General features: G+C 35.0%; 8 protein-coding genes across 8 annotated transcripts; 2 read left to right on the forward strand and 6 right to left on the reverse strand.

The window, feature by feature from the left end:
• Window positions 1-15650: 15650 nt before the first annotated feature.
• Window positions 15651-18236, reverse strand: LOC122579956 (NEP1-interacting protein 1-like). Its single transcript, XM_043752224.1, has 5 exons — window positions 18024-18236; window positions 17343-17521; window positions 16786-16869; window positions 16502-16669; window positions 15651-15886 (listed from the first exon to the last, which is right to left on the reverse strand). Exons 1-5 carry the CDS (start codon window positions 18187-18189, stop codon window positions 15764-15766), a joined length of 720 nt encoding a protein of 239 aa, XP_043608159.1. The 5' UTR covers window positions 18190-18236; the 3' UTR covers window positions 15651-15763.
• Window positions 18237-19861: 1625 nt separating this feature from the next.
• On the reverse strand, window positions 19862-25737 carry LOC122578471 (probable prolyl 4-hydroxylase 10). Its single transcript, XM_043750443.1, has 8 exons — window positions 25446-25737; window positions 25237-25321; window positions 23375-23472; window positions 23127-23224; window positions 22511-22640; window positions 22243-22430; window positions 21665-21752; window positions 19862-20133 (listed from the first exon to the last, which is right to left on the reverse strand). The coding sequence occupies exons 1-7, from the start codon at window positions 25637-25639 to the stop codon at window positions 21679-21681; spliced, it is 867 nt and encodes a 288-aa protein (XP_043606378.1). The 5' UTR covers window positions 25640-25737; the 3' UTR covers window positions 19862-20133; window positions 21665-21678.
• A 3998-nt stretch (window positions 25738-29735) lies between these two features.
• LOC122580416 (ammonium transporter 2 member 3-like) lies at window positions 29736-32396 on the reverse strand. The gene is made up of 3 exons (XM_043752681.1): window positions 31800-32396; window positions 30876-31161; window positions 29736-30327 (listed from the first exon to the last, which is right to left on the reverse strand). Exons 1-3 carry the CDS (start codon window positions 32394-32396, stop codon window positions 29792-29794), a joined length of 1419 nt encoding a protein of 472 aa, XP_043608616.1. The 3' UTR covers window positions 29736-29791.
• A 2944-nt stretch (window positions 32397-35340) lies between these two features.
• On the forward strand, window positions 35341-36908 carry LOC122610225. Its single transcript, XM_043783219.1, has 2 exons — window positions 35341-36616; window positions 36700-36908. The coding sequence occupies exons 1-2, from the start codon at window positions 35341-35343 to the stop codon at window positions 36906-36908; spliced, it is 1485 nt and encodes a 494-aa protein (XP_043639154.1).
• Window positions 36909-38555: 1647 nt separating this feature from the next.
• LOC122578918 (vacuolar protein sorting-associated protein 9A-like) lies at window positions 38556-41853 on the forward strand. Its single transcript, XM_043750970.1, has 2 exons — window positions 38556-38652; window positions 40223-41853. Exon 2 carries the CDS (start codon window positions 40256-40258, stop codon window positions 41711-41713), a length of 1458 nt encoding a protein of 485 aa, XP_043606905.1. The 5' UTR covers window positions 38556-38652; window positions 40223-40255; the 3' UTR covers window positions 41714-41853.
• Window positions 41854-42250: 397 nt separating this feature from the next.
• On the reverse strand, window positions 42251-43588 carry LOC122580649. Its single transcript, XM_043752917.1, has 2 exons — window positions 43498-43588; window positions 42251-42852 (listed from the first exon to the last, which is right to left on the reverse strand). Exons 1-2 carry the CDS (start codon window positions 43528-43530, stop codon window positions 42337-42339), a joined length of 549 nt encoding a protein of 182 aa, XP_043608852.1. The 5' UTR covers window positions 43531-43588; the 3' UTR covers window positions 42251-42336.
• Window positions 43589-58156: 14568 nt separating this feature from the next.
• LOC122610227 lies at window positions 58157-59911 on the reverse strand. Its single transcript, XM_043783220.1, has 2 exons — window positions 59360-59911; window positions 58157-59179 (listed from the first exon to the last, which is right to left on the reverse strand). The coding sequence occupies exons 1-2, from the start codon at window positions 59909-59911 to the stop codon at window positions 58157-58159; spliced, it is 1575 nt and encodes a 524-aa protein (XP_043639155.1).
• A 6126-nt stretch (window positions 59912-66037) lies between these two features.
• Window positions 66038-67207, reverse strand: LOC122610228. The gene has a single exon (XM_043783221.1). It carries the CDS (start codon window positions 67205-67207, stop codon window positions 66038-66040), a length of 1170 nt encoding a protein of 389 aa, XP_043639156.1.
• Window positions 67208-71888: the final 4681 nt, after the last annotated feature.

Consider the following 71888-nt stretch of genomic DNA (forward strand, 5'->3'; position numbering starts at 1 on the left):
TGACAACGGGTAAGAAAGATGTACCTTCAAGATAGGCATATTCGAGATGATCCGACAAGGGTTTGATTTCCAAATCGGTAGGAGGACACTGGATCGATGTAAGCACCCGTGTGCTTTCACTAGCCATGATCTCTTCAAAAGTCTCATCCTCCGGTGTAGTTTCATCAACACTCAATGCCATGATTTCTTGCATCATCTCTTCAACTAGCACTTTCTCTTCTTCACAACAAGCAAGCAATGCCTGTCCATCTTCCATGTCCAAGATATCCATGAGCTCTTTCTCCAAAGCATCTTCTTCTTCTTCAATAACATCTATCCTGAAACAAGATTCATCACACGAGTAAGGATGCTTAAGAGCCCTATCAACATTAAAAACTACCCGGTCTTCTCCGACACCTAAGGAAATCTCCTTAGCCTTAACCCGGATGATAGCATCCGCGGTCATAAGGAAGGGTCGGCCAAGAATTAGAGGCACATTAACATCCGCCTCCATCTCAAGAATAACAAAATCTACCGGGAAAATCAAATGACCCACCTTTATTTGTAAATTTTCCACTATCCCCATGGGATATTGGAATGAACGGTCCGCAAGCCTAATGCTCATGCGGGTAGGGGTCAATTCACCTAACGACAATCTTTTATAAACAGAATAAGGCATCAAATTAATGCTAGCCCCAAGATCGGCCAATGCCTTATACAAACACCAAAAGAACAAGAGATAAGAAAACTCCCTGGATCTTCCAACTTAGGAGGAATCTCGTTCTTGATGATGGCGGAACACTCGGCACTCATGACTGTCGTCTTCGCCTCTTCCAACTTCTTCTTATCCGTAATGAGTTCCTTGAGAAACTTTGCATAATTAGGCATACCTGCAAGAAGATCAATTAGAGGAATAGTAATCTTAACATTTTGAATCAACTCAACAAACTTCTTGAAATTCTCCTTGATCTTCGCTTTCCTCAATCGTTGAGGAAAAGGTATCTTCGGCTGATACGGCTTAACGGGTGATTTCTCAACAGTAGTCTTCTCAACAGTCTTGGATGGAACGGCCGGTGTCTTCACGGCTGGGTTCGGCTCCATCTCAGTCTCATCATCAACAGCTTCATCGGCTTCAACCTGCACAAGAGGAGTAATATCATTAGGCAAAGGATTTGCAGAATTATAAGTATTACCTGTCTTGTTGTGATCGCATTCACTTGCTCATTTCGAGCATTCAGATGGCTATACTTTTGTCCAGATCCTTGGTTATTCTGCTGAGGCCTAGGATTTTGCTGGGTATTGCTTGGTAGTGTATCGGGCTGCCTATTTGAATTTCCTAGCCTTTCGAGCTTTGCTTCTATATCCTGAAATGTAGCTTGAGTGCTCTTTGTACTTTGCTCCAGCTTATGAGTCAAACCATCCAAACGAGTAGTCATAGAATCCCATGCAGAATGCATCTTCTTGGATTGTTCTTCCACTTTCTCGTTAGTTGCTTTCTGAGCACTGATCAAGTCCTTCATGATTTCTCTCAATTCAGTGTTCGCGTTTTGCTGATTGCTAAACTTGATGAACCTGTTGCCACCAAACCCAGAGTTCTTAGTATTATTAAATGAAGATGAGGGATAAGAAGTACCGGATTACCGGTTTTGATAACCAGTGTTCTGCCTGTAGGATCCCTGCTACTGATTCAGAACATAACTAACTTCCTGAGCTGGCTTGTCCGGGCAATCTTCCGAGTAATGATAATCTCCACAGTAGTCACAACCATCTGCTATGACCTTCACATCCCTTTCAATGCTCTTAAACCTTGCATCTTGGTTATCAAACCTCTCATTCATTTGCTTCGAGAGTGCCTTAACTTCAGCAACTAACCTTGACTCTTCACCACTTTCCACCTTAGCAACAGTCTTACTTCCCGATTTCCTACTTTGGATTTCTTCCCGGACAGAGAACTCCTTAGCCATGTCATCCAAGATTTTATAACCTTCACTTGGAGTCACATTATTCAAACTACCCCCAAACGCAGCTGCAAGTTCCCTTCTAGTCTTCCTAAGCAAACCGTCATAGAAAATCTCAACCACTGCTTCAGTAATCATATTATGACCTGGACAATTTCGAAGCATTTCCTTATACCGTTTCCAAGAATCAACTACATCTTCACCCGCATCTTGAGTAATTGCCCTGATCTTATTTTCCAATTGTCTTTGAGTTCTTACAGAATAGAACTCATCAATAAAACCTTCTCGAAGTTCAGCCCATGTGGAGTACAAGTCATCCGGTTGTTCCTTGAGCCAAGCTTTTGCCTCTCCACAAAGAGTTAGTGGAAAGAGCTCAAGTTTCACGATGTCATTTTGTCCTTCTCCATAAATGTAAAACCTGCAAATCTTTTCAAACCTTTCCAAATGGCCGTAAGGATCACTGTTTGTCACTCCATCGAACTTCTCTTCCTCAACACTCTTCAAGTGATTTCCTTTAAGATTAAAATTCAACCCGGTGGCTGGAGAACGAATAGCATTGCCACGGTTGGCCGGTATGTTTCTCCTTCGATCCCCGTAAAGACGGTTGTTGGGGTAGACTGGTTGTTCCTGATCACCCATTCTTCTTGCCCGAACTGGTTGATTTACCCGAAGAATTACTGCTGAACCAGGTATAGAAGTCTTGTCCTTATTATCTTCCTCTTCTGAACTATCACCTGATTTTAAAACACCACCTGATTCTAAGAAATCAGTGTTGAACTGGATCCCTATTGGTGAATCTTTCTTTGAATAATGTTGATCCAAATCAATGTCCTCTTGGACTTGCTCTGTAGTTTCTAGATCTATCCTGTCAGCTGTAGAGGTCTCCGTGTTGCTGAGTGACACTAAGTGTCGTCTGGCTCTTCCTGGATTAGACTGAGGACTAACCAAAGGTTTTCCAGAAGCTCTTGTGTTCATCAACTACTAAGAACCTGCACAATCACCACAAGACAAAACGTTAACCGCACCTGGGACAAAAAGAAATAAATTAAAAACAAAAATAAAATCTATCTAATAAAGCAATTAACTTTCTCACAAATGAATGCAAGAAAGGATCGAACCACTAAATTAAACAACTACCTAACTTAAGTCCCTGGCAGCGGCGCCAAAAACTTGATGTGTGAAATCGAGTAATAAAATTTATAAAACACGAACTACTAGAAAACTAACTACAACACACTTACAGGCAGTGAACCCGTATGTATGCAGTATAGTAAACCAGTAAATCCGAGGTCGAACACAAGGATTTTGTACGCAGTTGTTCAAATAAAGTAATTCAGATTAAAAAGGGGTTTTTTATGGCCGAGTTGCCACGTTGCAAAAGTTAGTAGAAAAAGTTAGTAATCCCGTAGGATTAATCGCAAGAAAGAGAATTTTGATTTTATGACAAAAGAGATTTAAAAGTCATCCGTCTTGACCTTGCTCAACAACATGTTCGGATTGCACATTAATGAAGTTCAAATTCAATTTTAGTTGATAAAGATAATCGTGACAAAACAAAGACACAAACTGGTACCACCAACGTTTGTTAAATTATTTAAATCACCTAATTAATTAGTTCTCTTGTAAAAGCTGGTACCACCAACGCTTAAAACAATTTCCCTAACCAACTAGTTTGTTTGACTATAAAATTAACAATTGTACCTATGTGAAGATAACGTGGTACCACCAACCGTTACACAACACGTTGACAAAATAACTCCTTTTATTGAATGACATTAACTATCATACCATGAACTAGTGATAACTGTTTATAGACAAACAGTTAATAGAAAATCACATACGTATTCAACTAGTACCATTAACGAAGAACACATATGCCACCAATATCACATAATAATTAATAAGGAGTTAAATCATCAAGATCTCGATACAACGATAATTAAAATCAACTTTGAATTATTAAATTAGTGCAATCCTACATATTGTATCACACCATCGAGACGGATGATAAAAAGTTTAGCTACTCATGACAAAACTAATAAACACAAATACAATTATTAATAGAAAAGAATCCATATTAATATTGTACGATGATAAAGTCTTGACAATTAATACTAAATAAAAATAGAGAAGTAAAAAGAGTTTGACCAGATTTGTAACAAGTTGCTTCGTAAACGAATTCGAAGGAAACAATAAGGTTTCACACTTTTGTCGAACACCTGTGGCTGCTCAAAACCCTTCCTACGAATTTTTAATTGTCAAGCGCCTCTCCAACTCTCGTACAATTAATAACTATATATAGTTATTGATGTTGTTACTTGACCGACATAATATGACCACAAAGGGGCCGAAACTTTTTTTTTCTTTTCTCGGCTGCACACTTGGAAGGGATGGGCCAAGCCCAACTTGACCATTATTTTGGGCTGCTACTCACATGAAGAAACACCACAAGTGGGCTGCCCCACATAACTTTCTTTTCAATAGTAAATGTCCAGCCCATGATTAATTCTCCATAGCAAAATATTGAAACCAGCTTTGGTTGATGCATAGGTTGGATGACGTGTAAGACTACTTGTATGCGATGATTGTTCTTGTTTTATGATATGTGGTTATTGTCGGTGGTTCCTCTTGGGCCACCACTACGAACTCACCAACCTCGTGTTGACTTGTTAGTACATTTTTCAGGTAATCAGGTGGTTCAAGGACGTGATGCATGATCTTGTGTAGCTTTTGGACTCGGGCATGGACTTTATGGATGAAGGATTCATTCGCCCACTTTTGATTAATGCTTAGGATCGATAGCCATCTCAAGAATTCTCTTTTGTAAACTTTTGATGGTCATTTGCTCTTTGTGCATTGTTTGAATATTTGACTTGTTGTGGATTCACCGAATTCATTAATTTCATTTAGTTGCCTACCATAATCCAGTTCAATGGGCAACCATGTAAATGACAGAAAGTACATTAGTCATCTAGTTCAATGGGCAACCATGTAAATAGAGATTGACCTGTTATAGCAATTCATCAGGTCAGCAGTTGTTGAACCATGTAAAAAATTGAAAAGTATATGGGTGATGCATATCAATAATCCAGTTTAATGGGCAACCATGTAAATGAGGGAAAATACATTGTTCATCCAGTGACTTAACCCTTAAATAAAAGGCGGTTTTAGACTTAACTATTTGTGATCAATGTTACATGAATTATTATGATTTAGACTTTCAAAGTTTCATGTATATATTTTATTTATGAAAATACTAAACAATTAAACGAATGAAGTTTTTCTATTTATGTTTTTCGTAGAAATCTAAGTTATTTTTTTCCTCAAATATACGATACTTAATTGATAGTGTATCCATATTACGCTACAAAAGACCTGCCAAACGGACAAGTGCTAACCCGCAATGTTACGAAGGAACCTGCGTGGGGAAGGCGCCCAACTGGAAATAATATTTGAATAAAGAAGAGATTGCCTAAATCTCTTCTTCCCTAAAATACGGACGATCGGTTCCAATTAATTTTGGAAGTTAAATCTATCCCTAAAAATCACGAAAAACCGATTGACAAGTTTCTCTCTCTCGATCCTCCTATAAAAGCGACTCAGAAGAGTTCGCAAAAGGGGGACTCACCTATTTATTTTCATTCATACATAAACTCAAAAAACAACACAACAGCACGATCCTAATCGGCTAACAATCACAGTTAATTGGCGTAAAGAGGCTTACTCTCTACCATAAGGGAATCGCCAACAAATAGTTCAAACCCCTTTTTAACCCTAATGCGATTTGGTGTACAAACATTGGCGCCATCCGTGGGACCGCTCTATTGAACTAGAAAAACCCACTAATATACCGTTCTGTGCATCTTACGCTGTGAAAATGGTAAAGAAAAAAGACAGGATGACGAGAGGAAGAAGGTCTGCTCTGGCCATTCAACAAGCAAGAATCAGCGACCTGACTGTGGCCAAAACGACGTCGGAAGGTTTTTATTTCCCGTTATTAGGAGAAAACGAACCTTCAAGCGATTCGCTCATCATCCAAGCCACTGTATTCAATGTTGACGTCCGGAGGGTGTATCTGGACGGGGGGAGTGAATGTGACGTTATCTTTGAACACTGCTTCCTCAAAATGCCAGAATCCATCCGAGCCCGAAGGACGAATTCCCGGGGACCATTGGTAGGTTTTTCCGGGGAACATGCATGGCCGTTGGGAGAAGTCGACCTAGATGTGACCTTCACAGATGGGATACACGAGCGAACAGAGACGCTGGATCTCTCGATAGTACGATTTCCATCCCCCTACAATATAATTTTGGGAAGACCCGCGATGCAAAGGATGAAAATGGTCCCCTCTGTCATCCATAGGGTCATTAAATTCCAATCTGAAACAGGGATAGGATCGATTCACTCCTCTTACGAGCCAATAAAACAAATCAATGATGTGAAAAGGGTAGATGACGACGTCCCACCTATCCCCATGAAAACGCAGGAAGAAGAGGACGCAACAAAGTTGGTGATTAACCCAAACTTTCCCGAACAAACGATCTCCATAGGTACCCAACTTTCAGAAGGGTGCAAGCACAAACTTAAAAAACTGTTACAGGCCAATGTAGATGTCTTTGCATGGGACTATTCAGATATGACGGGGGTTCCAAGAACCCTGGCATTGGAAGGAAAACCCTTCGTCATGGAGCATCGTCTGAGGGAGCACAAGCATATAGAGCCTGTTCACCAGAAGAAACGCAGCCTTTCCGCCGAAAGAGATGAGGCTGCCAGGAAGGAGGTGGACGAACTACTCAAAGCAGGGATAATAAGGGAGCCAGTCTACCCTATTTGGATCGCTAACCCGGTAATGGTCAAGAAAGGAGACAGAGGGTGGAGGATGTGCGTTGACTTTACAAATATCAATAAGGCATGCCCAAAAGACTGTTACCCCTCCCGGAGATTGATTGGAAAGTAGAATCATTAGCAGAGCATAAGCTAAAGTGTTTTTTGGATGCATACAAAGGATACCACCAGATACAGATGGCGAAGGAAGATGAAGACAAGACAGCCTTCTACACCAGTAAGGGAACCTATTGTTATCAAAAGATGCCCTTCGGCCTTAAGAACTCAGGAGCTACGTACCAAAGATTAGTCAACAAGGCTTTCGCTACACAGATAGGAAGAAATCTAGAAGCATACGTCGACGACATGGTTATCAAAAGCAGGGATGAAGAGGGACTCATCGAAGATATCCTGGAAACCTTCGGGAACCTCACGAAAATCAACATGAAACTCAACCCCAAAAAGTGTTCGTTTGGAGTGGAGGAAGGCAAGTTTTTAGGATATTATGTAAGTAACAAAGGCATCCACGCAAATCCCTCCAAGATAAATAAGTTAAAGCAAATTTCGGCACCAAGGACAATCAAAGAAGCCCAAAGCCTGAATGGCAAACTTGCCGCCCTTAGCCGTTTCCTCTCACGCGGAGCCGACAAGCAATTACCCTTTTTTAAAGTGTTGAAAGGATGTCTCAAGAATAAGGACTTCACATGGACAGAGGAGGCGGGAAGAGCTCTGGAACAGATGAGAAAATATATTGCGGACCTGCCAACGCTAACAGCCCCAAAGCCAAAAGAAATACTCTACGTGTATCTGACCGCCTCACTTAAATGCGTCAGCGCTGTGCTTGTGGAAGAAAGGGATAAACAACAGATACCCATTTACTTCGTGAGCAGAGTCCTGCAAGGCGCAGAAGCTAACTATCCCGAGTTAGAAAGACTGACCTTGGCCCTTGTCCACGCAGCACGTAGGTTGCGAAGATACTTTCAGGCGCATCCCATCGTTGTATTATCTGATAAGCCAATAAGGCAGATATTGCTTAAGCTAGAGAAGTCGGGACGTGTGGCCAAGTGGGCCATCGAATTGGGGGAGCACGACATTGATTTCAGGGCCAGGAATGCGATTAAAGGGCAAGTATTGGCTGACTTCATTAGCGAAGTCCACGAAGGCGAAAACTCGATGACACACTCCGTGTCACTCGAAATATTGGGGAACGTCGAAAATGATGTATGGAAGTTGTACACCGATGGAGCCGCAAGCTCCGATGGCTATGGAGCCGGTCTAATGCTAGTCAGTCCCGAAGGCAAAGAATTTACCTATGCTCTGAGCTTTGAGTTTGGAGTAACAAATAACGAAGCTGAGTACGAAGCATTGCTAGCAGGACTTCGGATCGCCAGAGATATGAAGATCCACAACCTACAGGTATATGTCGATTCCCAATTGGTCGCAAACCAAGTAAAAGGGGACTACGAAGCCAAGCAGAATACTACAAAACTATACCTACAAAAGGTGCAGGGACTGATGGAATGTTTCAGTCACTTTGAAATAGAGCACATTCGAAGGAACCAAAACAAAAAAGCAGACGCCTTGAGCAAGCTAGCTTCACTCACATTCGGACACCTAGGGAAACAAGTACTAGTAGAAGTCCTCAAGGAAAGATCGATCGAAGAAAAACAAGTCTCTGACCTTGTGGAGGAAGAGGGCAAAAATTGGATGACCCCCATTTACGAGTACCTAATAAGCGGAATACTCCCCGCAGACAAGGACGAAGCTCGAAAGATAAGGGTAAAAGCCCCGCAATATAAGATCCAAGATAAAAAACTGTACAAGAAAGGCTTCGTCACGCCATGGCTCCGATGCGTAGGTCCAAACCAAGCAGAAATGATCATCCGAGAAATACATGAAAGAATCTGCGGAGCACATGCAGGAGCAAGACCCGTCGCAACGAAGGCTATGAGGCTAGGGTATTTTTGGCCGACAATGCATCAGGACTCCATAGCATTATTGAAGAATTGCAAGTCATGCCAGATACGTGCCAACGTCCCGAGACAACCTAAGAATGATATGACCTTCGTCATGTCGGCATGGCCCTTCATAAAATGGGGCATCGACATTGTGGGACCTCTTCCCGAAGCCCAAAACAAGAAAACATTCCTGGTTGTCGCCATCGATTACTTCACGAAGTGGGTGGAGGCAAAGCCGCTGGCCACGACAAACGGAGACCAAATGAAGAAGTTTGTATGGGAACACATCATATGCAGGTTTGGAATAACTCATACAATTGTCTCAGATAATGGCCCACAGTTTGCCAAAGGCATTTTCCCAGAATTCTGCAAGCAATTGCAAATTCAACAATCCTTCACATCCGTTTACCATCCCCAAGGGAACGGGCAGGTGGAGGTAACCAACAGAGAAATAATTAAGGGAATGGAGAAGCGCTTAGGGCAAAACCACAAGGGATTGATAGATGAACTACCACTAGTCTTATGGGCCAACATGACAACGCCAAAACGAAGCAACGGAGAAACCCCTTTCAGTCTAGCATTCGGAACGGAGGCTGTCGTCCCAGCAGAATTCCAAGTCTCTACCCACAGGATGATAAACACCGAAGGGAACGAAGACGAACTAAGGATAGATCTGGATTTGCTGGAAGAACGACGAGAAATCACCGCCATCAGAGAAGCCGCATTTAAAAACAAGATTGAAGGGTATTACAACAAAAGGGTAAACCCAACAACATTCAAAGTTGGTGACTACGTGCTGCGGTTGAATAGCACGAGCGAAAAAGAATACACTGGAAAAATGGGACCTACTTGGGAGGGTCCATACAGGGTAAGGAGAGCATTTGGAAAAGGAGCATACGAACTGGAAACGCCCGAAGGAGCTCCGGTTGACAGAACATGGAATGGCTCAAATTTGCGGAAATTCTACTGTTAGAATTCCTTTCCCTTTAAAAATATATGTAGTACTAAATAAAAATGCCTGCAAGTAATTCTGCTCATACATACATTTGGCCAAGTGCCTCATTCAAGTATCAAAACCCTACGGGAAAGTGCAAACAAAATATATATAAAATGGCCATATATATATATACATCAGAAAAACCGCAGAAAGTCCCGTACGGCTGGGGCAAAAGCGTCAAGGTGATATTCGCCTTGGGGGGGTCGCTACCCTCGTAAAAAGGGAACAAGCTAACAGAGACGCCTGAATAAGCTAACCTTATACACGTAATCACGTTAGAGAAGCAAGTTTTAACTACTTCTAAAAACTAATCCTCAAGCCAATAATAGCAAAATTTGCTATAAAATGATATTTATAAGCACACAGAATATGGTCATATAAAAACATACCATAAGCAAAATAAGAAACTAAACCGTCTGTTTAACATGCATATGGGTACCATAGTTTGACATCAAAACAGATTAAAAGGTACATACCAAAATAAGTCTTAAAAATATTTATTACAGTTAACCAAACCGGGGTTTCATGACTAGGAAACTGTGCGCCCCAGTATTGTGCAGGTGGGTGAGATCATGAACATAGTTACTCTGGTAATTCGCCAGCTTTGAGATGGCTTCGTCGAACACCTGTTTAGCCTGGAGATATTCAAGAGATTGATCGGAATGCTGAATAAAAGCCATCCCTTTCTTCTTCAAAGCATTCACGACGGCATCAACTAAAGCAACAGCCTCTGGCCCTAGAGCAAGAGTTTCACAAATATGGGGAATTACTTCTTTCACAAACACTTTTACCTCCCGGCGAAGTTCAACATTGTCCAAATCCTTTTCCAAAAGCTCATCATGACGCCTCTTCAAACCCGCATGCAACACCTTCATCTCCACATCTTGCTCAGATAAGCGCTTCTCCAAGTAGGCAACCTGGTCAAATAAACTAGTGATGACAAGCTGGGACTCCTTCAACATATCCTGAAAATACTCATATTCCCAACACATACCACGGACCAAGAGATTTTTTCGTTCACTCATGTTAACAGATAAGAGTTCCTCCTCCATGAATTTTCGAGAAGAATCACCAGAAAAGGAGATGGGAGGAAACGCAGCAAGACCCTTCCCTTTGTTCGAGACAGAGTCATCATCGATGTCGGTAACCTTTCTCTTTGACATGGCTCTAGAAATTGGCGAGAAAAACAAAAGACGGAGATTTTTGAAGAAAATAAAACGAGATGGGGGTATGTGAAAGAAAAAGTGGAAAAATTGACCTATGGGGAGGAAGCAGTGAAAAGACTGAAGGCAGAAGTTCAATTGAAACAATAAATATTCCTGCGCAGCAAACTGTTTTGACACAGAAGAGTAAAAGTCCCAACCGTCGATCACACACCTAGGGATACGTGCAGCAACTTTTTGGTTCCCATTAACTGCAACATGTCCTTTCATAATGCAGTACATTTCGAATATAGTCCAAGGGAATGTCTATTTGGCAAAAATCATCCCCTTGGACTGGGGGGCTTGATGGTGTATCCATATTACGCTACGAAAGACCTGCCAAACGGACAAGTGCTAACCCGCAACGTTACGAAGGAACCTGCGTGGGGAAGGCGCCCAACTGGAAATAATATTTGAATAAAGAAGAGATTGCCTAAATCTCTTCTTCCCTAAAATACGGACGATCAGTTCCAATTAATTTTGGAAGTTAAATCTATCCCTAAAAATCACGAAAAACCGATTGACAAGTTTCTCTCTCCCAATCCTCCTATAAAAGCGACTCAGAAGAGTTCGCAAAAAGGGGACTCACCTATTTATTTTCATTCATACATAAACTCAAAAAACAACACAACAACACGATCCTAATCGGCTAACAATCACAGTTAATTGGCGTAAAGAGGCTTACTCTCTACCATAAGGGAATCACCAACAAATAGTTCAAACCCCCTTTTAACCCTAATGCGATTTGGTGTACAAACACTAATATTATAACGTGGGTCGGGGCTCAGCGCGTGCACTTCGCATATCTTCAGTGAAATCCGTATCAAGTCTTTTTATCCAATATATGACCCGTATCTATAACCAATGACTTAAATAACGTGTTGAACCGTGAGCCATGTGACCCATGAAAAACCCGATTAAACCAACAAGACTTTGGTACCATTGTCAACCGCTACCGGAGCTCAATTGGACCTCCAAATGAGTTAGTTGGTCATCTTTTATACGTCTCTAATAATTTTAATTCTTTGATGTACATGGTAATATTATAACTTGAATCCCCTATTAGTTATTGGTTACTCACTTGAGAAATAAAATAACAAAAATGGTATAATGTGAGAAGACATTTTTTACGTTCTATATATGTCATCAGCGTGTAAATGCAGTAAAAATTACGTTCTATATGACATTTTTTACGTTCTATATATGTCTAGTGGTTGATGACTAGAGGAGCTGCTCGTCTATGACGGCTTCATGGTGATGGATGGACCTTTATTTTGTCTCTTTGACCACATGATTGAACCAAGTTTTTCAAGTTCCTTAATTTGCTTAGTAGAATTAAGGCAAACAAAAGAGCTTGATAGAAATGACATGCTACACTTTTTTAACAACAAATGTTAGTTGTTTGTAGTTAGTTTTCCCCAAATTAGTAATTAAAGGTCAATTTTTAGATTTAAACCAGAGAGGCAAAGTCTTCCACTCCCTTTGGAAAGAAAGAGTAAGTATGGTTAAATGAGTTTCGATTTCTGTCTTAGAAACAACCTTTTTAACATCTTTGGAAATTGAAGACATAATTATCTATCTTTGTTTATGTGTTGGAAGAGCTCACACTCACTGACTCACACTAGATGCTTCTGATATGGTTTTGGGAATATAAACGACTGTTTCCTTGAATTATTTCTACCAAGTTTTTCGTTTAAGGGATGAGATTTCCTCAAATACCGGATATCAATTATGACTACCAAGTAGTTGTGCAAAAAAGTCAGGTTTTGCTAGACTCGACCCGGGTTTGGTCTATGAGAACCGGTTTTTTCCCCGATGCGATATTGAAACCCGAAACCGAAACCGATTTCAAACCATCAGATTTTCCAAAACTCGAACCGTTTTGGTCAAATCCGGGTTTGATCGGGTTCGGTTTCGGCTTTTCCAATCCTGTTTTAAATAAACCGGTTTTTGTGTGCACTACTTTATACACGTCTTCCTCTTTTCATGTCTCCCCCTTATGGCCTGTTTCTAAAACTTTACCTTTTCGGTTTAGAAATTGACCTCTTATTTTCGACTTATTCTATTTCGATATCCATTATCAAACTCAATATATCTCTTAATATTTATACTCAACCTTCTAATAGGCAGGGGAGGAGGTACATGGGGGGTAGGGTTGGCCATGACCCACCCCCCATCGCTAGTTGCAATCGATTTTTTGGCTTAACTATTTTGTATCTTTTAATTTGGCCACCAGTGATAGAAAAGATTTTAGTTACTGAAAATAATGGTGGGAAGTTCCTGGAGAAGAATAGAGAAGACGCCTGTATAGTTGGGCAAGATGACCACTAATTTTATTATTTAATCATAACCCTATAGTATCTTGAAGTTAAACTTTTAGCCTTTAAATTTATAACATGTTCATTTAAGGATCTAAACTTGGTTATAAATCTAACTATCGTTTGACTGTTAAGCTTATATCCATTTCTGAACTGGCAAAGATCACTCTATCTTTCTTTCTTATACAATATTTCATTATCATATATATATTATTTTAACTTTAACATTGTTATTATAAGTTTTACTATTAACTTAATATAAAATTATTAACTATAATAGTCATGATGACACTGGCATAGTACAATTTTTCATAGTTAATGAATTAATGTTATTGAAGTTTTAATTACAATTTTATATGGTTAAATTTATAAGGATTTTGCGTCAAGAAATGCAATTAAACATCATTTATGGTGATTCACTACGATGTAATTTTATTTGGTTATTTGGAGTTTAATTCTTTAAATTGTAAGTTCATATGTCTTTATTTTATCAATAAAAAACAACATTAGCATTAGTGGTCTAGTTTAACCAGGTTGTAAATCTTTATAAATTTCATACTATTAGTTTTAAAAGTTTTTAATGAAGCATATTGACCATTTCGCCCAGTCATTTGAATTCTCAGAACCGACCCTATTTGTGCTTGTTTTATGTTTAATAAATTATTTAGTACACCCGGATCAAAAATTCTGGCTCTGCCTCTACTAATAGGCTACACCTTGTTTAGGTGTCATTGGGGCCACGCACTTCAAAAATTGGAAAACATACTATGGGCCCTTCAGTAAATTGCTTCGTCCATTTTTGCCCTATAACAAGCCAAATAATTTCAATGTATACATTATCCACGCTACTAGAATTTGATCTGACATTCCACGTAGACACCAATTCGACCATGACATGCTTTGTAGCCTTTATGGTTTGGTTACGGGCTACGTGTAAAAATGGATTTGAATACGTGACCATAAAAATTTCATTTTATTTTGAACTTCATAAATTATCCCCATTCCCTTAATTTGTACACATACGATGTTTATGTAAGACACTGAGGTTAGGAAACATGTCGTGTTATTCAATTAATCATTCATTTTAATTAATGTAAGATTCATTTTTCATAGCATGTGTTTCTGGTTAATTATTAAATCATTTGTAAATCAAATTTGGAATTTAAATATATTATTCTTTCTTCTCAAATAGATAGTCCATTTTTTACTTTTTATTAAAAAAAATGTACACTTCGATCATAAATAGTTTTGTCAATCTTATACAATACTTAATGAAAATTTATACCAATAAAAACAATCATATATTTTGTATCAAAGTATCAATTGTTATATAATTAAGAAAAATTAAGGTTATGATTGGGGGAAAAAATGACTTTAAAAAAGTAAAATAATAGTGAACAATATTTTTGAGACGGAAGAGTAAAAAATCTTCAAACATTTATTTTAATTTTTCTCTAAACATTATGTATGCTTTGTATGTAAATTTCGTTTTAAGGTAATTCTAAGTTTTGTAACGACATGCATGAAAGGATGTCAAGATTGGAAATAGAAGGGAACGAGTTTGGAGTTGGCCAAATGATGTTGCTTCCAATGCAAAAGACCAAAACATATTCGTGAAATGAATAACTTTTCCCCTACTCGGAGATCAATGTAGGTACGTAACAGGGTCAACAATGGGTGGATTATAGGCGAGTGGTTGGTGGGGTGTCATGGGTGAACACCGCCGACATAAAAAAATCCGGGGTGTGGGAAAGTTTGAGTGATAGAATCACTTATTTCCAACATGCGTGGTCACCTCACATTCATTTTTTTTATTATTAATATAAGGTATAGTATGTTATGGGTTGTAAAAAAAAAGGATTGAGATACGAGTGAATAGTAAATGAAGTGACTTTAAGAGAATTGGTTGTAAATAAATGGTGGAAAAAATGATGAATGTTGGGATGCCAACACTTTAATATCGAAATAACTTAACCATATAAAAAGTTATGCTCTTTTCATGGCTAATTTCTCTTCTTCTATTTATAAGCATAGTTTACATGCTAAACGGTATGCTCGAATGTTAGAATTTTGTAAGATAAAGAGGAGTCAGTCTTTTTAGCCATTTACCTACTTAACACGATATAAACGAACAAATAAGAGTTACTCTCCCAGTCAAAGTATGAAAAAGTGATGAAATACTATATAGAAGAATATACAAGAAACAATTTACTATGAGAAAAGTGAGTATGGGGCTGTTATGCACCTAATTTGGGTGAAAAACCCCTCACATACTAATATTTTAATATTTTGAATAAATGTTTAGCTCCTCTTGATTTTTATAGTTTAAAAAAGGTATGTGAGAGATTTTTTACCGAACTTAGGTGCCTAACAACCTCATATTCTCTTTCCCTTTTTCTATAGAGAGACTGCTCTTAGAAGACCTTTAGCTATTTTGAAAGGAGTGGATCAAACCTTTCACCTTTGTTTTCAAACTTCAAAGACAAGGGATTTTTCAACTAATATACAAAACTCAAAAAAGAAACACCTAAAGATCTCTTCTACATAATGGACAAGACCCATGTCTCACTAGCCATTCATCAATGCAAGGTAGGTGAAACATGTGATGACATTGTGGCAAACTCCTTACGGTTTCTCCAAGTTGGAAATCCTGCACCAAGATATCATGATTCATGACCCACATTTTTTATCAATCAACTTGCTATTCTTTTTATGTGTTTGTTTTTTGTACAAAAGATGAAAGTTCAATCAAGAAGCTTTCACTTGGTCTAACTAGAGTTTGACACTCTACTAAGAAGAGAATAATTAAATTATAGAATGTTGTTTACAAAGTTTAAGATATTTATTGGTGAGCTACATTTATTCTATGATAGAATATTTTTATATCAAGATATGCTCTGTCAGTCTGTCATACCAAAAAATACAAAAGATATTTATTTGAACTTTCCAAATTAAGGGGTAAAATAATGTTGGTCACCTAACTGAATATCTCATAATGTGATAGTTTAGTATTATTTGGAGTAGTTTAGATATAAAATATTGTTGTTCAAGAAAAAAAAAGGAATTAACTAATATGTTTTTAATCAATTGATGGATACCTTATGGTTTAGTTCAAATTATAATTATGAATAAGTGAGTGAAAATATTTATCCCAGTTGATAAAATTATAGTACTAAACGTGTAAAGTTACTTTCGTTTTGACTGGAAAAGAGGGAAAAAATTAGCTAGAATATGAATATCATATATGGTAAATGAACTATGTTACCTGCAGGCAGACAGAGCAGGAAAATCGTTCTCCCGATTCATCAGCACCATTGTCGCAGGTAATGGCGATTTTAGGTATTCTTTCAACTGAATATTCAGTTAAGCCTTTAGATCCCCCAATGTCAAATATGTTATGGACCTCATAAAACCTCGTTTCAACATCTCCCATCTAACATAATGAAACAAACCAAAAAACTTAACAAGAATTTCGGAATCTTTTGATGTTCTTTATCGTTATGCAAAAACAATAATGTAACTTGAGTTAGTTAATTTTAGGAAAATTACCTGACTTTGAACTGCACTCAACATAGCCGGACCCATTTGTTCACGTACAAGCCTTCCATTCAACAAACTTACAATGACATCAATCTGGTGCAAAGAATCATTAATTTAAGGAGTCGTGCGTTTGGAAAGTGATTTTTGCAACTTAAATAAGCAGAGTCCCAAAATTAGATGCTCAAACTCGAAATTGGTAGAAAAGTTTGCATTTATCTCATTTAGCAGCTTCCATTATTAACCATTTTGTACATTTCCCTAATTTGATTATTTTGAACCGTTTCACAAATCATGCAAAACTAATCATCAATGACTTCAGGAAAATGTAATTTGTAGCTAAAAACAAGTAGATTACAAATTTACAAGGAATTATGTACATATTGGTCTTCTTTTCAGAAACAATATGAAACTTATTGAAGACTTGATCGACATAATCTTTACTTTTTGGTAAACATCATTTCTGAATTCATTTTAGACTTGATTTGCTTTAAACAGATGAACTTTTGAAGTGTCATACGATTATGAATAAACCTTAAACTATGAAGGATGAAACTAAGATTGCTTACCAAGTATAGAACACATCCAATCCCATATTCATCAGATTTCCACAAAACAAGCGAACATTCAAAAACTTCAATCGAGAAAACTGCACCCGATATGGCTCCAATTGCAGCCCCTCGAACAAAACCACTTTCTGTTTCTTGGCCTATCAAAGCACCTGTCATTGCTCCTAATAAAGTTCCTACTGCAATATTGTAAAAAATGGTTATATTTTCCTCATATACATTTATTATTTACCATTCTTGTATTAATTTGTTAAGCTACAAAGATTCTAAAAAAACAAAAAGATCACTATATCAAACATTAAAAGGATAGCCCGACATGAAAGAACATAAGTCCATGACACTCCAACTTTAGCTGGGTGGTAGGGGCTCCTGGGGAGACGACTAAGGTTCAATTCTTGACATCAGTAGTTTTAGTAATATTTTGGGTAGTTTGGGAGTAGAAATAGTGTAACATTCGTCGTTTAAAAAAAAAGCGCATAAGTCCATAACTCTATATTACAAATTTTTTTTGATCATCAAAACATGTTCAATTGGAAAATGTAACAAACACCCATTTCAAATTCTTGAAAACCAGTGACAAAAACATATAATTATTAATTAAGATTAAGAAACAACAAGCAAGTATTATGATTTATGAATCAATAGGTAAAAAGTATGAAGACCATAGTACATAGTACATACCTAGTGCAAAAAAGAAGGTGAGAATGCCAGACAGAACATTTCCAACAACCATGGAAAAAGCATAGCTAATAAAATCTTTAACTTTAGTAACCAAATTCTTGATAGAAAATGATGAAATTTGTGAAGGTGATGTTAAACAATGAGATGGATATGTGTAAACCTCCATTATTGACAAGATTGCAAAGGTTGTTTGAAAATCTGTTTTTGAAGTCGCAATAAGAAAACAACTTTGATTATGATATATATAAATATTTATATATAGGAAAAGTGAGGGTGGTGGAGACTATATATATCACTGATTTAGATATGTTAGTTGTGATGCATTTAGTGAAGATATGAAGAATGAGCAAAATGACTTAGAAGGTGAGAGTTGGAAGCATTTATGACTTGATTGGCTTCCTTAAATCTCGATCTGTGGGTCAAAAGGACAGTTTTAATATCATTAGTATCCTGACACACACTAATTCAATTAGGATATTTTGTTCTTTCTAAACTATAAAGTATATAATACCATCATTATTATAGTTTAGTTAAGATAAACCAACTAGCTTGTTAAAATAGTATAATATACAACTAAAGATGTTTGAACTAAAACAAACATTTAGAAGCGGAAGTGCGGAACATGGTGAATTGGTGATATGACCAAAACTCAGCCGATGATCGGTTAAAATGAGGAGCTTTCATAAGAAGACAAATGGTGAAATAACACGAGACAGAGAAAAAGACCGAAAATGCTAACATCCAAAGACAAAAAGAATGAAATTATACAAACAGTGATAGTATGACACTACACACTAGATTAGATTCTATAATATAGTGGACCAGAATGTTACATTGGAAGTTGGTAAACCGAGAGTAAAACTCGATCTGTACTAAAATTTGACACAAACATTTAGGGGCACACTTCAATTAAAAAACAAAGAGATCGAATGTTTGAAATCGAATGTTTGAAAGCAATGGCTTTCACATGTTTGTTTTAATTCAAACATTTTGGTCACACTTGAATTCAAACTTAAGTTTTCTCGATAGAAATGAAGTTGTTGGTTCATTGATAAAGTCTTTGACTTTAGGATATTCCACTACTATTATACTCTTGGCATTTGTAGTGTTGGATTATTTGAGGTTTTTAGGAGTTTTGGATTTTATCTAATATATTCGTATAATTTAGAACTTTCGTTGTATCTGTTTATCGTTCTGTTCATTAATTTTATTTGATATATACAAAATTTTGAGAGATGTAGAAATTTATATTTCGATACTTCTATATTATTATATAAAAATTATAGCTCTATGTTGAAAGTAAAAAATATGAGACACAACAAACTACCCTTGATGAATTAAATCACTACTAACTCTTGATATTAAATTAGACCAGTCTTTTATATTATAAAATGATTTAACTCCCTTTAAATCAAATATCTTAACAGCAATTACCTACACTATTTGATGTCGTCACTAACGTTACCATCGGTCGTTGCCATCACACTGTCGACACATTTCACGGATATGTTGATTGACCAATTTGTGATAATAACTTACAACCTATGTATTACTTGTAGTAACTATGTTAGCCAAATCCCACTATAATTCAACATCCAAGATTCAAGACTTGAAAGGAAAAAACAACAAAAAATAAAAACAAAAATTGTAACTTTTTTTTTTGTAACTAGGTTAGCCAAACACTACTATTTAATTAGTTATAATACCGATGAAATTTATTAAAAAAAACCTATCCAATTTTTTCAAAAATAGGTCGATATTCCATGGGAGATAATTATGGGTAAGCTAACTACAGTTTACTGTTTACGTGTACACCTCTTGCCAATATATCCACCAAATTTGCGACAAAGTCTTTGACTTTCACTGAATGTTAAGAATATTGATATAATCCTTAGATAGTTATGTTTTTCAACCATGCTATAAACTTTATAAATGACTGTAAGTATAATGGTTACTACGGACTTTCGTTTTATAGTAGTTAAGTTAAAAGAATCAAAATTATGGAATGAATATATATTTAATACGTATGAAAGTAACATCAAATTATCTGGGCTTGGTACACATCCGACGTCATGTTCCAACAGGTCAATTCTGATATAATATCCATAACCTGTCAGAAATAATTGTGTCAATTAAAGTTAGTAAAGCTAGTTGTTACTGTGAAAAAACATGCCAAGCTAGGAAGTAAAAGTAAAAACAAGAAACAAAAACAGGAAACAAAGCAAACACAGCTAAAAACGCCAATAAGGCATATATAATACAAAGACCAGAACTATGGGTTTAATTCGGTCAATGATGCCACAACTTTACGAACAGTAAGATGGTAAATTACGCGTTTACTTGTAACTAGGTTATACTTTACTATCTCTAGTGGGTTAAATTGGGTTAACTGAGAGTGTTTACCTAAAAAGGCACATATCAAATGAAAAGTATGAGTAGAAATCAAGCTAAATGTATTAAGTTGCTTGCTAAGAGATTAGATTGTTTTCGTCATTATATGTAACAGAACATTGAAAACAAGACCTTTCGATTAGAAAACTCTACTTTGTAAGTTATTAAACATCTTGGTAAAATAGATATTTATTTTGTGAAACTTGTAGCATGAGCATAATTTATCAAGTATGACTGATTATACTTGTCTTCATTAAGCTTAATATTATAATACTCGTGGTTCTTTTGATGGTACATGCTAACAAGATTGTTAATAGTTTTTAAGTTACTCTAACAGATCCATGCCTTACCTAGATAAAAAAGTTAATTAGCGGGTCGGCCCAAACCAGTATATTTGAGGGACTAAACCACAGACAAAATTACCAACAAAAAAAAACGATATAAATATAACAAAAATATATAATTTAGGAAGAGTTGAGTAGTTTAATTCAGCATAAATTGTCATTATAACATGGTTAACATCGAAAAAGGCAAGTTTTGCACTATGTAGTCAATTTCGGTGGTATACCAGTCGTATACCGGTGGTATTTCGGTTTTCGGTCCTCCACTGGTATATCGGTATAGATTTTTGTCTACAATTTCGGTACCGAGATTTTCGGTGAAATTTACCGAAATCTCACCGAAATCGGTCAAATTTCGGTCCAAATTTCGGTGGTATACCAGTTTTTCAGAATTTTTTTTTTATTAAATTATTTTTGTCCAAACTAAATAACAACATAAGAAACACTAAAAGTTTGAAGTATTAACACTATTCTATCAAATATTGACACTTTTAAGCTTGACTTTGATATTTAGATTGAGTATTAACTTAATATACTTGCTTTTTGTGTGTATAATTGCAATCTTTTTGGTATATATATAATTTTATATAACATTTTTCATAATATTACGATTACCGAAATACCACCGAAATACCACTGAAATAACCGATATTTCAAATACCATTCCTTGACCGAAACACCGAAATTTTGGTCCCTAACTACTTAGGTTTTGCATGAAATAATAAATACTGATTTGAACTTTCATTTTCGGACTTTGGTGCAGCTAATATCGAACCAAATATTTAAATCAAATCATTCTAGATTTTTAATCTCATACTAACAACAGTCTGATATGCAAGTGGTCATTAAGCTTTAACGCTACATATAACATTTGGGCCAGTAGGAGGTCATAAACCTTTCTGGAAGTACCTTCTGAAGCCAAATTAGACCTTGTACTCATCGACGTGAATCCATTTTGTAGAGGACCATTTGTTTCCCTTAATAACAGGGCACCCACCTAAGACAAAAAAAAAAAAGGATGGGCAGGCGTTAGCAAAAGATATCAGGTACAATGGCGGTCTTAAGATTATGAACAATAAATCATGGCACAATGGCTGGCTAAATGGGCTGGGTTGACCCAAAACACAACTGGTTTAATACTCAAAATCTTCAATAAATATTAGGTTGTACGCATATAAATACACTTTGGGACATTTTTAGCCTATTTGACCAATTCCTTTGAACTTAACATTACTCTATTCTGTCTGCTTGATCCAGAGTGATCAAATATAATCAGAATGGAGATATTCATAATTCAATGATTGTTAGCTTGTTAACAGGTCAAAAATGCAAAATACAACAACTATGAGACTCATTAACAAAAGCAGCCATAAACCGATTTATTAAGTGAACAAACTGATTTCTGTGCTTATAAAAGTATTAACACGATTCGAAGTACCATTAGGAAAAGAAAACCAAATTCAGAACATAGATGGAGAATAACATACCATGTAAACTTGAGGAGTCCAAGGATGCATCAGGTTTCATGCTCCAGAAAAGCAGTGCATCTCCCATTTTGGGCTTCACTGATAGCCCATCTTTGCCACATTCAGATAACTCGTTCCACCAAGGCACAGCGCTAATATTTCCTTTTGCAGCAGGAAAAACCGTCTCACCACCTTCCTCAACATCTGAGCTGTAAACAAGAGAAGAGATTATAGAAATGCAAAACACATGATTGAAACTTAATCTGTTTACAGAAAAAGTATCACTTACAGGTACATTAGAACTGTAGCCATTCTTTGACCCCCATTCTTGGCATTAAATTGATCAAGGAAGTAGTCATAATGAGGTTCATACTTCTGCCCAACTTCATAATGTAAAATTTGCAGTCCTTCCCCATTTTCTGGTCAGTATGTGTGAATTTGGGTTAGCAGTTGCAATAGATATTTAGATCAGAAATAGTAGCTGCATAAGCAGATTTCGCAAGACGAGTGGGTTGGAGAACTGGTCAAAATTTGTCCAGGTTCTCAGTAGAAAATTTTTCAGTACTCTACTAAATGGGCAAAAACTTCTTTTGGTTAAATTCAAACTTGTAACTAATAAACTTAACGAATTTAATCTAAATTATTGAATATCAGTATTACTGATTAATTACGACCTTGGAGGTGGCCACGTGTCACTTATTTGAAATAGATTTTGCTTGACTTTTTTGCTTGAATAGATATTTAGTACTCTACACTGTTTGACCAGTTCCCATATTAGCAAACTTTTTTATTTGTGACATCCGTTGGAGACAAAACATAACCCAAACCGATCCACTAACAAGTGAAGTCCGCACAAATTTCACCTCTAGATGTACCGTCCAGAATTTCATATAGAAAATGCATACCTACAGGTAAGAAAGTGAAATCTGCAATTCTTTTTTCAATGGCTTTGATTGTTTCATCATACCCTCGGGCCAGAAATGTTCCAGAACTTGTACGCACCCTGAATGATATACATGAAACATGTAAATAGATTATTAAACGTAAGAAGATCCACAAAATATAAGTTACTAATAATAGTAATAGATTAGATAGAGGAGCTAACTTAAGTACATGTGCCATACTTTTAAAAAAACAAGGAAAAAATGCACACCTACTATCTTTGCTCTTTCCAGTCTCATTATCGACAACAGTCGACTTCTCCATATGCGGTTTAGCAAGATTAATTAGATGCTCACATTCATCCTGAGACTGGAAACAGAACATAATGTATATTGGTGAAATCTGCAAACTGCAAATGAGTGTTCATCCAAGCCTAGATGATAAGTTATATGAAGCAAGAGTGAACTCCTTGTGGATGTGAACTTTTCTGATTCCCGGGGAAGGGGGCGGGACATTCATTTATCTAGTTAGGCAGTAATCTTTACAACTTTTTGGCAATATGATATGATCCCACATCGGCCAAGTATGGGATTGGTTGGTGGTTTTATAGCCTAGGTGTCCCCTCCTCCTTTGAACTAGCTTTTGGGAGTGAGTTCTACACTTAGCTTATGGCATGATGCGAGCCTATTATGGGATGGGTTCGTATCACAATATTCATCCTAGTCTATAGTATGATATAATCTAGTCAAATTGAGAGGTACAAAGTTAGAAAGCCTTGTTACGGGCTAACTTCAGATAATACTGGGTTTAGCAGCTCACACCAACTTAAAGCTTTGCTCATTGGATGTGAAATCAACATTCTTGATTATAGATCCTTTTAAACTATACATGACATGATCTAAGGGTTTCGATATGATCTTATCTTTTGTGATCTTAGAACCAATAAATAGCCTTGCTTTTCTCTGGCTAACTAAATGAAGAAAATCCCTTTTGACTCAGTTTTAAGTGATTCGATAATCAGGATAAGTTTCTTTGTAGGTGTTCAATGGAAAATTATAAAATGGTGCATGAAGGGAACCTTGGGAATAGTTGACCAAGGAAATAATGCAGTATTTCCTTTAAGTCAAGAGCTACATGCTTATTTATAATCTTGTTCACCATTTGTGTTTTGACATATGGAAGTGATTGCACATAAAGACTACAGTATGCCGGTCAAACAGGCCCCTATCAGGTTAACATCTGGATATGTATTTGTATCATCAGGCAAAATACCTTGCTGAAACATAAAACGAAAAACCAGCTATGACTTGACGAGTGACTTCTATAACAGAGACAGAACTCATAAATTCGTACATTCATTAACTAAATGATGATTTTCTAATTGTTGTTTCCCTGTAATTACAACGATGGAGCCCAATCTAATGTTCTTAATGCACTATGGCCTACGGCTTAGTAATACTCTGTCAACGAACCAAGAGAATGTAATTTATCACATTATGACCAACTTATTGGCAACATCTCTTATGAGTCTATGACTAAATGTTCAAAGCTGACTTTCAAGGAGATATTCACTGTATAAAAAGTTAGTCATGTTAAAAAATAACGAGATTAACTAATTTTGACAGGCAAAAAGTGTTTGTGATTGGTGTGATGGATGTATACTTTTTTTTTGTGATGTATGTATACTTGTATTAAGATTTTTCTTTATCAGACAACACAATTACATCAACCATAGCCATACTTGTACCTGTACATTTGAAAATATCATTATTCCATTGCTTGTATATCTGTACTAAACTTTTTGATTCATGAAACGGTCTATTGGCAAGAAAAATCATTGTATATTTTAATAAAACAGTCTATTGATTCATGAAACGGTCTAAGCTCTGAAACGGTCTAAGCTCATTGCTAAATTTTAATAAGTAACCCTGATTTCCAAATAAGGAGAGGGGAAATATCTACAAAATGAACCAAATTCAAGATGAAGAAAAATAACATGGGCAGTAACCAAACAGTTAATGAAACTTTTAACCCTAATTCCTAAAAGTACATTTTCGGCTCATTTTTAGGCGCAATCATATCATATCATATAAAGTACTCGTAATAAAACAATCAAAGTTCAAAATTACTAACCAAGAAATTGTGATAAACAACCGCTCGAGGCTCCCACGAGATTACTTCAACCCATTGATCAATTCTATCTCCCACATTATCATTTCTACAATAATTAGTCATCAAAAAACAAAAAAAAATAAGAAACAATTCAATCCAACCTTAATTCAAATCAAATCATAGAACAAGAACTGATTTATAAACTATAATTAAAAAAAAAAAAAACAAACCTGTCAACAATAGAATTATGTTGCACAATGGAGTTGACTTCATGAACATTTGATGAGCTTCTTGGAATCGAAAGAATTACGAAACCGAATGCGAAAAATGAACAGATGATTAGTACTGCAAATATGATTGTTGATATTGATGATGATGATTTTCGAGATGGACCTCGAGGATATATTCGTCCTTTTGATGCCATTTCTATGTAGATTTTAAGAACAAATATTGATCAGATTCAAAGTGAAAGTCAAAGTGAATGTTGTGTTAGCTTTTACCTGTAGTTCTTAAAAATTCGTTAGTCAACGGGAGTGGGTTTGTATTCATCAATTATACATGTTACATCTTCATGTCAGTTTCCTTGGTTTTTTCTTTTCTTTTCGGAGTTAAGTTTAGTGGGTGGAGAATTGGTATTTTGAGTAAATTTAAAAAGTAAATATAACAAAAATCTCGTGCCAAAAATAAAAGAAATAAAACTTATGTGACAAAAACTAAAATTTTAAAACTTGTGATAAAAAGTAAAAAGAATTAAAGTTTTGTGGCAAAAGTTAGGAAAACGAAATTTTAAAAACAAAATAAAACAAAACTTTTGTGTTAAAAGTAAAAGAAATTAAAGTTATGTGACGAAAAGTAAAAGGTTAAAAATTTATGTGATAAAAAGTAAATAGATTGAAATTTCGTGACAAAACTTACAAAAACAAAAGTTTAAAAATTAGATAAAAAAAACATTCGTGCCAAAAATAAAAGAAATTAAAGTTATATCACAAAAAGTTAAATGGTTAAAGTTATGTGGCAAAAATTAAAAAACCTAAAGTTCTAAATAAACTAAGTTTGTGTTAGAAATAGAAGATATGAAAGTTTGGTGTAAAAGTGTGAAACAATAGAAGTTAAAGAAAACAAAAACCGGGCACGCAAAATGATTCATGATTTTTAGGATATATAATAACTACAGGGGTGTCACAATTATGTCTTTATTATACATCTGAAACGAACAAGACTCGAAAACCAATTAAAACGGAAAAGTTGGAGAAAAACAAATTTTTTTTTACACACAGACTAATACTCCACAAACTAGTCTACAACAGACTAATACTCCACAAACTAGTCTACAACAGACTAATACTCCATATACTTCTGCACAAACCCATTTCGACCCAAAAATTCATTTCCACATATTAACAGCTAGTAAAACTAATCACAAACACATTTACAAACTTGTTAAAACCTACCACAATATAACTAATCCATCAACAACCAGAATTCGAAAAGCATTTGACCAAGCATAACCATAAACAAATGTACCAAGACATGACCATGAACAACCAAATATACCAAGAGCCAAAGTCAAGAGGGATTACTAAGTATCTATACAAAATGATACATTCTTCATGAATGGCTATACCTTCAAGTCTTCCAAAGAAACCTTAACTTCAAACTCAAATCAACAAACCTAGTTCCTTCTTCCGGAACCACCTATTAAAATGGTAAACAACTAAAAAGTAAGTGAATGCTTAGTGAATAAACTTGCATACAAATATATATACGAAGGAGGGCAAAAACACAAAAGACTATCACATGTAGCCAATGATACCGTCATATCATCACTTGCATACTCACTTTTGCGCTAACAAAACATACATGGATCCATATACGCTAAACAATAATCAAAGAGGTTCTTAGGCCTCATCTCAACTCAACTATGGGGTTCTTAGGCCCTGGCCTCAACATTAGGCCCTAACACCGAATCGATTACCACATACGGAATCCACCATCATATGGTAATCGACCCAACGCACATATAAGAGTATGCAAGAGTACTCACCTCCTCCGCGACTAACAACAATCAAGAATGCCACAACAAGTGCAAAGCTTTCAACCTAACAAATCAACACAATATGCATAAGACTTTATTCACAAAACTTGTCTAGCTCACCTAGCCAGTAACAATTCACTAGCATTCCTATCTATTCAACTCATTCTCTTTGAGTTGTCTCAAACCCAATTTCTTTTACAAAACTCTACCTTTCAAAATGATCAATCACAATTATCTATCATTTTGCTAAAAATCTCATTTTACCACCATCATGTGGCCAATTCATCTTTTTGCTCAAAAATATCAAATTCTCATTTTAACCATAAGGATCACTAACAACTCAATCATTAGCCTTCCTAAACCCAAAACCCAACCCATTTGTCATTGAGTCACTTTTACATCAACAAAGTCATTAGGTAGTTCAACCTACCATTTTCATCAATATTTCAATAGTTAGTGAAAACTCAACTTTCTTATAAATCAAAATCATCACATGAGCTTATCAAATTCATAATCATACTCAACACATAACTCAATGACAAACTAGGTTATCTAAGGAATTGGGGAAAAAAATAACATTATGCAATATCTATCAAAAACCCCCAAATTGGTTCTCTCCATGAACCCTAAATCAAAATAAAGATAAAAGCTAATTTAAGGAAAATCAATACCTCACAACAGGAGCTAAAACAAGACTTAGATGGAAAATTCTTCTCCCCTCCTTTTTCATCCTTGAATTTTCGGCCACCACTATCACCACCAAAAACCCTAACTTTTCAATTTAGGATGATTATCATTGTTATTTGAAAGAATTTGATTAATTAAGATAAACACTCTTGAAGAATTGAAATCACACTACTAATCTCCTTCCTTTTTCCTTCTTGGATTTGACCATACACCACCACCACACACACTATTAATTTTAATCTTTTCAATTTGAAGATGAAAGGAAGATTCTTGTTAGTTGTTGTTGTATAATGATTCTAAAATTAAGTTGAAATGGGGTATGAATTGAAAAGGAATTTAGATAAGAAGGTAGGAGGAATCAATGAAGGAAAAAGAGAAAATGGGTGAGTCATAACAAGTACATGGTTGGCACTCCTCCTGAGTGCCACGCCTCAAAACACTTTTTGTGGGTATTTTACCCGCTATCCGCTAAAGTTCCAACTAAATTAACCCTGACTCAAAAATAAAATACTAGGAACTTAATTTAATGTCAAAACTACAAAAAGGGGTTAATTTATTTATCTTTAAAATCTTAGGGTGTTACAACATCAAATTAATTTTTTTATACAAACTTTTATAGCTCTATACTCATATTAAAAATATAATTTTACAATTATGTCCTTTTTATACATATATACTAGTTCTAATACCCGTACGATGTACGATGGCTATGTAAATATAAATAAATTCGAATATGTCGCATACATGATTCATGAGTATGAAAATAATTGTGGTTAAAGTAAACCGATGATCGAAACTTATTTATAACAAACAGTAATGATATATAATATATGTTTAGTTAAAGTTTTGAATTTGCCTTAAGTTTTTACAATCACATCAAAATCGAAACTTATAAACATAGTGGGTGACGACAAATAGCCTTTTATTTTGGATCGTAAACTTTAATTTTTAAAATTAATAACTTATTATAAGTAATAGGAGTTGAAAAAATGAGGATGAAAATGAAACAATTTTACTAATGAGAAAACGATTAAACAAATAAAGTTATAATGTGTTTTGTATAAGTCAATAGTTAGAGTTTCATTATAAATCTAATAAAGAAATTTATATATAATTAAAAAAACTAATTTAATAAAGGGATAACAACTAGAAAATAAAAAGCATCTTTTCGATCAATTTACGAAAATAGTAGTGACCTTTAAAAGTTTTACTTTTTACAAATAAACTTTCATTTATTTCTGAAAATAATAACATTTGACACGCGTACATGATGACATGGACATTTTTTGATTACGTGACATTTTTTAATGACTTGACATACTTTATAACTACAGAAAACAAAAAGGACTTTTCGGCGTTTACGAAAATAATAGTGACCTTTAAAAGTTTATTTTCTAACAATTAATAAATTCTCATTTATTATTAGATTACTCCAACGCTGACAGTGACGGTGTTAAAGGTGGATGTGTCCTGAATTCATTGCTAGAAAGTAAAACTTAATCCTAACATTAAAACAAAAAAAATATATAATTTATAAAAAAATAATCAATAAATAAAATAGAATAAAATTAATCCTAACATGGGTTGTCTTGAATTCACAAGGCCCCATTAAATGGTTCTTTAACATGTAGAAAAAGTTTGTCTTTACATGTGGAAAAAGTTTCGTGGTGGGATTGAGACCATATCATCCACCTTCCCATTAATAACCAATGATGGATTTACATAATGAATGATGGATTAAGTACTGATCTTTCATAAACATACCGAACTTTCATGAATGATGGATTAAAGTACCGATCTTTCATAAACATCCTTTCAAGTTCTAACAAACAAAAAAATAACAGTTGAAACTGGTCATGTACGTCTTAAAAATGCAGGAATTTTAGGTGTAAGCGATCGTAATGGTGGATGTCTTTGACCATCCCCCCACAATGCATAAGCCTCTTCACCATGAACCGCATCGTCTCCAATTTCTAGATCATCTTCAAGCATCTTTAGGTTAACTATACGACCCACAAATATACATACAAGACTAGTCACCACAACGTTCCAAACAGCAATAAACATTGCACCAAAGAGTTGGTACCCCATTTGCTTAATTCCATCTTTGAAATGGACAGACTCGTTTTGACTAACTATACTGTATAATAAGCCTGGACCTTGCTCTGAGCTTTCAAGATTGTAAAACAAGTTCACAAGGTTTGGCTTGGCAAAAAGTCCTGATGATAGGCCTCCTAAAAGACCTGCGACAGCATGGGTGTGGAACACGCCTAAAGTATCATCAACTCGTTGAAAGAAAGCTGATTTTTTGTGTAGAACCATCATGGTGTACCATGGTATTGAACCAGCCAAGACTCCCATAAGCATTGCTGCCCAAGAATCAACAATTCCTGCGAATTTTGAGAAATTATCTAATTATGCAATGGAAGACGAAAACATCACTTATATGCAGCAAATTAGTGACGGATCATATGTAGCTACTCTGAGTTTATTTAGGTTTGATCTGTTATATGACAATGGATAAAAATCAACTAAAAAAGGATAGGGGTCAAAAACGTTTAGCAAATTAAAAATACTTGTAGTTCATAACTAATGAACGGATGAGGTTTTCCTGCTTAGTTCGCTCAGGTGGGCAAGTCTGTATGACTTAGATGTATGTGGCCTAACCAAGGTATCCCTGTCACCGTTCTCGAAAGCTTCATTGGCCACACCCTAGATATTACCTAGCGAGATTTGCACCAAAGACGTCTTGTAGGCCACTTTAGAGGTGGTTACTCATAGTGCATAAAATAATCCAATAATATGGGAAGGTACATCAAAATGTATGGTTTAGCTAGCTATTGTGGGTATGTAATTATATCATTGCCCAACCCCACCCGTGTTACCACATAACATATACTTCAGAAGTGTCTATAGTAAGGATAGTTGGATATCCTACCCGCAGCTGGAGTGATGCACACAAGGCCAGTCATCATGCCTTGGACAGCGCCAATGACCGAGCTTTTAGAGTAGAAGATTAGGTCGAAAAACATCCAAACCAAGAGGCTAGTGGCAGTACAGAGATGAGTGTTTAACACGGCAAGGGAAGTGATTTCATTTGCTGCTAAGGGAGATCCACCATTGAATCCACTCCATCCCATCCATAGGAACCCTGCTCCAGCCAACATGTGTATTATGTTGTTTGGTGGGAAATGTTGCCTATCACTGTCATTTCGAGGCCCGACCTATAGCATCACTTTATATGACATCAAATACACAAAGGGATTTTATCTCCAACACAATGAAGGAGTTTTGTGACTAATTGAAAGTACTGGGATGCTTTTGTAGCATCATAGGATGCCTAGTAAGTAACTATGTAAGTAAAAGTAATAAGTGAAAGAATGGACACGACCAGTCGACCATGTTAAATACCAAGTCATAATTTTTAACTTCGTGTCCATGTTAAACGTTTAAGACACACCTGCCTGGTGTACCAACGCTTTTGGTTCACTGTACGAGTTGTGTAAATAGACCAAGTATATAAGTGCTGATTTCAAGCTGGACAATTACTTTTACACGTTGGATCTGTTTTTCCCCATTTAATCCCATATAATGCTTAAGTAGTTTCTTACAATTCGGATTTTTCTCAAACGATTTAAATACAGCCCAAATTACATGTTATCATGTACACACATAATATATGGGTTGAAATTGGTCATCTCTCCTAGAGACAGAGTTAAATTTAAAAAAACAATAGAGGGTAACTAGTTTGTAAAGGAACTAACAAACATTTTTTGTTAGATGATCACTCCAATAGTTTTAGGCAGCATTAGTTACCGAACCAGAAACTAAAACCAAAAAATTAAGAAAAATAGAAACTGACCCAGTAAGCTGCAGTGAAACCAGCAACCCCGGATGACAAATGAATCACATAACCACCAGAGAAGTCAATAATATGCGAAGCTAGAAATCCCTTGTCCCAGATTGTATACGCACCAACAGTGTACGAGAAAGTAAGCCACAAAGGCACAAAAAGCATCCAAGCATAGAAGTTCATCCTCCCAAGCAGAGAACCACCTAACAATATAACAGTTATAGCTGCAAATACAAACTGATAAAACACATAATCAGCTTCCGGAATCATCTTATTGGGGTGTTTTTCAAGCAAGTACTTTTGAGTTACGGCTACATTTGGTCTGCCCATGATTCCCATCTTTTGGTCGCCAAAGGAGAGTTGATGTGCCCACGTAACCCAACATATTAAGACCGCGGCAAAGGCATATAATGCCATAAAAGCAGAATTGACCGCCCATTTCTTCTTAACCATGCTTCCATAAAGTATCACTAGCCCAGGGACGCTTTGTAGCCCAACCAGGGCAGCCGCAGTTAGCTGCCATGCATTGTCGCCTTTGTTTAACCAATCGGGTGATGCCTCATCTGGTAGTAGGCCTGATGGGAGAGAATCAACCGTTTCACTCATTGTGGATGTCGGATAAATAAAGAGTAGAGAAAATTTTTTTCTTGTAAGTTAGGGAGTGTTGGATATATATAAAGTCTTGTTGTGTCATTGGGATCATCTTTAAATAACATTGGTTGCATCTTTTGATTGATTGGTTGTCTTAGAATCTAGATTCTAGAAAAAGTTGGCAGCAAGATTCATTAAAGAATACGAGAAACAACAATTTGAGTGTATAAACTTGTTTTTGTTGAAGTAGGTATTTTAGAAAACAACATGGAAAGGACTTGCAAAATTAGTGATCCCCTTTAGGTTTTTTCACTTTCCAAACTCGGCTATGGCTGGTGAAAACCCGAGTTTCTTGCTTTGATCCAGCAACTCTGCCATGAATATGAAGGGGTGTTGATGATCCGCGTCGGGTCGAGTATAAGGAATTTTAGGTCCGGCTCGTTGAATAATTACTCGGCTAAAGTTGGACAGCTCGAATATTTAGTTATTGTTCGAGCTTGATACTCGTTATGTATTTTCACTTTTTTTATTTCATTATACAAAAGGTCTCGAACTCGATTATTAGATTAGAATATATCTAGTGCAAATGATCTAATGTCACATGAAAATAGATTCAATGCAACTCTATTGATTAAAAAAATGAGTCATTAACTTATAGATGACAATACTCATATCACCATTTTAATTTAGACACAACCTATTGATCATGCTTTGCAACACCACATGTATAAAGCACTATTTGGACTTGTATTATAGTTGTATATATAAGAATGATAGTGTATGTATTTATACCTTCAATTATTATTCCTAACAAATTTTTAAAATTTTAATTATGAAATTATAATATATATTAAAAACAAAGTAATGAAAAGCGTGTAAAAAATAGTATATTTTTTATTTTCACCATATAAGTTTTAATTTTTACATTTTTAACACTAAACTATAATACTTTTTAGTAAACTTTTTGTTCTATTTATTTTCACCACAAAACTTTCAATCTTTACACTTTTAGCACTAAACTATAATATTTTTTAGTAATAGTATAATTTTTATTCTTTTTTCTTTCACCACAGAAGTTTCAATCTTTACACTTTTAGCACTAAACTATAATACTTTTATTAAACTTTTTAGCGTGTAAAGAATAGTATATTTTTTATTTTTTTATTTTCACCACATAATTTTCAATCTTTACATTTTTAGCACTAAACTATAATACTTTTTAGTAAACTTTTTGTTCCATTTATTTTAACCACAAAACTTTTAATCTTTACACTTTTAGCACTAAACTATAATATTTTTTTAGTAATAGTATACTTTTTATTCTTTTTACTTTCATCACAGAAGTTTCAATCTTTACACTTTTAGAACTAAATTATAATACTTTTTAGTAAACTTTTTATTATTTTTATTTTCAACACAAACCTTTCAATCTTTACACTTTTAGCACTAAACTATAATATTTTTTAGTAAACATTGTATTCTTTTTATTTTCACTACAATATTTTAACTCTTTACATTTTTAGCACTAAACTTCATAGTTTTTAATTTTCTTTTATTTTAATGTACGGGAAAACGTGTATAGAATAGTATAGTTTTTATTTTATTTTTTATTTTTACCACAATAGTTTCACTCTTTACACTTTTAGAAAAAAACTTTTATAATTCTTAGTAAACTTTTTAATCTTTTATTTTACCATAATATCTTAACCCCTTACACTTTTAACACTAAATTTTTATCTACTTTTTGATAATCTTTTATTTTAACTACAATATTTTAACCTCTTACACTTTAGCAACAAACTTTTTAACACACATATTAAAAAGAAATGTACGGAAAAACTTGTAAAAAATAATAAACTTTCTATTCATTTTATTTTCACCATAACATTTTAACCCCTTATACTTTTAGCACCAAGTTTTTATGCTTTTTGATTTTCTTTTATTTTCACCACAACATTTAAGTCTATTACACTTTTAGCACTAAACTTTTATGTGAACGACTTTCACTTTCACACAAAACTTTTACAGTTTATTTTTTAACTGACAAATGTCCGTTTTTAATAATTTTAATAATACGCGTTTTCTTCAAAAAGTTTATGGCACATTATCTCTTGAATAATATTTTTTATTAAATTGTTAACAAATGTAATGTCTCCTGGGGCAACGCCCGGGTGACATATCTCGTTTATATCTAAATAATCATATCTGACATAATTGTAGAAATGTTTACTGATCAGATAGATAAAAAAAAATTTTAAACCTCTAAACCGCTGTCAAAGTGAAATTAACTCATTTGGTAAAGACTTTTGTTTGTTGAGAAAAAGATGACAAAGATGCTTTTGTTGTGTTAAAATAAAGATTCAATTACAATTTTTGTCCGTGTTGTCAACCGCTACAATTATTACTTGAGTGGGGATTGTTGACGTGTCCTCAAGCCGACGTGGGTATTTTTTTTGTTTTTTATTTCTTTTTTTTAGCATGGACCCTCAATCTGAAACTCAAAATGAAGCTCCAGCTCAGTCTAATTCTTCAGTTTATTCAAATGTAAGAACAAAAACCGATAAATGTTGGGACCATATAACTTCTCAGGTAGATGAAAATGGGAAAGTAGTGTACATATGTGTTTATTGTTCAAAACTGGTGCGTGGTGGTGGTATAACTAGAATGAAAAGGCATCTTTCCGGCATCAAAGGTGACATAGCATCATGTACACGAGTGCCACCAGATGTCCAATTTACTATGCGAGGTGTTCTAAAAGAACACGAAGTTTCAAAAAGAAAGAGTAGTGAAGTTGGAGCTACTGTTGAAACCTCGGATGAAGATGAAGAATCTGATGAAACACGAGTGCAAAGAAAGAAGCAATCACGAAACGGAAAAAAAACAAGCTACGACATCAAAGGCGCACCCTTTCTTTACAAAAGGTATAAATGATTCTTCTCAACCATCAATTAAAAAAGCTATGCAAACTAAGGAAAGATTGCATGGTGTTGATAAGGCTATTGCAATGTGGTTCTATGATGCATGTATACCTATAAATGCAAGTAACTCTCCTTATTTTCAAATTGCGGTTGATAAAATAGCTGATATTGGTCATGGTTACAAAGCCCCTAATTATCATGCTTTGAGGGTCAATTTGTTGAAAGATGCAAAAACTGACGTTTCATTACTAATAGATTCTTTTAGAAGTAATTGGATTGAAAGTGGTTGCACGATTATGAGTGATGGTTGGAGGGACATTAGGCAGCGACATTTGATTAATTTTCTGGTTTACTGTGAGAAAGGGATTTCATTTCTTAAATCTGTTGATGCATCTAACATAACGAACAATTCTGTCAACTTGTGTAACTTGTTTGCTGAAATAGTTGAAATGGTTGGGTCAAACAATGTAGTTCAAATAGTAACCGACAATGCTGCTAACTACAAACGGGCCGGTGAATTGTTATGTGAAAAATATCCTTCTATGACTTGGTCCCCATGTGCAGCCCATTGTGTCAATCTTATAATGAAGGATGTCTCAGAATTAGAGAATGTGAAAAGTTTGATAACCCTTGCATCAAGGGTTACTGTTTTCATCTATAATCATAAGTGGCCATTGCATTGGTTGAGGCAAAGACCTGGTTGGACAGAAATAATTAGGCCGGGTGGTACTCGTTTTGGAACATCTTTTATTGCATTGAAGAGTTTAGTCGACCACAAAGAGGATTTGCAAGTGATGGTTATCTCTAGTGAGTTTAAAAAGATGTTGAAAGTTGGAAATGTGTATGAGTGTAAGTCTATTGTGATGAAAGAGGAATTCTGGAATAATTGTTTGATCACAGTAAAGGTCATGACCCCTTTGTTAAGACTATTGCGTATGTGTGACACGGATGAAAAACCTTCAATGGGATATGTTTATGATGGAGTTTGTCGGGCGAGGAAAGGGATCGAGGCACTGTTTAAGGGAAAGGAATCATCGTACAAGCCATATACGGATATACTCGATCGTCATTGGGAAAACATGTTGAGTACTAGCATTCATCGAGCTGCGTATTGTTTAAATCCCACTTTTCAGTGTGATATAGATAGAACGTGTAATAAAGAGAATAGGGTGATTCATGGTGTTAACGATATGGCTGAGAAGTTCTTTTCCCCCATTGAAGTGTTAGATATTTCCAGGGATTTAGGCAAGTTTCGTGATGCTCAGGGTACTTTTGGTAGGACTATGGCGGTGGTTTCTCGTAAAGTTACTCAACTCGGTAAGATTTTGTATTTTATGATATTATCGAATAATATATCATTATGTTATTACTTATAAGGGATCTAATTGTTTCTTTTCTAGCTGAATGGTGGAGGTTATTTGGTGGAGAATTTCCGTTGTTGCAAAAGCTTGCGATTCGAGTATTAAGTCAAACCGCGTCTTCCTCGGGCTGTGAACGTAATTGGACTGTTTTTGAAAGGATCCACACCAAAAGGAGGAATAGGTTGGAGCATCAACGACTAAATGATCTTGTATTTGTTCATTATAACTTGCGGTTGCAAAACAGGTAATACATGTATACATTCTTGCTGCATTATTTTTAGTTAGCTGTAAATCTATAATTTATGTAGCTTCTTGATAATTGCACAACACAGTAATATACTTTGCATACTTCATTTGTTTTTTTAGGCTAAAAGATTCTAAAAGGTTGTATGACCCCATTGATTATGAGTGCATTGATGATGCTGATTTTTGGGTGGTTGAAGAAGAGCCCGAAGGGGAACTTAACACGGAAGATATAAATAACATGCTTGATGAAACCCAACCGGCTTCTCAAACGCAAGGTTGCATTTCTATATATGCTATTGTTACTTTTAGTATATAGTTATTAGTAGTCATTGCACTCATTGTTAATTTGGTATTGTAGAAAATGATGGTGGTTTTGCTCTAGTTGATGAGGATGGACATGAATATGATAACGACTTTCATCCATTAAGTGATCGCACACTTGACGCATACAACACGCCCATGTCTCAATGATTATCGTATTTTCTTGTTGGATTTGTACTTTTTTTTTTTTTTTGTTGGATATGTACTGTTCTGTTTCTTGTTAGATTTCTGTTTGGTTTGTATTTGTAAGCCTTCTTGTTGGATTTCTGTTGATGTTTTTATTTCTTGTTGGATATGTGTGTTGTGTTTCTTTTTTTGTAAGCTTTCCAGCAAATTTGTAGGTTTTTAAGTAGCCTTTAGCAGCCCAAAAGTAGCCCATAAGTTTATATTTCATGTTAAGAATAGTTACAGACTTGCAGGTATTATGTTGTGTATAAGTTTGTGGTATAAATTTCAAGGGAACTATGTTATGTTCATGTGTTAAAATACCGGCCGGTATTTTAACAATGCCGGTAAATACCGGTATACCAGCCTTCGAAGACAATTATGGTATGATTAAAATACCGGTATTTAAAACATTGTTTTTAACAACCAAAATTAATAGAGACCAAAATTTACGTCAAGATTCAAACGTCTAACGAGTAAAACCAAAGGTTAAGACCAGCTTTGTCAAATATTTGTTTTACTTTTAACTGATTCAAATAAAACACTAGAATTTATTTAGGCTATCTTCAATGCTAAGGACACTTTTAGGCATCCCTGAGCTGTCATATCATATCCTTATAAATGCTTATACATCCTTATAAAACCTTCAAATCCTATAATGTTTATCTCCAACCATATAAATATCCTATATATCCTTACATATCTTTTACCTCCAACTAAAAACAAAAATATATTAGGTAATCACAAGTAAAGACATACCTTTAGATAAGCGAATCTTTTAAAAAAAATTTTAGTTTTAGACAACCTTCAACAAAAAAAAATATCCAAGAGCACCCAAAAATAACCCATTGGACCTTTATGGAATTTATTCCCATTGACCACACACACGATAGCTAACAGCCTATCAACCGATACTTTATCATTCCTTTTCGAGTTTCAACTTTATAAGAAAAATAATAAATCCTCCTAACCAAATAGCCTAATAATCCCCCTAATAGGTAACATATGGTATCCACTAATTATCTTTGCTAATCTTGCCTGAGTTTTCCATCATCTCATGATTAAGAGGATTATTAGGCTATTTAGTTAAAAGGATTAATCTTTAAAAATATCTTCTGTACATCAAACATCATTAAAAATTTTATTTTTGTTTGTGTCAGGTTTGGTGGGTCGGGTCGGGTTTGTTGGTGTTTTCTTCTCAATTGGAACTCTACTACGGTACTACTCAGTACTCACAAAAATCTCATCAGAGATTCAGAGGTAACAATCCATAACAATCTATTCTACTCAATTTTCTTTATATGTTGTATCATTTATGCATCATATTTTACTACTCAGTACTCCCAAAAATCTCATCATAGATAATTAGATATACATATCTGCTTTCATTTATCGATAAACTATGAGTTCACATAAATTTGAAGTTGTAATTTTTTCATTGATATTTTTTTTATTACTTACAAAAGTATTATTTGAATGTCTTTTTCACTTTTATGGAATGAAATCATAGTGTAGTAGGTCACTGGCAGCACATTTTTTTGTTTTTTTTCCGTGGAATATTCGGATAGTTTGGCAGGCAGAAATCATCCTTCCTTTGCATTTTACTTGAGTTATCTATATATGTATATGGAATTATGGATTATGTTTTATATACATTTATTTATTTTCTTTAAGAAGTCATAATGAAAAAGTTGAGAGTGTTTTGTTGCGTATATATAGGTATTGTTATATGAAATTTGTTACTACCAGGACAAAGTTGTAATATATGGTTGTCGTAAGTTATCGTTGTTCTTCAGATAAAATCAAAAGCTTAGATGTCAAAGATCTAAATTGTCTTCTTCTATGAGCTGAATTTTACTAGGTGTGACTTTTCGGCCAGTCTGTTCCTCTAGCCAAAAGAAGGGAAAAGTTGAGTTAGTTTTTATCTGTTCTCATGTTAGGCTTTCAATGCTATCAATCAAGTTTATTACTTTCTAATACATTATGTTCGAATAATTTAGAAGAATTGTTAAGTCCGTCTAGTTATCTTTTAAATCATCCTTATAACAGGGACTTGGTAATGTTATATGCACCTGCAGAAGTCAACCCATGACATAGATTTGTTGTCAAAACCCTAAGAAGGACGATTAAGATGATATTTCAATGAATTTAGCCTTTCTTTTAAAAAATGGGAGTAACTTCCCATCAGTTTTGCCATCATCTTGATTCCCTTGTCCAATGTATACCCTTCTAAGCAAGGCAACTTGTGAATATTTTGTAAGAGAATCAATATTAGTTTAAACTCCACCAAGTTGAGTAAAATTTGCAGATTTAGTATGCATCTTCTAATGAAGAGTAGATTGCAAAATTTTGTGTTACAATTTTTATCTTATTTTCCTGAAATATATCATCTGTGTATAACTTGTAAATTGGTTATTTTGCTTTAACCCGAACTAGGCAAAAGTTGATGAGGATAGATACATCAATTATTGGTAATATTTCGTAAGGTTATGCAAAATTTGCTGCGTTTAAGAAGTTTGTTACTTTTCTTCTTTCACCAAGAATTTTGTTCTGACTTTAGACGTCTAGAATCTTGATTGTTTACTTTTATGGCAATGTGAATTCGTTGGGACAAAAGCTGAAAATGTTGGAATGAAACCATTAAATGAATAGGATCTGTCATCAGTTTGCTCGATTCTCATTAAGGCAGTTAGATTATCAGATTGTAGATAAAATAAATATTTATCTCTCTTAGTTGCCTTAGCCATGATTATGTTTGAGTAACCTGAGATATACTTCACATCAAAACTTTCAATGTCACTAAATATTGCTGACCGTAATAATTTTGTAGGATGGAAACTTGATTTTAGGCAAGTAAACATCAATGGAGAACACCGAAGTATCTATTTCATCAGCTGCAACTCGTACATGGCATGATTTCTTGGAGCGTATGCGACAACCTTCTGCTACAGAATTTGTTAGAAATATTAAAACTTTCATCGTGTCATTATCAAACAATGCTCCGGATCCAGAAAGAGATAGTGAATCTATACAGGAATTCTTTAACAATATGGAAGCCAGTTTCAGGGCACATCCTCTATGGGCGGGTCGCACAGAAGAAGATTTGGATAGTGCTGGTGAAGGTCTTGAGAAGTATATAATGACAAAATTATTTGCTCGGGTATTTGCTTCACACCCAGATGATGTCAGACTAGATAATGAGTTTAACAAGAAATCGGGGTTAATCCAGCAATTTATACAACCAGAACACTTGGAGATTAAACCAATATATCAAAACGAAACATCGTTGTTAGAAGCCCAGAAAGAACTTTTAAAAATGAACACATATAAAGCTCCACGTGACAAACTTGCATGTATCCTCTGCTGTTGTAAGGTTATCAGTAATCTACTGTTTAATGCTTCAGTTTCTGCCAATGAAAATCCACCTGGGGCTGATGATTTTCTTCCGGTTTTAATCTATGTCACCGTTAAAGCAAACCCGCCTCAATTTCACTCCAATTTGATGTATATTCAACGGTACAGAAATAAAGCAAGACTGGTTGGAGAAGCATCTTATGTTTTCACCAATATGCTCTCTGCGGAATCATTCATTCTGGATATAGATGCAAAAGCACTGTCAATGGATGAAACCGAGTTTGTGAAGAACTTGGAATTTGCTCAAACACTGATGTCAGAACTTTCAGAGGAGTACAATGGTGAGAATATGCAAAGTCAGAGTCTATCTGAATCAAAGATGACAGAAGTTCCATCAGTCTCAGATTTGGAGAATAAAGGCGCAACTATGCTAGTGACAGAGGAGAAGGTAAGTGAAAAGTTCAATAATTTCCCATATTTGTACTCCGAAGCTGGAGATTTGACAGTAGCTGATGTAGAGGGCTTGTTAAATGGCTATAAGCAACTTGTGTTCAACTATGTTTGCCTTGCTAAAGGGTTGGGTGTTCCAGTAACCCCAATTGGTGGTGAATCCAAAGATTTTGGTAGAGTAGAAAATGGCGGGGAAGGGTTAGGTTTGTCTGCACCTCTTCCAGAAACCCAAATTGGTGGTGGAAGTGCAGAGGCATTGGAAGGTAAGGGGAGTATTGAGTATGATGGTGAAGTTCTGGCTAGAATAGGTAGTGTGAAAGGGTCAGGTGCTCAGGCGACAGTACCACCATTTGAATCATCTGAAGCCCAAATTGGCAAGGACAATGCCCCTGAACATGTTGTTGTGGATGATGTTAGAGTAGGTGGTGGTAGGAATGATGGTGTAGGGGCTTCTACACCAGAAGGCACTGTAGCCGGAGAAGTTGGTACTCTAATAGAGGAAAATGTTGAGAAGTAAAGGTCTGTATTCTTTATTTTATCTTGTGTATTAGGTCTTCCATCTATCTGTTTATTTGATCCTTGTATCTCTTGGTTATATTTATTTAGCTTGTTAGTAGTGTACCACTTTCTGACTAAAAATAGATAATTTTTTTAGAATATAATCTGTTATACCTACAATATAGTGTTTAGGTGGTAGAAGATTCAACATTCTCAAGTTAGGTCACTCGGGCAACGATCCACTGTTTGACCCAGTGCAAGTCACAATGGCTATCAGCTTCAATGGGTCACGGTGGGCCAGAACTGATCAAAGCCCTAAACCATTCAGAGTGGCTGCCGCGACATCATAAAATTGGTTGTAAACAAGATAAACAGATCTACTAAGATCACTAAATTCTAATATACTTGACATAAAAACATGTTTTCTTTTTGCACTTAAAAGTCATGCATTAAATGGTATAAAAGCAATTGAAAAAGGTGGAAATAACTAAAGGTATGACACAACTTTAAGCAAATAAACTTTCATTCCATGAAATGAGAGTTTGCAGAACCAGGATATTATTTGCTATAATAAAGATACAAACATAACAAAGTTAACGAATTAAAATCCATAAGTACACAAACAGCGCATGATTGTATTAGTCAGTTACCTACGACCTTTTCAGCCAACGGGGGTCTTGAGCAAGGTGTAATATACTCATCAGTTGGAGGAAGAGAAGTTTGACTGGGTTTAACGTAACTCTGTTGACTTTTAACCTCTATCAGATCTCTGTTGAGATCAATGACCTCCAGATGCCTGCTTATACCATTGACTTGATCTTCAAAGCTGCACACGTTCTCCTTTTGGTTCTCCCATTGATCACTGTCATGCATTTTCTTTATATCAAACACAATGTCTTCTTTCTGCCTCTTTTGTTCCATGTTCTTTCTGTTCCTTGAAATCTCTTTGGGTATTTGCCTATCTGCCTTCAACTTGCTACAGTTCCCACCAACTCTTCCAACATTTTCACTACTGAGAAATTTTCCAACTCTTAAGCAATTCTCGGTGGAAACAGAAGGAGAAAAATTAGGGGACACTAATTTGTTTTGTCTGCTTTCATTCGACAAAGGACTCTGATCCTTAAAATTGTCTTGCATACCAAATCTAAAGGTGGGCTTCTGTTAAGAAGAAGTTCATAATAAAAGTACTGGTAAGCTCATATAGTGTCTGGTTAGCAGAAGGCGTAAGTTTGGCAACAAGTTAAACGGGCAATATTTTTGGACAAGTTGATTGTGCGGTTGATCTTACCCGAAAGAATTGTCCAATTCATTTGATTAAGAATTATTGTCAAATATGATTACAATAACTACATTATTTCAGTAAGATCTAACTACATTAGTGTGTCAAATATGATTACAGTAAACTAAATTCATTGATACAAGTTTGACTTATTGAGAAAAATCTTGCCTGAATCAGCTGATTCACAAGTAAAGTGGCCAAAATTTCCATCATTAATAATTAAAGAATGAGTCAACTTTTGGTTGGGTTGGGTTGCGTTACGTTGGGTTGACCAGAAAACTCTATCCAAATGTTTTCAGAAATATTTTGTTTCAAATATTATTACAAAAATGTGTTAAATGATAAAACAGCTTGAAAGCTTTAATGCATTGTGAATACACATTTAACCTGCTCCTATATTTTTGTTTATGTGACCTGTTTGAGATCAAAACACAACCTAAATTGACATAGTTATAAGTAAATGGGTTGAAATTGCTACCTCATTATTGAAAAGGAAAAAAAAAAACTAAGAAAGAATAAATAACCTCATCAAAGAATCCAATCTTTGGAGATGGCATTCGTAGACCTGAAGAGATAATTTTCTCTTTAGGTACACCAGAAACTGGGCTGATTCGCATCGACGATCGTGTAGCATTTTGACTAGGTAACATTCTTTTCTCAGAATTTTGACTCTGAAACTCTGATGCAGGCGTAGGATTATGATTGGTAGTAGTAGTGGGAGATAAAGTTTCTGATAACCATCCATCGAAAGAGCTAGCAGGAGATGTACTAGAAGAACAGGTAGATGCCAATGGGAACTGGACCGAGGAAGGGGAGTTAGTCGGTTTTGTGTTTCTGGGCTTGATTACCTTTTTAATAGACTTGTATAAATTCTTAGAAGATGAAGCACTAGAACATGATTCATATGAACCATGAAACTTTGTTTTCCTTTCGATTTTAGGAGATTTCAAAACCTTAGATTTAGAGAAATTAGACAAGTCTCCCTTTCGAGACCTCTTGGACATTGTCAAATCTGGTGCTGCATACAATGGAACAAATTATGTAAGTCAAAATCTGAAAACTAAATATACATATATAACTCCTTTATCTTGTGGAAACCGTACTCATTCCAGCCTTCCTTGTTTTAAGTTCCAATTTAGCTGATCCTTCAAGAGCTACGTTGTTAGTCTGTCTCGATGAAATGAGCTTTGGTCCTTGTAGATTGAGGCTTTTGTTCTTTGGGGCTTGAGTTGATTTCACCTTGTTTTGAGGGCAAATATTAATCTCTTTGCCAGCTGAAATAAACAAATGCATTTTCATACTCTGTTGTACTAGAAATACGGTATGTAAATTTAAGACCTTGCACGATTACAGGTTAACATAGGTGGGGAGAAATAGTGGCTTAAGTAACGAGTATTAATCTGGTAACACACAAAACAGGACGGGCCATTTGATAAAAATTTTAATAAAATGTTTTAGGTCTATAATTAGATATCACTTTGAGAGATTTTCAAGCCATTTGACCTGTTTCCTTTTGAGCTAACTTGCTGAACTTACCCGTTTGGCACCTTAGATATAAAACAAGACCCAAAGCGACCCAATTGTAAGTAAATGTGACGGATTATCAGAATTGCCACCACTACAGGTTACCATTATAAAGACTATGATATCTGGACATAGTTTGCTTTTAATGGTTTCTCTATCCTTTTCAGTTATAACGATAGATCTATAGACTTACAGGATGCATTCGCTTGGTCACATCCTGGTCCAGCATTGTTGATTGCAACTTTTGCTTTTTTGCTGACTTTATGGAGATTAGGCTTTAAACCTCTGAAAAGATTGCCTTCTAGAGTCTCCAGATAAAAGCCATTACTATCCGATGATTTATGATCAGAGCCAGAAACTTGATGAGGTCTAGTGCTCTTTCGAGTTCCAGAAGAACTTTGTTTTACTTCAGCTTTCTTCAAGCCTTTATTTACCATGAACAATTCTTCAGGATTTAACACACCTGCATATGCCAAAATATATATGTATCTTATATCATTTTGCATAAATTATGGAAAGGTGGAGTTTTTCACTAGAATAAAAAAGAAACCCAGCTTCACATTAGAAATACTCCTCCTTTCAGTAATATTGCAAAACTTGAAAGAACAAATCTTTTGAATTATCATCTAATGTGTGTAAGCTTCAATTATGAAAAAATACGGAATACTTATGAAACGATAAACAAATAAGTAACTGCAATTTGAATTTTCTAAAGGCATTGCAAATTTGAAAGGGGGATCTTTCAAATTGTCCTGTGATGGATACAAGTAAAGTTCGACTGACCTAGAGGTGGCAAATGAGTGAGTCAAAGTAACAGGTGAAAACGGGCCAGTCAGGTTTCGCATTCAAAATACGATTTGGACAACTTTCATTCCATTTGGCCCATTTTGTATAACTATACGTTTTTCCTCTTTAATTTACCCTTTAGATTAGTTAGACACAAACATAGCCAACATCAACGAATTCAGAAGAACACTAGCCGAAATCACCACCTCTAGGTTTAACACGATACACAAATACGTATCTTTTGATATTGAAACCAAAACCACAAAAACCACACTCATGTGTCCTTTTTGCAGAAAACAGGTATGAAAAGTAAATATTTTGATGGAAAAAAAATACTCATACAGACATCAAGAATCACCTGCACTGGTAAAGAAGGCACTATCCCAAGCTATACTTTTACGCAAGAAACTTGGTCTTCTGGGTTCCACTGATTCAGATTCATGACTAACCGAATCTTGTGTTTGTGAACTACTTACACCTCCACGCAGTTTAATACGATCACATTCTCTCACGTTATCAAATGTTACTGCAAAACAGGTCCCCTCATGAATATACATATCCATAATATATGTGTAGGAGAAAATTACGATGTAAGGGGCCAAAAAATATGGGCTTCAAAATTTGAGGGCATAATGAACCCAATGCATAATACTCGTATATATATATGCCTTGATATACAACTATACGTATACATTTGCATCTACGTATAAAAAAACTGACTGAATTATATAAAGAAGCAGAAGATGATCAATGAAAAGATAAAAACTGCACCTGAAAGTCGAAAATCTTGAAAAGGATCACGAAAAGGAAACTCGATTAAGTAATCATCTTCCTCCGCAATATCTATCAGTCGCAGATTATCGTCTCCAATGCAATTCGTTTCGGACGTCATTATTATTGACTTAAAATGAGTGACAACTAAGTTTCTTGTTTAAAAACCATGTAATAACATCAAATCAAGAAGATGAAATTCAAAATATGTTGAATTTTTTAAAATGTAAAGAATGAAAGAATCATTAATTTTATTGGTTGTTGTTTAATTAATAAAGGAATTGATTTTAAGCTTTTATTACTAAAAGAACTGCAATTTATTGCTTAAGATATTGGTGGGTTCGTATAATTAAGGAAGGTGATCGATGATTTATTCATATTTAGACGCTCCTCAATAAAATAAAGCCAAGCGGGAAAACTATTTTATTCATTCCATTATGATTGTTCTACTATATTTACTTTTCTTCCTATAGTTACCAATAATTATAGACGTATATAAAAAATTTGTATATTTCATTTTAAAATTTGTATATTTTCATGGTAGATGTACAAATAATTTATAAAACTTAAATACCCCATAATTATAAAACAACCCATTAAAATATTTTTTGAAAAAGTGACTACTCTTAGATGAAAAAGAACTTTAAATTCTAACTTTTGGATTCTTTTGCTAACATCACTATCTTTTTTAGATTACTAATTAAAATACTAATAATATTAAATTAAATATACTTAAACTAATATCTACTAATCATTCCGTAATACTAAATAGTAAGTGTTGATTCTTTTTATTTCTATGGTTAGATTACTAAATATAATAAATTATTAACCAAAGATTTATGTGTAAAATACTGTGTGTAATCGGATTTTGATATAATTTAGAAAGTCTTAGTTTTTAAAATTTATATTTTACTCTTATTTAATGTTTGTTATGTTTTTTTTTTTCGTATGTAAGATCTTAGATATCTATAGTCTAATTTTAGTGAGAAAATAAAATCATAATTGTAAGGCATGTTTATTTTAGTTTTTTTAGAATTTTGGGTGCGAATATGAATACCACTTCTAAATATAGATTGAATTTCAACAAAAAAAAAAAACAAGCGATCATAAAAAAAAATTCCCATACAATCTTAAAAGTTGCAATCTTTTAATAGTTATTAACTTGTAGTTTCGTTGCAACCAATATGTATATATCGGAATTTAAAAAATGTTATTATCTTATTATTTTATTTATTAGGGTTTAATTTTGTCCATCAAATTATGAGTCAACAAATTATAAATTTTATTAATTTATGGAATATTAACATACATAAGTCTTACTACATATCTTTCTATAATTGATCATTTTTGTTTATCAGAAATTAAAGTAAATATAACTTTTTTTGTGAGTCAACGTAATGCTCGAATGTGTCTGAGAGAGTATTAAATAGAGTATTTAAAGACATTTCAAGATATACTTCAAATATACTTTAATAATATAGTGTGGATTATAATTAAGAAGATAATATATTATTTGAAAGTTTTATTAATCTCTATTTATAATAAAACAAGATTGTTTTTTATAATCATTCTTAGAAAGTTTTTGATGTGGCAAATCCATATTTTACTTTAAAAAACTTTTTATTTAATTATAATGTCATATATAAATAAAATAGAAATAGCCCTTTACATGTTTACTTAAAATATTAATCATTTATTTAAATAATTTTATTTGTGTTAGATAATATACGATGAAAGGTATATGAATTAATTGTGTTTTAAACATGTTTTTTAATTGTATAAATTTTATCAAATTTTATATAACACAACAAAATATATTTAAGGTCAAAGTTAATAAATAAAGACTTTAAAAATTCAAAGTAGGACACTTCTAATGGAACGGATGGGAGTATTACAAATAAAATTTCTTTTTTTATTTAGTTGATTTATTAACTATATAATTATTGTGTTAGTTGAATTATTAGATTTATATTAAGTTATAATCTTTTACATACAAACATTACATAAATGTTTTTAATATATTTTATAATTTTAAAATTTTAATAAACATGCCCGGGTTAAAACCGGGTTGATTAACTAGTTATTACATTAAATTATTATGTTTGCACACCAAAAATTACTAACTATGTATTATTAAAAATTTAATATGTTCAAATAATCTATTATATATATATATATATACACTCCTTTTTATAAACATTATTATCACACCCTACATTTTTAAAAATAGTTACACAACAATTTTATACGGAATTACTAATTACTTTATATAAATACTCGCTATGAAAATAGTTTTTATAAAATATCAAATTTGCCCTTAATGAATTAATTTACATCCTAAACCTTTATTTTAATAACTAACACATTAAGCCCTTTTAAATATCCACTATCACCTTTACATCAATCTACTTGACACCACCACCACCACCACCACCACCAATAATACCGTCACCGACACTACTAAACCGCCGCATTGCGCGGGTACCATACTCGTTTAACTAAGAAAGGATACGAAAAAGTTTATGTGGCATTCAATGACAAGTAAAATATTTTCTTATGTGTCAAGTTTTAGAATTTTTGCTTATTTAATTTAATTTATTACATAATAGGGGTGGGTATTATAAAACAGATATTAAAGTTAAAAAAATAAGAGAAACCTATTGTTAAAGATCTTAACAATTGGATCATGGTTGGGTATTGTTAAAGATCTTTAACCATAATGGGGTTGGGTTTTGTAAAACATGTATTAAAGATCTTAACAATTGGATCATGGTTAAACATGCACGAAAATTCACAAAACAATAGATATACGATGATTTTCATGATGCATGATGATTTTCAGTGAAGATTAACCTATTATTTTAATTGTTTTACTTTAATACGTGTTTTATTTTACCTAAAACCATAATAATTAATATTAGTAATGGATGCTCATTATATTATATTTTTTTACATATACATACTAGTCCTAATACCCGTACGATGTATGGTAGCTAAAAAGATTATTTTACAAAGAATTTAAAATATGCATACATGATTTGTGAGTATGAAATAAATTGTGGTTAAAGTAAACCGATGATTGACGTTAGGTTATAAAACAATAATGATCGAAGTCGTCTCAATCTATCTCTCCCTGATGGTATTTCAAATGCAAGAAGTGAGATGTTCATCACTGATCCTGAGCATGAAATGTACTTTGTAAATGCTAAAGGCCAATTGGTGTTTCAAAGAACTGCTGAGCTGAAAAAGGTATCACACATGCACCTATTTACCCTGTACAGTATTTGTGCTACTTTTAGTGAAGAAGGTAATGAGTATGAGCAATTTCTCATCGATGATGGTCTAGATAGGAAATTAAATGTGACTGTTGCCCCCATCATTTGAAATAAAACAAGAGGCAGTAGAAATGATTAGGGAATAGGTCCTTATGATTGTAATATTTCGTATTTCTCAAAATATGCAAAGTATTTGTACAAATTCTGATTTTCTTATTAAAAGTTCATATTAGATTTAATATAACTCAAAAGATTCAAAGGGTCACACGACTAACATTTTATTTAGATTCTTTGTAAGCTGATAGTTAGAAGTATGTTGGGTTTTTTCATCATCAAATAGGGAGAGATTGTTGAGTCCCAATGTTCATTGTAAATTTGGTGATGACAAATCTGACTTATAAACACTTAGTAATCTTTTGGTTCTTGTAATCTAATCTGGGTCAGACTAAGCTGACACAACTTGCGATTTGTTTCTGGCCCAGGTCATGCTTCATACTTTGTAATTTTAATCTTATGGAAGATAGTGTTGTTCAAGCTGCATTAACATTGTTTAAAGCATTCAATCCAAGTAGAAGAGGAGGATTGAAAATAGAAGACCAAGCTGGTAATGGAAGTCAGCTTGGGAATACTTAGACATATTTGTGCTTTGACAAACGACCCAATCTGTGTCTGACAATCAAGTGAAGATAACAACCTGGATTTGTTGATAAGGATAAATGACGTGACTAAGAAGGTTCCTAGAATCCAGGTTGGTTGTTGGTTTTACATATGCATGTCCATACTCTCATTGGATGAGGAAGAATGTGTTGTAGTACTTTGGGGACCACAAGTACCATGAAAGGCATGATCTAATATTCCTTTATCATCTAATAGAAGAAGAATACGTGGCTCAATTGGATAGCAAGAGAAGAAGGGTCTTCACCTATAAAAGCCTCATTCTACAAAAGTTAACTAACGCGACACTTTCTTTTACAACACTTTAAAGTAAGTGTTGCATTATCTAAAAAATGTTGCATTATCTGACAAAAGTGTTGCAACACTTTTTATCAGATAATGCAACACTTTTTCAGATAATGCAACACTTACTTTAAAGTGTTGCAAAAAAAAGTGTCGCATTAGATATAAATTTGTAGTAGTGCGCCTTGATTGCATATGTGTGACATTCCTGATAACTATTCTTTACTTTAAGTTTTTTCTGCTCCGACACATAGCTTAGTCTGTTGAGATCAGCTTAGGCTGATTCTCTGGAGTAAGAAACTTTTTGATTGTAATTTGTCATTTCAAATGGTTGTTTAGATATCGATAGGTTATCTTGTTTTCCTAACAACCCTGTAATTCTTTGTATAGATTATTTCTTAATAAAGAGTTACATTGAAAATTACAATCTGTGTCGAAGAATGTCTTTTATACTTACTTCGCTAATGTTTCATTAATTCATGTTCTTTACTTTCTTAATATATATAAACTGAGTATGTGAAACGTTTTCATAAAAGTTTGTAAAGATCAATTAAAGTTGTACTCACCCCAATCTACAACTGTTCTGTGTTCAATATGCTTTGGTATATTGATACACCTTAGGATGTGTCAATTGGTATTAGAGCCAATTGATTTAACTTAACTAGATCCTTGCTTATTTTATATAATAGTAAAGCAATATGTCATCCTATGCTGATAATAGTTCTTCAACCAGACCACCCATGTTTGATAAAGATGATTTAAGTGGGTGGAAAGTTCGAATATCTTTGTTCCTTGAATCCATCGATAACAATAGGCCTGACATCCTTATATTCCTACACAGAGCCTTGTGGTAGATGTTCTGGTTAGAGATGGTCAACCAACCATTCCTGCCACAGTCAAATCCATAGTTAAAATAACTAAGAAAAATTCAGTTTTAAAGAGTAAATTCCTTGATTCATTACCACCTAAATGGAACAACTATATTTCTTATGTCAAGCTAAGTTCTGTTTATCATGATCTTGATCTCCCTAGACTCTTTGGCTTGTGATGTGACCAATTTATACCCATCGCCCACATCATTATTGGCCATTTATTTAAGTGTTTTAAGTCGATTTTATGTGCATTTGGCGCGTTTACGGTGTTTGTTAGTGTTTTCAGGCTCTAAAAAGGTTACGCGTTCATTTGGTACATTTTCGGAAGATTTCTTGTCCTAGAAGTTGATTTGTGTTATCGAGAGTTGATTCAAGTGGAAAAGATGGCGAAGCTCGGCATGTATTCAAGATCGAGAGAAGGTTGTTCGACATAAGCATTTACTGCGCCGCAGTGGGTATGTTACATGGCCACTGCGTCGCAGCCATTATCCACATCCTCGAATTGAATTAACCTCACTGCGCCGCAGTGGGGGTTGCAGGGTTGACTGCGCCGCAATCACTTAATGAAGAAATCAGGCCGTGGATCCTCACTGCGCCACAGTGAGGGAATGCACATCCTACTGCGCCGCAGTGGGTGCACGGGGTCTGAAGGCCTGGACGATTATTTGCATCAGAATTTGGAGAAGTATAAATAAGAAACACAATCCTAATTCCCAACTTATGAAAATTCTTTCTAGGAGCTGCTCTACAAGGGGTTATTTCAAGGATCAAAGCAAGGATTTCTTCCATCGATTCATTGAAGATTCACGAGCATCCATCTAGATCGTATCTACTTTTATTGTCTTGCAAGTTCAATTTCTGAAACGATTGGTACATCATGTTTCTCTTTTATTTTAATTATTATTTTGAATTGATCATGAGTGGCTAAACGTTTAATCATCCATCTTGATGAAACTAGACGAATGATGTGATTGATATATTTTTAATTCAAAGAGTTGATTCTAATTATCATTGTGTCGAGATCTTGATGATTTAATTCCTTTATATATATTATTTTGATATTGGTGGCATGTGTGCTCTTCGTTAGTGGTACTAGTTGAATGCATTTGTGATTTTCAAATGGTTGTTTGTCTATAAGTAATTATCACTAGTTCATGGTATGATAGTGAATATCATTTTAATGAAAGGAATATGTTGTCAACGTGTTTTATAACGGTTGGTGGTACCACGTTAACCTCACATAGATACAATTGTTAATTCGATAATCAAACAAACTAAATGTCGGTAAGGTTGTCTAGGCATTGGTGGTACCGGCTTGGGTAATTTAACTAACAATTTAGGTGATCGGGTAATTTGTTCATGGTTGGTGGTACCACGTGAGCACCTTAATTCTTTCACGATTATCTTTTCAACTCAAATGAATTTGCCCTAAATTGAATGCAATCATGTTTGAAGTCTAGTGAATTCAAGGTGGATGATCCTTATTATTATTGTTTGAAGTTTTTCTTTACTTTTATGCAAATTGTCTTTTAAATTTCTTTTAATTTAATTGTCAAGAGAGAATTGAAGCAACACCCTTTTTCCAAACCATTTCATTAAACAACTAGTCAATCCAATCCCTGAGAATGAACACGGTCTTACCTTTTAACTATATTACAAATGGTCGGGTCCACTGCCCGTAAGTGCGTAGTAGTGAGTTTTTAGGAGATTCTAGTTTATAAATTTAAAGCTCGATTTGGCACATCAGCTTGCTTCATAACCAAGAGTGTTCAGAGGCTGAAAAATTGATTGCTATGGGTGATTCTTATAGTCAGCCTGCTACTGCACTTGTTGTCTCTATGACTGAACACCTTAGTTGAATGAGTAATGAGATCATACCTTGTGTTAGTGAAGATGCTCCTGTGATTTCTAACAATAACTCTGCTTGTTCTGAATCTGAATGTGATGGATCTGATGGTGATGGGTTAGCTAATGAAGTAGCCATGTTGGCTGAAAGGATCAGGAGGAGATCCTTTGGTAAGTTCAAAGGTAAAGGGAAATCTGGCCAAGCTGATAAGACCAAGAAGCCATTTGACATGTCCAAAGTCACTTGTTACAAATGTGGCAAGACTAGACACATGGCTGGTGATTGTAGATCTAAAGAGTCTTCTCAAGCTGTGTCAACCAAAGGTGGAAGAATAGAGAAATACTCAAAGCTTAAGACCAAATACAAAGCTTTGAAGGCACAAGTGGTTGAGCTGAGTAAAAAGATTGAAAAAGATGAGAAGAGTCTGGTAGCCAAGGACTAGGCTGAAAGTGCAACCTCATCTGATCATGAATTGTCTAGAGATGCCAAGTGCTTCATGGCCAAAGAAGCAACACATAATTGCTGAAGATCTTGTTAAAATACAACAACAATCTTAGTCAGCTCACTAGGCATCTACTATTCAGACTTTCTTCACCTGCGGTAATTCTCTTTTCCAATATGTCTGATAATGAAAAATTGTCTAGACTGAATAGATTGGGTGATGAGGTACTTTTACAAAAACACTTAAATCAATAACTTAAAAAGGAAATTTCTATTTTGAAACTTGAAGTCAGTTCTAAGAATAATACCATTGAGAAACTGGAATCTGAAGTTAAAGCACAAAAACAATTAAACTCCATTTTTGTTAAAGAAGTTAAAACTTCAGAAGAAAAGTTTTAAAAGTTAAACATATTACTGAGTCATGGTGTATCTGTTCTAAAAGAATTGCTAAGTGTGTAAATGTGCAAATTCCTCATCAAGTCCAAGCTATTTTTGATGGTGACTATGATAGGGCCATAGCCATTAGCGAAGTCTGTGTTATGGAGCCTTGTTATTAACCTCCTTCACCCCCAAAGTCCAAACCAAAGGGAAAAAGTCTAAACCAATTAAATTGGTTTAGAAGTCCGGTATTGGATTTGATGATCCTGGAACCATTGGCCATACCTTTGTTGAAGCTGTGTCTGAAGCTGATAAGGTCGTTAAGTTAAAACCTGAGGAAAGTCTTGACTTATCCAAGCTGACCATTACCTAACCTGTGTCAGTTCCAAAGTCTAAAACAAACAATGGTAACTTAAAGAGAAGCAAAAGAAAGGTTAGAGATCATAGTGTTCCTAAAGAGAAAATAAAGCTGTCAAAGAATGAGAAGTTTAGTTCTCAAGGAAATCTATCACAAGCCAAATCTGTGTCTGTTTCGAATAACACCAAGTCTGACTCAGACAAATTGTTAGGTCAAAAATCGACTAAGTATAATTTGGTCAAAATAGTTGAGGCTCAGTGAAGAAAGCTTGCTCAAGATTCTGAAGTAATTCAGAATATAGCTCACTGAAGCTTCACTTCAGATTCAGAATCAACCAACACTGAAGACGTTCAGACGAAAGTCAAAGACTGAAGACTGAAGAAGAAGATCATCTCAGAAGCAGAGCTCAGAGTAGATCTTACCTGAAGTTGAATCTGAAGAGGCTCAGTGAAAAAGTACTTACAACACTTTTTCACTGATTACGAGGAAAGTCTTTTTGCAGCTTTAACTACCTTTACCCGGTTAATTACTATCAACCTGGGATTGGGAAAGTTTTAGCAAAAAGTTGGGAATAAAGTATGTCAAGTCACATCAAAGAAACTTACATACTTTACCTTAAACAAACATGTTATGGATTTGTCCCACAAATCCATCCAACCATATTTTGTACGGCATATTGCCATGTCATCAGGACATGTTTGCCTATAAATATAAGACTTCTCACACTTGCAAAATTGCTTGGAACTTTGGCAATTGCAACATGTGATATTACTTTAAGTATTCTTACGAGTAATTCCTCGTCGCATAGATCATTTGTATTTCTGGGGTTGTTTAGATACTTTCACAAGTGTGATTATCTTTGTTCCACAATAACTCTTGTATTTTGTTTATAGCAATAAATAAAATACATTGAAAAGTACATCTCGACTCATTGCCATAATACTTGATTATATTTAGTAATTTATATAGTTTCAAGCAATTATACTTTATTACTCTTATCCATTATCTGGATCGTAAGTCTAACTAGTCATGTCTAGTTTCGATTTACTTGCCAGTCGGGTTTCCTAATATAACTTGTGATTATTATCGTCTAACCTTATATCTTGTTATATCTTGATCTTTTGTACATCTTGTTAGGTGGACTTACACAAATTGATTACTAAATATGTTGAGTCCAGAACTGGTGAAGTTTTTTCAAATGTTAATTTACATGAAAATGTGTCTGATCCTAAAATTGTTGATCAAAGTAAATTAAGAGCTGAATGTAAGAAATCTGGAATAGGCAAAGGTTTTGCTAAAAAGGAAACTCTAAATGTTGCTAGAAAGAATTTCAAATCTGGCAAAGGTCAGATCAAGCAACAATGGGTATCCAAATTTGATAAGAGTCCAAGTTCTGTTTTGCAATCTGAGTCAGACCTGGGCTATCATGATGCACATTCCTGGCACTTGGACAGTGGGTGATCGAAGCATATGACCGGATGTAAGTCTGACCCGGCTTAGTGGTTATGTTTGTTATTAAATATCTCAGTGCATTTTATTATTTTCTTTATTTTATTAAGTTTACTTATTTATCCATTTTCTAACAAATTGGTGAGTGACACGTGTGGTGGCAACGACTTTTACTTCAAAAAGTACCCCTACTACATGTCTCTCCACCAATCAAAATCTTTCTCTCTCCAAATTTCAAACAGTTAATTTTGAATAATATATATTATAACAAAGTATATATATTCATTCTTAACCTAAATTCCCTAATCACTTTCATATCTATTTTCGATCTCTAATCTATATACTGTTCTATCAAAATTGTCCAAAACTTTTTCAAATTCTTTATTTAGTACAATGTCTTCATCATCTGCTTCTCCTCCTTCTGCTACTAATTCTAAATCAGATTCTTCAACTGAATCTAATGTCCTATACCCAGCTCCAATAAGCTCAAATAAACTTTCATCCTATGTGGCGCGAAATAAGGTAGTTGTTGTTTCGACTGATCTTGATACTGGTAAAATCAAGATCATCAATCTCGTCTTTGTCAATGTTCATCCTCCTTCTTGGGTAGAAGGATATGATGATATAGTTGCCTTTTTATGGCATCATTCTTTTGGCAAGATATTGATTGAAAAGCCAGATGTGGTGTTCAAAGACCTTCTTTGTGATTTTTAGGCAAGTTGTTATGTTGGTCAGAACAAGAAAGGAAAGACCTTCTTTGTGATTTTTAGGCAAGTTGTTATGTTGGTCAGAACAAGAAAGGAGATCCTGCAATCTTTGGCACTATCCTCAATGGTGAGAGAAAGGTATATATTTCTTTACAGAGGATTAGGTATGCGTTTGAGTTATCATATATGCCAAATGATATTTATGAAAGTATTGTGTCTCACACTGAAGCCAAAATTGTTTTGCAAGATGTTGGTTATACTGGCTTCAGTTGTAAAAATCAAACACTTAACTGGTATATGGAACTATTTTTTGAGCACAATTTCAAAATCTTTACAAGTGAAGGCATGCAGCTTTGACCAACCTAATGCCTTAGAGTTGCAATTTTTTCATGCAATGGTCACTATGACCAGAATAGATTTTGCTGTTGTAATTTTTAAGGACTTAGTTGGCCGAGTCAACAATAAGAGTCTTTACATACCTTATGGTAGGATTCTTGCACTCATTATTGAAGCCATTCTTGATAATGATTTCAGTCTGGCAACTGGTCAGACTATGGAATGCAAGGCCATAAATAATAACATTTTCAATAGTCCTAAGGTAACTGCGCAGGGTCTGACTCCAGCTATGCAGACCTACCTTACTTATTGTAGGGCAAGGCAAGGGAACAAGAGGAAAGTGAGGAAGTTGTCCCTTCTTCGACGAGATCTGAGTCTGACACTCAATCTGTCAATCAGAGGGACTCGTGTACACATGCTTCTGAACCCTCAAACTCCTCCAAGTCTATTCATTCTTCTTCTCCTTCTAAAGAGGGTGAAGGGTTGGCCACATCATCAGCCACTCTTGAGATTAAAGATGTTTTTGGTTATGAGTTGGATTTTTTTCGTTTTTGTTATCCTTGTGTTAAATAGTTCCACTTGACAATGTATTTGGGTATGGTTGTATTTTGTGAAATTGGTAACAACTGTAATGAAGTATGAATTAGCATTGGAATATAAGTTTGTTGTATTAACAAAATAGCAGAATATATGTTTGAATTATTAACAAAATAGCAGAATATATGTTTGAGTTATTAACAAAAGTAGCAGATTAACCAAAAGAGCAGATTAAGCAGCATAAGTTCAAAGTTACATTGCATTACACGCCATAATTCGAAGTCTTAACAAATTCAGGTTACATCAAAATAGGATACAAAAACCAACATTAAAATAGAGTCTTAAGTAGATAAAAGTTTCAAGACACACAATACCACTCAATTACTAAAGCATCATCTTGGTGCAATCCTGGTCCAGGCACAACTGCAGCAAGCTTTTGTCTTGCAATTCTAGCACTCTTGCTTCTCACCTTCTTAACAAGCCTCTTCCCACCAGATTCACTGCCACCTGTCTGACTACCACCTGCTTGACTTTTTGTTGCTTGACTGCCACCTGCTTGACTTTTTCTTGCTTGACTGCCATTTGGTTGACTTCGAACACCTTGACTCCTAAATGCTTGACTACCCATAGTTTGACTTGCACCTGCTTGAGTTCCCACATGATGACTTGCACCTGCTTGACTTCCAACACCTTGATTGGCACTTGCTTGACTTCCAACACCTTGACTTGCACCTGCTTGACTTCCAACACCTTGAGTGGCACCTGCTTGGCTTCCAACACCTTGACTAGCACTTGCTTGAGTTCCCACATGATGACTTGCACCTGCTTGACTTCCCATAGGTTCATTGGCACCTGCTTCATTTACAACATTATATGCATTTTTACTTAAATTAACATAAAATTATAATGAAATTGATATTATACTTAAAGTAGCTTAAAATTATATTTAATAACACAAATTGACACCTGCTTCACTCCTAGCTTGTTGATTGTTGTTGTTCACACCTGCATTGGTTACCCCTGGTTGACCTTTACATGTTCTAGCATTGTGACCTTTGTTGCCACATTGGGTGCATCTGCCAAAATGAATCTTCCTTGACAACTTACCCTCTTTTGATAATGGCTCATCCTCATATAAACCTCTCTTCCTCTTCTTTTTTGGCCTGCCTACTGGAGTGTGGTGTATTGGAGGAGTCAATCCTATTGGGCAAGTTGATTTTGGCCAAGTGGTTGTACCAGTCACTGGGTTGACTTTGAAACTGTATGCTTCCATCCATGTGTCTAACCAGTAACACCTATGAGCCCAACTTTCAATTTTACCCACTTTTCTGCCAAATTTATTCATGTCCCAATTGACTGCATAAGCATGCTTACAAGGAAGCCCACTCAATTCCCATTTTCTACAAGTGCAACTCATTTGATCAGTGTCTACAATGTGTTGGTCACTCCATGGAGCATTGACCTGGTATTTCACACCACCATTCCAAGTCACCTTACACTCATTGGCTTCCTTTTCTATGACCTTCATTAGGTCCATTGCAGCTGGGGTCAATGGACCTTTAGACTTATCAATTACCTTTTGGATTAAGACAATTCTTTTCATTAAATACCCTCTAATGAAATCAAGACATCCTATGATGGGCTTCTCTCTAGCTAGAACTATTTGACCATTTAAACACTCACACAAATTATTCAGAAGCATGTCAGACTTGCACCTACCTGAGAAATGTGACCTTGACCAGTGTTGTGGATCAATTTTTCTTAACCAATTATATGCATCCACATTAAGCCTTTTCATCTGTGCCATGGTTGCTTTAAAACCTGGTACTGTGGTTGCAGTTGCACACCTCCAGAAAATATCCTTGTAAAGTTTACCTCTCCAATGGTGTTTCATGTTTTCATGTATGTGCTTGACACAATACCTGTGTTCAGCAGAAGGGAACACATTGCCAATAGCTTGGATAAGACCCTGCATTTACAACATTATATGCATTTTTACTTAAATTAGCATAAAATTATACTTGATAACACAAATTGACTCAAACAATGGAATCTATACTTAAATTGAAATTATACTTAATAACAGTGTTATACTTAAATGTATTTAACAGATTGTGAAATTATATGAATTATACATACATAAATGTACCTTTTGTCTGTCTGATATGAAAGTAAAGTTGTAATGGGACTCTAACTCCAAATCTAGGCCAAGACATTCAAGAAACCATGTCCAAGAGTCTCTGGTTTCAGCTTCAACCACTGCAAATGCCACTGGATAGATTCCATTGTTTGAGTCAACCCCTACAGCAGTCAAAACTTGACCAGGGTAAGGCCCTCTCATGAATGCACCATCTAATCCAATCAAATCCCTCATGCATTCCTTCCATCCCTCCTTCAGTGCACCAATACAAACATATATCCTCTTGAATTGTCTAGTTGTGGCTTCAGGATTACATGATCTTTCAACCTCTATTTTAATAGTTGTACCTGGGTTTTGAAGCTTCAACTCCTCACAGTAATCCCTAAGTAATGAAAACTGTGTATGGAAGTCCCCTTTGTTATCAGTGCTTGCTTGGGTTTTTGCTCTAAATGCTTTCATCCAATAAACTGAAATCTGCAACTTTTGTTCTAATTCTTCTTGCAATGCCTTGGTTGGGATCCCTGGATTTCTACTTCTTTGCTCTCTAATCTGTCTTGCCATATAAGTTGATGTACATGCCTTTATCTCCCTGGATTGTAAACATGTGTGTATCTTCTTGAAAGTCTTGACCATCCATGTTTTTTGGTCTGGTAATTTACTGCAATACAACACCTAAGGACACACTTGTTTATTGCAAGTGGATGCCTTAAGGTTTTCTTGGTCACATGGATCAACAGGCCTTTTCCCTTTATCAGTAGGCCCAACTTCAGTAGGCCCAATAGCCCTTTTCCCTTTATCAGTAGGCCCAACTTCATTAGGCCCAAAAGTTGCAGACGGTACAACTCCTTCACATATTGCCCTTACCCTCCTTTGATCATTGAATATCAACTTAATTTTCCTTCTACTTTCAACTGCATAATTCCTTAATAATTGTTTAACTTTTGAAGAATCCCCAAATGTTTGAGTTAAATAGAAAGGAGCATTATCTGCAGCACTTGTCTGTTGCTGCTTTCTAAACTTCCTCAACCTCCTAGCCTCCATTCTCTCTTTCTCATCACCACCAGAATCACTTCCACTATAAAAGTAGTCATTGTCAATCACTTCTAACTCATCATCCTCACCATTATTGATCTGATTATTCAACATGTTTAAGGCATTGTTCATCTGGTTATCAAAATTTAGTGAATAATCACCCATGTCAACTTGAACATCATTCACAACATTATCCTTGTCTACCAATTCCACCACATCATCTAGTTTATCTTGCTCTTCATTAAGCTCAACATAATCAGTTGTTTCATTATTATCATCAAAATCATTCACAACATTATCAGTGGTTTCCATATTATCTTGAACATCATTCACAACATTATTAGTGGTTTCCCCATTACCTTCAGTGGTTTCCACATTACCCTCAGTGAATAATTTCCTAGCTAAATCCTTGTTAATGGCCCTTACAGATTTCCTGGCAGTACGCTTAGTCATTTTAGGTGACCTAAGTGCATCAAGGTTATGCTCAACATATACATTCAGGAATTTAGAAGCACCATTAGTGTACATAAACAACTTGTCTACATCTTCATCAGTAGAAACCGAAATGGCTCCTAACTGATAAGAACAGTAAGGCCTCCCAAATTCAAAAGACTTAATACTAGCTTCAGTGTAACCTAATTGTGTCATAATAGGTTGCAGTTCAAGCAATGAAAAAGTTTTGCAGTCCACGTGGTCAATATAAGTTTTCTTACCAACATAAAAGGTTCGACCATCTTCAACTTTCATTTGACCCCCATGATAAAATTTCAACGACAGCATTGTAGGTTTCCCCTCTGAAAAAATAATTAAAAGTATTAATAATTATTTTTACTAATTAGGGTTCAGAGAAAAAAAAAAAACAAAACTAAATCTGGGTTTCTTACCATATAATGTAGCAAGATCATAATCGTCGGCATCATTTGGCCGGATTACCTAACCGGAGCCCGGCATGGAGATGGAAAAGAGAGGGAGCAATTTTTAGGGGTTTTTTTTTAAGATTAGGTATGAAATGAATATATTTTAGGTTTATTGGGTATAAAAAGAGGAAAAAAACAAAGGACGCAGGTACCTGGGTGGTCAATTACGTTTATACCCTCGCACATGATCAGCACGTGTCTAAAATTAACGATCCGTTTGAGTCCGTTAGCCGGAGGTATGGTGGGTGTGCATTTTTGCCAACTCTGGGTATGTCTCGCGTAATTAAATTCTTTGAGGTATGAAAAATGCAAATTCGAACACAACTCAGGTACCATCCGTGTAATTAACCCATAAATGATATGATATGAAAAGATATATGACATGAGATAATAGATGATTTGCAACGATACATGACATGATAGATGATATGATATGAAATGATATATATATATATATAATGTGATACGAAAGATGATATGAAATGATGTACGATCTAAGATGGTAAATGATATGCAATGTTGTAATGATATACGATATGCAGTGATATATGATGATGTACATGATGTAACAATGTATGCGATGTAATGATATGCTATGAAATGCTATGTAATGTCTTGAGATGAACTGAAATATATTATAGGTTGATGATATGTAAAATGTGCATGACTACGTGGCTTGTTCATCTAGTTCACTAGACTTATTAAGTTGCCATGACACGTGCACGTTTAAGGGCCCAAACGTTAAGATGTATATGTGATAATGTTTAGGTAATATGAACACCTAAACTATATGAGATGTGAAATCGAAATCGTAATCTTAGATGAAAGTGTTAAGCTTAACCCGTACTTGCCCTTTCCCGGCTAAGTGCGTAGATGTGGTTGCTTGGGTGACTCCTTGCAACATGGACAAAGATGTGAAGAGTAATACGGGAGGTCTGACCCGCCCCACTTGTCTTGAACATACGAATTACTCTGGGATTGGCTTGTCAATCCTTAACGACAATGATGTACAACCGTAACGTTTGATGTTGATGCTATGATATGTATGTGAGATGATATGTTTGATGACATGTGCCTTAACGACTTAATATGACTTTTTATAATGTTTTAAATGGACAGAAGTTTTATAACTATCTGTTATCTTGCTTAGCTAATTCATTAGCTAACACTTGCTCTTTTAAAATGTGTTGTGCCCTCAGGTCTAACAATAGTGAGCAGGTAAATGTTGAGAAGATGTGAGGCATGGGTAAATGATCTTGAAGCTGGCTATAGTTTACCTATAGTGGTTGCTCGCTTTAGAAATTTGCTTTATGTTTAGATAATAATGACTTGTATTGATAATGTGGTTGGTTGTTTAATGTTGGGCAACCGATGGGTTTCCTTTTGAACTTATTTTGATGATATGGCTTGTAACACCATTTAATGAATAAACCAAACAGATTTTGCTGGTTTGGACTTTTAAAGTTTAATTCCGCTCTCTTTTAACGCCGTTAGGTGAAAGTTTTTGGAAATCCATATTTTTAAACGACGGGTGTTACCAGTTGGTATCAGAGAAATGGTTTAAGTGAACCAATAACTACAAGTTGGCCATAGGAATTGGACTTAAACCGATAGAGATCAAGTTAGGCTTAAGTAGGTATGCTTAGCCTTTGAGATGAAATGCCTTAGGATGGGTTGGGATAAATGAGAGTGTAGGAATAAGGCTTTATGATGATTGTTCATGATATGTGAATATGTTTTTAGCCTTTATTCTTTTGTTTCTTGTTTTTTCGCCGCTAAATTATTCTATTGCTACAATAGACGGTCCTCGAGGTGATGTGCTATTTACCTAACTGAATTTGATAAATGTGCGTTGTAATTTATGTGTAAAGTGGTTGGAACGAAAGGAAATTTGATGGATTAGGTGAAATGACATCCAATCCACGAGGTTAATGATAAGGACCGCAACGGAAAAAAGATGGTGTATGGATGATAAGGATTATGTGAATGGAATTGGTGAAAGAATGTGATTCGCAAATGTGGTAATTAACTTGCATGTGAAGTGATACAATTACAATTATGGTCCTGAACATAATTGCAAGCATATCATACGCGAGTGTGTTTGTATGGCCATGCTTCTGTTGACCGGTTCACAAAGTAATGAAGTTGGAGTGATTTGTATGTATTGTACCCTTGTTTGTCAAGGGTAAACACCGTGTTACAACTGTAGTGATTTTTGATGCTTCGAGTGTGTGGGAATGGGTGAAAATTGGTGAAAAGTGATTGCCGGATTAAATGCTTATGATGATTATGATGTATATGAAGTTAAACGTAGTATGAAGGTAGTAGAGGAATGAAGTGCTTGGCAGTCAATGTTGTTGAGTCGGCTAGTTTAAAAGACATGGAATTGAGGTTGGAAGAGAAGAATTGATGTTGTATACTTGAAGAATTATAAGTAGGTGACGCATAGAAGGGTTACTGGGCACATGTATGAAAGGATATAGTTACAATTCCGGTCGTGAACGTAATTTTAAATGTATCATGACATGTGTGTGTTTGTGAGACTATGTCTGTGTTGATCCGAATGAAGTGAAGATGAGAATGATGGAATCATTGAATGGTATGATATTCAACCACGTGAAGAGTAGTCATGTATCTTTGGATTAAAGAATAATGAAGCTGAAGCAAGTAAAGAAGTTAACACTAAAGTTGACTGAACCCTTACCCATGAAACTCTTCCATTTTATGAACACTATGTTATGATGTGAAGCTACATTTGAGCTGTGAAGTGTTAAAGTTGTGCTTGGGTGTAAGGAAAACGTTTAGGTTTCGTTTGAAATTATCTTTCCTGATCATAGATAATATGCGACACATGCTTTGGTCTATGTGAAGTCCCTTACTCGATGGTTTAACCCACAAGTGTAGAATACAAGTCAAGTAAGCACTAGATTGGACTAATATTACAATAAATATAAATGCAAGAATATATATATAAAGTAATACGTACTTAAACAATATAAAGATAAGCAAGTAAAGTAAATGGTGAGACATAGTGTAATTTTCAAGTGTATTTTATTTATTGATGTTAAATAAAATACAAGGTTGTTGCGGAACTAAGATATTACAAAGTAAGTATCTAAACAACCTTATGAATTACAAGTGATCTAATATTTGCTAAATAAACTCTTTTGATCGAAATACTTAAAGTTGTGAAGTATAACTGTTTAGATCGAGAGTATCTGAGCAAAGGCACCAAATTGCAAAAGTGTAATTTGGACGAGGGAAGTGACTTGGTATTTATAGGCAAAAAGAATAAATATAATATTCTTTTTGTCGTACAAATATGGTTACATACATTTAAGGAAATTACTTTAATTCCTTAAATGCATTGATTAAAGTACAAGAATAAAGTCACTTGATAGTGACTTATCTTCTAATTAACCAACCACCTTTACATGCGTGTAAGGCTTTTAACAAAGGACAAATGGATTGTCCGGTTAAAGACATGTAAAGGCATAAAGTCAATTCCTCGTAATCAGTGTTCAGACTTGTAAGGTCTCGAACACTGTCAAGGACTCCAGTCAGGAGATCTGGTAAGTCAGCCAGTGAGTTCCGCTATTTGTCAAACTTCTTTCTTCAGACTTCAGTGAGAATGTTCTTCAGTAGAATGATCTTTGACTGGAGAGAAGTCCAGTAAACAAATCTGATGGAATCCAGATTCATGTACAAGTTGTTCACTGGTCTTCACATAATTTCTGGACAAATCTTTAGAGGGCTCCAGAATCTTCATCTGGAGAGAGTATAGTAAACCTGGACCTAATAGTCTATTTTGGATTTACAACTCGTTTAGTTTTGATTTCGCTACAGCCATTCTGGGAATTTAACTTCTCTGATCATTTTAGCCTTTAATAATCTTTCAACATCTTCCTAGATTATAGCATTTCTTTCAGGAGCAAATTTTCTTCTTTTTTGCTGAATAGGCTTGAAGCTTTTATCGATTCCCAACTTGTGTGTGATGACATCTCTTGATATTCTAGTCATATCTTCTTGTTTCCAAGCGAAAGTCATCATTCTAGCTTTGAGGAAATCAGTAAATTTGACTTCCATATCTTTTGATATCTTTTTCCCAATTAAAACTTTAATGTTAGGATCTTCAGGAAGCAAGATAACTTCCTTTACATCTTGCTCTTCTGGTTCGTCTACATCGAAGACCCTTTTCTGTAATTGCTATTGTGAAATTAGCTTTGCAGCTGACTTCATGCTGGATGTGTAGCATTCTCTTGCTTCTTGATGATCTCCCTTGACAGTAACTACTCCCCAAGGTGTTGGAAGTTTAACACATTGGTGATATGTTGAAGGTACTGCCTTTATTTCGTGTATCCAGGGTCTTCCCAAGATTATGTTGCATCCTGGGAGAGAATCTACGACACATAATTTCTGCATCGAATTAATCCGTCCAACATAAACTGGTAATTTTATTTCACCCACTGTATATTTAGTTTCCCCACTGAATCCAATTAATGGAGAAGCCTTTCCATTGATATCTTCTTCCGAGATATCCATTCTTCGTAATGTCTCCAGCTTGATGATATTCACTGAGCTCCCATTATCTATCAAAATTTCGCGAACATAATGGTTAGCGATAAAAAGAGTAATTACCAGCCCATCATGATGAGGTTCCATGATATCATCAAAATCTTCTTCAAAGGAGATAATGTCTGAGTCCGAAATTGATGTTTTCTTTACACTTCTTTCTCCTTTATTTGCTTTGCTTTGCAAGTCTTTTTGCAGCTGAATATGTTGTCCCGCACACTTCCGATCCCCCAAAGATGGTATTAATTACTTTTGCATTCGCTGGTGGGGAATCTACTTTTTGTGTTGATTTTGGTTTGGAAAAGTCCAAGCCTTCAACATCTTTGGCCTTCTTCCTTCCAAGGAGTTCTGTCAAATATCCTTTTGCTAATAAAGTGGATATTTCTCTTCTTAACATCTTGCAATCTTCGGTGATATGGCCAAAGTCTTCATGATAAGCACACCACTGGCTAGGATCTTTCTTCTTGAAGTATCCGTCATTTTTCTTCTCAGGCCATCTCACCTTGTCTCCAAGATCTCTAAGCGCCATTATAATGCCAGGAGTTCCTACAGAGAAACTGTATGATGCCAAAGTTGGATATTCGACCCCGTCATCTTCTTCAACGACATTGACTTGATCATCTACATGTCTTAAGTAAGGTTTGTGTCTCGGTTTAAACACCGGGGTTTCCTCCTTCCGATTTGGACGATCATATGATAAGGCATCTAATTTCGAAGTTGTAAGTTCATTTTCTTCGAGCCTTATAAATCTTGCTGCCCTTGCTTTTGCTTCATCTAAATTTCTGCATGGCGTCATTATGAGATCTTCCTGGAATTTAGATCCTTTATGGAGACCTCTCTGCAAAGCTTGAATAGCGGTCAACATATCTAATTTAGGAATATTAAGAGATTCTTTTGTAAATCTAGTCATAAAATCTCTAAGTGATTCATGCGGTTTTTGAATTATTTTATATAGATCATCAGTCAATTTCTCAAAAGTCCCACTGCATGAAAATTGACTATAAAATAAATTTGTTAAATCAGCGAAAGAATTAATAGATAGAGGAGGCAAACTCTGCAGCCATTTTAAGGCTGATCCAGATAGTGTCGATCCAAAGCTTCTGCATAAGGAAGCTTCTTTCAAAATTGATGGAATCGGCACCGTTTCCATTTTCTCCAGATACAGCGCGATATGCTCCTGTGGGTCAGTGGTTCCATCATATGGTTTCATATTTGGAACTTGGAATTTCTTCGGGATTTCTACGTTCGCAATCCTGTCGCCATATCTGTTGATTAGATAGGACGCAGGGTTGACTTCAGGAATTGGATTGCAAAATCCAGGAACGCTCAAAATCATGTCTTTAATATTCTAAAATTCTCTAGCGATGTAATCATTTGCTCCTTGTCCCTGCGATGGATTAGTGAAAGCAAAAGATCCAGCAAAATTATTAGAACTGTTCAAACCTGCACTTATGGTGGCCGATGTTCCAGCAACATGAGTGTTTTGCGGAATATTACTCCCAAAATTAGGAGTCGCAGTTGCCATCGACGTATTAATAGGAGCAGACTCAGGAGTAGTTGGAGTCATTGAAAACAAATTCCTAGGAGTCATCGGTGGTCTGTTTTCAAAAATCTTTGACTCAAGAATTTTGAATTGTGCCTGATTATATTCTTGATTAGTCTTAATTGTCTTATCAAGAATTTTGAATTGTGCCTGATTATATTCCTGATTATAGTAAACAAGTCAGGCAGTTCTTCAGAGTTAACATTCCTAGACCGGTATTGTAGGGATCCGGATTGCCATAATCGTCGTAAAAACTCCTTCTTTGAGTCTGGCTTGATCTTGCATTCTCCTGAGATGAATTTCCTGCCGGAATTTCTCCAGATAAGTCTGGGATCTGGAATGAATCCATTGGCTCCTTTCCTTTTTCCTGGGCAGAAGTTCGAGCAGCATTGTTGCTGTTTCTTCGATAAGAAGCACGTCCTGGAGGTGGAAGAGGCAAAGGAGAAGAAAGAACAGGAGTAATTTGCGAAGAATTAGTTGGTTGAGTCGACATCTTCGATATTAGATTTTGAAAAATCGAGATTTATGAAAATCAAAAAGATTTTTTATCATATTGAAAGCACCTTTTGCCCCACGGTGGGCGCCAAATTGTTTTGGTTAAAAATTATCCAAGATAATCAACCTTGAAGACTTGGATCAATTATGTAACCAAACTTTCGTTCGTGAGGTTAAGGGCTTGTAAAATTGGTTTAGATTCAAAGATGCGTTTAAAATAAGTATGATAAATCAAGATTATGTCGACTTAAACAAAAGAGGGTAGTCAAAAGATTTCGCAAATAACTATATAATCGAATATAAGATAGATTAAGCAAGATAAAGAAAGATAAACGTAAATAAATGCGAAAAGAAAAGAAAAATGAACAAAGAACACCGAGATTTGTTATCGAGGAAAAGCCCTTAATCCTTTATGGATTGCTGGCATAAAAACCCCGGGAGGAAGCAATCGTCCCTGCCTTGTTCTTTTATTAATGGTGTAAATTGGTTACAATGATAGAGCGACTTGATCGATCTTTCTAAGTAAAGAAAAGTGTGTTGGTTGTTTACAAGTATGAGCAGACAAAATAAGCAAGTAAATATGTGAGTGTGTGTAACGTTGTATATCCTATGATCGATCAGGTCCTCGTTTATATAGAGCAGCCTAGTAACTAATTTTCCGAAATTACAGGGATCTTCCTGGTCTTCATCTGGTGAACGTTGGAGCATATCTTGACTGATATTGTAGCCATTTGAAGATATTCTCCTCATGCTGAATTCCTCTTTTATAGAGAAAATATCCAACTAACTATCCTAAAAATCTGGGATCTTGAGCTGGAAATCAGGGATCTTGAGCATCTTGAGCAGATTTTTCTCTTTGACTTGATTACTTGGTAAATGGACGTTGTGGAGCCATTTTCACACGTTCTTAACTATAAATTCCTACTTTGGGGGCAAGTCTTCCGTTTTACCTGTTCCTGTATTACTTAGTCAAAGTAAAATAACGGTCATATATCTCAGAGCTTCAAGATCTTGAACCGTGAAGATCTTGGACCACGAAGATCTTGGACCACGAAGATCTTGGACCACGAAGATCTTGAACCTGAAGATCTTGGAGATGAAAATCTCAGGCATAACAATTGTCCTCAAAATTCTGACTCTTGTTTTTCTTATTAAACAGAGTTAGAATTTTCTAGAAAACATTTTTACAACGTCAAAGTTCAAAGTTCAAAATGATAATCAAAAGTATAAGGGATAGAAGTAACCGTTAGTGTATCTCCCTTATGCTGAATTCAACTTGAAGTCTGGTTATGTTGGAGGACTAAGTCTTCTTTGCGTGTTGAAGAGATTGTTTACGTGTGTCTTTGATTTTGTACCATTAGAGGTATTTCTCATATGTGATATTGATTACCATTGATCCTCCATGTTTAACTCACGAGGAAATAATGATAACATTTGCAACAATACGTTAGTATATCTTCCGAATGTTCCGCTGTGAATCCTTAGGGACAAGACAATAGTAAGATTTCCACTTGGAGGTCATGATCTCTAGTTCGAGCGTCTTGGTAACAGACTTCAATAATTATCATCGAAGCCCTGCATAAAAATAATATGTATGTGTACATATGTATGTGCGTGGAAGCGCTTGATGTATAATCGTTGTGATCTTTCGTTCAGAATCATGTTTTGTAAATCAAAATTAAGAGAGGAAGCTCTTAATTTCAACTGTTCGTTGGATAGGATTATTTTCACCTTGGATTAAAATTAAGAATGGAAATTCTTAATCTTAATATTCTCGTAAGGACATTGGTGTTCAAGAAATAGAAGGTGTCTCAATATCTTGAACTTACTTAGGAGGCGTGGTTAGCCTTTTTCACATGTTTGTATTATAGGTGGCGTAGTTAGCCCTTTTTGGATGTTGATTGGACAATGGTGGCGTGGTTAGCCAAATCGGGAGATCGATGGTTACATCGACAACCTACAAAATTAATTTCGATGACCTTGGAATTTAACCCTTCAACCGTCTATTTAATTATTGTGCGACACAGGCGATTCAGGAGATCGATGGTAACACCGACAACCAACAGAATTAACTTCGACAACCTTGGAATTTAACCCTTCAACCGTCTAATTAATTATTGTGCGACACAGGCGATTTTAAGAAAGGTGTAAACCTTTAACCAAAAGTAGGCGTTAGAGCCGGACCTTGTAGTATGTTTTTGTGAATATGATCGTTGGTATAGATTCGTCCTGTATAACCTATAAAATCAAAGATTTTTCGAAACTGGTGTTAGCCTTTTGGCTAATGCCACTCTGACGCTCAAGTCAGTATCATTATTTTGAAGAAAATAATATATGACAAATAAATAGTAAACGAAATGGAAATTTTGAAAGTAAGAAATCTTACGTGGTTTTGTCATAAGACAAAATAAACTACATGGGATAAGTTTTGAGATGAATAACATTCCAAGCTCTTGGAACTAGAGTACCTTTTAAAGTTTGAAGCCAATAGGATCCTTTCCCAGCTTCTCCTTCTATTAAGTAAGGACGTTTCGGATTGAATTGTCCCAGTTGTAGGCTATGATTGGATAAATCGTAGCTCTTCAGCTGTATATCACTCTTTGTTCCTTCTAAATGCTTTGATTAGTATTTATTTGCCTGCATTCATTGCATATATCTAACCAAAGCAGACAATTGCATTAGTTTAAAGCAATGAGTTTTAGGACAAAGAATCCTAGAATTCATTTATATTCGTGATTGATCTTTGTTTAGGCAAAGAGAGTATTGATTTCTTATGATCTGAGGGGTGTCCCCAGTCTTTAGAGCAAACATGATAGCGAATGTGTAGATGGCATGGTCGGCCGATTTTTGTTCATTTGGTGGCGTGAAAGCCAAAAGTTGGAGACCTTGTTCCATGTTGCTATGTTTGCTTTTGTTAGTAGTGATTACTCACCAAGCTTAATCTGCAAAACTGGAATTCTATTAAGAAAAACAAGCATTAGCCTATTGGCTAACGCCACTCCGATGCTCAATTCAGTATTGTAATAGAAACAAATGCAATTCTATAAAACTGAATTAGATTAAAATAATGCGCATACTATCCTTAATTGATTATAATATTTCTGCATAAATATGATTGCATGAATATGAGATCCAAGGTCTTGGATTGTCCCGAGCATTATGAGGTTCAAAGTCATGAAGTAAAAGATTGAAAATTATGATTCAAACCGTGGAATATGTATGAGTACTAATATGATATTATATTTACGGTGAGTGTTATTTTTATTGAATTAGGATTATTCAATTGAACTATTATTTAATAATAGTCGCGTAATTAAATTCTCCGATTTAAACGGGATGGTTGTTGCATGAATTATCTAAATGTCGTGTATACCGGCCAGTACCATCTAAGTAAATAACTAAACCCCCTACTTTTCAGCGATATAACTTAATTTAAAATTGATTGATAACGATCAAAAGTGACTTAAGTGCTTGTGCTCGTGACAAAGTCCTCTGCTTAAAATAGCAATTAACAAGTAAATAGATTTTTTGTTTGTTGAATTCTTTACGTTCATTTTGCCTTATATAAAGGTTTCTACTGTATTTCGTAAGTTATTAGCTTTTATATCATGCATTTCAAATATTGTCTATGCTTTATAGAAGATATAAGTAATAATAAGTAATGTTTTTAAGAAGAGAATACCTCGTTTCCGCATATGATAAATTCTTACTTGGCATTTGACGTTATTTACGTAGAGATCAGGTCTCATTTCTACTCAAGATCTCATCGAGGTATCCTTTGCGTATGAGAATGCTTACTTCTGGGTTCTGGTATGAAGATTCCAGAGTTATGTCAAAATCCTTAGCGTCAATATCTTGAGCTTCAAGATCTTGAGCTCTAAGATCACGAGCTTTAAGATCTAGAGTGACGTCCTGATCCCGATTTGGTAAGATCCCGAGAGCTCCAAATGGCTTTCTGGTCCTTGATCTTTGCATTTCT

The sequence above is a fragment of the Erigeron canadensis genome, chromosome 8, assembly GCF_010389155.1.
Source record: "Erigeron canadensis isolate Cc75 chromosome 8, C_canadensis_v1, whole genome shotgun sequence".
NCBI lineage: Eukaryota > Viridiplantae > Streptophyta > Magnoliopsida > Asterales > Asteraceae > Erigeron > Erigeron canadensis.

Bases quoted from the DNA above. Each gene is read 5' to 3' on its own strand.
- LOC122579956 (XM_043752224.1), bottom strand. From the start codon at position 18,189: ATGGAGGTTTACACATATCCATCTCATTGTTTAACATCACCTTCACAA. The intron at 17,522-18,023 runs GTATGTACTATG...ACAATATTGCAG, and splicing joins CACCTTCTTTTTTGCACTAG to TAGGAACTTTATTAGGAGCA. The intron at 15,887-16,501 runs GTAACATAGTTC...ATCTTGGTGCAG, and splicing joins CCTGCTCTGTCTGCCTGCAG to GATTTCCAACTTGGAGAAAC.
- LOC122578471 (XM_043750443.1), bottom strand. From the start codon at position 25,639: ATGGCATCAAAAGGACGAATATATCCTCGAGGTCCATCTCGAAAATCA. The intron at 22,641-23,126 runs GTATGCATTTTC...CATACTGACCAG, and splicing joins TTTCACTTTCTTACCTGTAG to AAAATGGGGAAGGACTGCAA. The intron at 21,753-22,242 runs GTATGTTATTCT...TTTTTGTCTTAG, and splicing joins GGACTCCTCAAGTTTACATG to GTGGGTGCCCTGTTATTAAG.
- LOC122580416 (XM_043752681.1), bottom strand. From the start codon at position 32,396: ATGAGTGAAACGGTTGATTCTCTCCCATCAGGCCTACTACCAGATGAG. The intron at 31,162-31,799 runs GTCAGTTTCTAT...GTGATGCTATAG, and splicing joins GTTTCACTGCAGCTTACTGG to GTCGGGCCTCGAAATGACAG. The intron at 30,328-30,875 runs GTAGGATATCCA...CAAAATTCGCAG, and splicing joins GTGCATCACTCCAGCTGCGG to GAATTGTTGATTCTTGGGCA.
- LOC122610225 (XM_043783219.1), top strand. From the start codon at position 35,341: ATGCAAACTAAGGAAAGATTGCATGGTGTTGATAAGGCTATTGCAATG. The intron at 36,617-36,699 runs GTAAGATTTTGT...TTTCTTTTCTAG, and splicing joins TCGTAAAGTTACTCAACTCG to CTGAATGGTGGAGGTTATTT.
- LOC122578918 (XM_043750970.1), top strand. From the start codon at position 40,256: ATGGAGAACACCGAAGTATCTATTTCATCAGCTGCAACTCGTACATGG.
- LOC122580649 (XM_043752917.1), bottom strand. From the start codon at position 43,530: ATGCCATCTCCAAAGATTGGATTCTTTGATGAG. The intron at 42,853-43,497 runs GTTATTTATTCT...TCTTCTTAACAG, and splicing joins AGATTGGATTCTTTGATGAG to AAGCCCACCTTTAGATTTGG.
- LOC122610227 (XM_043783220.1), bottom strand. From the start codon at position 59,911: ATGGCAAGACAGATTAGAGAGCAAAGAAGTAGAAATCCAGGGATCCCA. The intron at 59,180-59,359 runs GTACATTTATGT...TTGTAAATGCAG, and splicing joins TCATATCAGACAGACAAAAG to GGTCTTATCCAAGCTATTGG.
- LOC122610228 (XM_043783221.1), bottom strand. From the start codon at position 67,207: ATGATTTTGAGCGTTCCTGGATTTTGCAATCCAATTCCTGAAGTCAAC.